The 72,089-nt window shown below is 32.7% G+C and overlaps 6 protein-coding genes, 2 long non-coding RNA genes and 1 other non-coding gene across 10 annotated transcripts; 5 read left to right on the top strand and 4 right to left on the bottom strand.

The window, feature by feature from the left end:
• Positions 1-577: 577 nt before the first annotated feature.
• LOC115698948 (uncharacterized) lies at positions 578-2,314 on the top strand. Of its 2 annotated transcripts, XR_004008262.2 has the most exons (3): positions 620-1,052; positions 1,641-1,704; positions 1,852-2,314. It is a non-coding gene; the product is annotated as an uncharacterized LOC115698948 (long non-coding RNA). The 2 variants fall into 2 exon arrangements; XR_004008261.2 differs by lacking the exon at positions 1,641-1,704 and having other exon boundaries at positions 578-1,052.
• Positions 2,315-7,927: 5,613 nt separating this feature from the next.
• LOC115699518 (STOREKEEPER protein-like) lies at positions 7,928-9,473 on the bottom strand. The gene has a single exon (XM_030626976.2). It carries the CDS (start codon positions 9,245-9,247, stop codon positions 8,135-8,137), a length of 1,113 nt encoding a protein of 370 aa, XP_030482836.2. The 5' UTR covers positions 9,248-9,473; the 3' UTR covers positions 7,928-8,134.
• Positions 9,474-17,214: 7,741 nt separating this feature from the next.
• Positions 17,215-17,287, top strand: TRNAA-AGC (transfer RNA alanine (anticodon AGC)). Its single transcript has one exon. It is a non-coding gene; the product is annotated as a tRNA-Ala (tRNA).
• A 901-nt stretch (positions 17,288-18,188) lies between these two features.
• LOC115700813 (beta-amylase) lies at positions 18,189-22,080 on the bottom strand. The gene is made up of 8 exons (XM_061101945.1): positions 21,606-22,080; positions 20,946-21,014; positions 20,410-20,808; positions 19,834-19,998; positions 19,485-19,748; positions 19,152-19,361; positions 18,742-18,981; positions 18,189-18,638 (listed from the first exon to the last, which is right to left on the bottom strand). The coding sequence occupies exons 1-8, from the start codon at positions 21,801-21,803 to the stop codon at positions 18,423-18,425; spliced, it is 1,761 nt and encodes a 586-aa protein (XP_060957928.1). The 5' UTR covers positions 21,804-22,080; the 3' UTR covers positions 18,189-18,422.
• A 7,735-nt stretch (positions 22,081-29,815) lies between these two features.
• LOC115700268 (uncharacterized protein Os04g0629400) lies at positions 29,816-30,292 on the top strand. The gene has a single exon (XM_030627836.2). The coding sequence runs from the start codon at positions 29,816-29,818 to the stop codon at positions 30,290-30,292; it is 477 nt and encodes a 158-aa protein (XP_030483696.2).
• Positions 30,293-33,413: 3,121 nt separating this feature from the next.
• LOC133030321 (uncharacterized) lies at positions 33,414-34,435 on the top strand. The gene is made up of 2 exons (XR_009684173.1): positions 33,414-34,033; positions 34,099-34,435. It is a non-coding gene; the product is annotated as an uncharacterized LOC133030321 (long non-coding RNA).
• A 14,885-nt stretch (positions 34,436-49,320) lies between these two features.
• LOC115700843 (transcription factor ILR3) lies at positions 49,321-51,495 on the top strand. Its single transcript, XM_030628509.2, has 5 exons — positions 49,321-49,720; positions 50,372-50,437; positions 50,545-50,631; positions 50,765-50,927; positions 51,021-51,495. The coding sequence occupies exons 1-5, from the start codon at positions 49,563-49,565 to the stop codon at positions 51,276-51,278; spliced, it is 732 nt and encodes a 243-aa protein (XP_030484369.2). The 5' UTR covers positions 49,321-49,562; the 3' UTR covers positions 51,279-51,495.
• Positions 51,496-63,225: 11,730 nt separating this feature from the next.
• LOC115700266 (uclacyanin 1) lies at positions 63,226-64,465 on the bottom strand. The gene is made up of 2 exons (XM_030627835.2): positions 64,171-64,465; positions 63,226-63,908 (listed from the first exon to the last, which is right to left on the bottom strand). The coding sequence occupies exons 1-2, from the start codon at positions 64,334-64,336 to the stop codon at positions 63,409-63,411; spliced, it is 666 nt and encodes a 221-aa protein (XP_030483695.2). The 5' UTR covers positions 64,337-64,465; the 3' UTR covers positions 63,226-63,408.
• Positions 64,466-70,640: 6,175 nt separating this feature from the next.
• Positions 70,641-71,566, bottom strand: LOC115698568 (cysteine-rich repeat secretory protein 38). Its single transcript, XM_030625664.2, has one exon. The coding sequence runs from the start codon at positions 71,560-71,562 to the stop codon at positions 70,738-70,740; it is 825 nt and encodes a 274-aa protein (XP_030481524.1). The 5' UTR covers positions 71,563-71,566; the 3' UTR covers positions 70,641-70,737.
• Positions 71,567-72,089: the final 523 nt, after the last annotated feature.

The following is a 72,089-nucleotide window of genomic DNA, read 5'->3' as shown; positions in this document are numbered from 1 at the left end:
GGTACTCTAGAGAAACAGTAAGGTGGAGGAAGTCACCTGAGAATTAAATTCTGCCTTGAGGGCTCAATGTCCAGAGGTTTTCAGAGTAGATTTCTAGGAAAAAATCCTTTTAATGAGAGGATAATTGTAATGACCGCATAGTTATATCATGAGAATTAGCAAATAATTAAGGATTTAATTATTAATTTTTGATTATTTTCTTCTTAGTAGAAACTAAGGCTATTTGTCAGAAATTGGCCATATGAAAATAATTTCTCAACTATGGAGATATATTTGAATTTTAGGTGTAATATATATGTTATATATGAAATTTTATAATTTTCATATTTTACGCTCGGTAACAGTGGAACGCGGTGATTCGGCCAATAGAGTCACTTAGATGCAGTTAAGTATCTTAAAATTACCGGGACAAGAATGATAGAAATTTAGAATGTCGAGATTATTTGGGGTTATAATTTTAAAAAAATTAGGTTATTTCTTAGTGAAGTAAATGGCAAAATGGTCTTTTGCTCTCATATGTTTTATTTTTAAAATTAATAGGATTTCTAGTAAATCCAATGAAAATATAGGAATGGGAATGGGAATGGGAATGGGAATAGGAATGGAATGGAATAAAATTTAAAATGGATAAAAAAAATTGATAAAAAAATAATTAAATTTTTTTTCTTGTTATATTGGAATGGTCATTCCTTCCTTTTTAAAATGGAATAGCCATTCCACCAAAATGGTGGAAAGAGCATTCCATTGGAATGTCATTCCAATACTTTAAAATGCAACCAAACAAATGAATGGAATGAAAATTATTTCCTTTCCATTCCATTCCATTTCATTACCTCCAACCAAACGCCAAGTGGATAGGTATTAGCTGAATTAAATAAGTTTTGTTTAATAAACTAGGGAAAGTCAAAACCAATACCTCTTCACTTTCTCTCTCTTCTAGTTTGGCGAAACCAAAAACAAGGAGAAAAACTAGACCTTCTTCCATCATAATCTAATCACAATCAAGGGATTTCAACAAGATTTCAAGTAATTAGAGTTAGATTCAGCTCAAGGTAAGCTCCTTCTCTCTTCTCTTTGATTTTTGAGTAAAAATTTAAATTTAAACATGTAATTTTGAATTTTGGCTACTGTTGGGTTTAGGTAGTGTTAAAACTGAGTTTTTAAACTTGAATTAGGTTTGTTTGAGCTATTTGATAGTTGTTTGGTGGGTTGTAGCAAGTTTGAACTAGTTTGAGCTTTTAAAGCTCAAACTTAGCTCTTTAATGGTGAATTTAAATTTTGAGCTTGGTTGATGCTTTTAATTGTTGAAATATGATTATTAGACCTAAATTAGGTGTTCTAGAAAGTTTGGGAATGTTTGGATTCGATTTGTGGTAGTTTTGAGGTTTGGGAAAAATTTACTGTGAAAACGGCATGTCGTTTCTGGGAAAACAGTCTACCTTTTTCTAGGCAGAAAACCCATAAAAACGGCCTGCCATTTTCTTAGGGAATTTTTCTCAAAATCTCATTTTCGATGTTTTCTTGTTATTTAGGATTTTGCCATGTTGTTTATCGATAGGGAAACTTTTAGTTTTGAGTTTAAGTCCCCAAAAATGAATTAGCGAATCACTTACTAGTTTTAACATAAATTGTGACTTAAGGTCTTAAATCGTTGAGCAGCATTTTTCACTCAGAGTTATCGATATACTTGCATTCAGAATCAAGGTAAAATTAGTATAATAATTGTATATGTGCTCACATGTTTAGCGTACATGTTTATGAATACTTATTAGATAATATATCAGTAATAGCAGTATTAGTGTACATAGAGTTGCACTGAATACTGACGGATATATATTTCGCATAGTACAGATTGACGCTATCACATCGCTGTGACTAGAGTACCGAGTATTCGCTAATATTATGGTCAGTAATACTGTCGTACGAACGTTCCAGACTTAGATGTGGGGTACGCGATAGGATTCTTATTGAATGTATTGGCACCTAGTTATAATCATGTATATGTTTATGATTATGATTATGTTTTTCTTACTGAGTCTATCGATTCACGGTTATTATGTTTATGTGCAAGTAAGAGCTAGAACCGAACATGGATGAGTCTCGAGCTGGATAGAGATTGTACATATCAACACAGTTAGACCTGGAGTGTTCAGGGTCTTCGGGATAGTTTAGGCTTACTTTTGATAGTTGTTAGACGATTGATTTTATAGTACAAGTATTATGCAAACTTATGTAACTTTTAAAACAGGATCCCAGATTATGTAAATTATTATATATATTTAAGATTAAAATTTAACTATGCGAATTTTAATTATTCATGTTTTTTAATAAATCTTTTGATCAGTAAGAGAGTGCACAATACTTAGAAAATACGATAATGTGCCTAATCTAGTAGGGCGTTACAAAAATATTTTAATAATTAATTGTGACAGATACTTTAATGGAATGTCTCACCTACATAAATATAAGTTACTGGTTGTCAAGCTCACTATTCTTACACTTTCTATCAAATCACTGTCAAAAGAGCTAGAGAGAGCTCGGAAGAACCATATACCCCACTAATTTTTTTTTCTCTCTTATTTTTGCAAATACGAAGATCTGATTAATATATTGTTGAGATCTATATTTATCAATAAATGGAGGTACACATTTGATCCTTTTGCATATATGTTCAATCTATATTCCGGATTTATAGGATTGTCCATACATGCTTTAGTTTCATATTAATCTAACATAATGTAGTGGGAGAAGCTCGTTCATATTAGAAATCTTGGAGTACTGAAATTCTAGATCTAATGAATAGCTGTCCGAGTTGTAACTTGTAAGTTTATAATTTATAGAGAAATACTAAAGGATACCAGTGGTGCCTAATACTTTCCTATGTGTCATTATCTCTATTGGTCTAACTAAGTATTGGGTTCCATATAATTTAATATAATAACTTTTAGGGAGTATCTCTAACAAATCGCAACGTCGCATGTCGAAAAAGTCCTAAGCACCACTAACATCTAATAGCAATACTCTCATTTATATTATAGATTATTTGAACAATGTTGTTTTCTAACTGAAATAATGGAAAGGAGGGATCACTGTTCCTCTAGTGCCCATCAATTTCTTTAATCATAAACTAATGGTTCTTAAAAGACTAAGCATGGAAAACGTTGATTATTTTTTTTTTAATTTATTAAAGTGATGTTTGGTTGAAAAAAAATAAAAATATAAAAATAGAAATATAAATAAGAATGAAATTGAATCAAATTTAAATATATAAAGAATTAGTAAATATTATGAAATATTATTTATGAATGTCCAAATCACTATATTAATTATCACCATTAATGCTTGATTGTATTTACTTTATTACATATTAATTTAGTTTTCCATTCTTTTAGTCAATGCTTTTTTAATAGGGTTCACCCCACTGAAATAAATAACTGAGAAATTCTCATTCAGTTTCTCTTTCTCTCTTCATCTTCTTCTTTTCTTCATATCTATTTTATATTATTCTATGTTATTTTATAATACGTTATCAGCATGAGTGTCTGCCCAAGCTTCAAGCACAAGTCTCTGCCCGAGCCCCAATATAAGTATTTTGTTAAAGTTCTTGAATTGTTTCAAGGTTACGATACACTAAGTATTTTCTTTATATCTATATATTATATATGTATGTATGGGTGCATTTTTAATGGGTATTACCTATAAATGGGTAATATTAGAAAATTTTGAGTTTTTATAATTAATTTTTCTATTTAACTAGAAAATTTTCAACTTAATTGGACATTCACATATTGGACCTAAATAAATATAAAAATTGGTATTTTTATAATGTGTGGTGCAGTGCAATTGGAATCGCATATTAACAATTCAAAACCGCAAACTGCACCGCACCGCGCAGTTTAGGAAAAATTCAAACCGCGACTGCACTGTAATGAATTTTAAACCATATTTTTTTTTTTGCAGTGCAGTCTGGTGCAGGCGGTTTGAGCGGTTCGATGAACAACCCTAAAGCCTATGTTAGCATTGCATTTAAATTTTCTACTGAGTAAAAACATTACTAATTAATGTTATTAGCCTACTTATTTATTTATTTTATAATTGTCTTTATTAACATAGTTTCCTGCTGCCTAATTTGTCAGATTTAAGGTTATATTTGAGATTATCAATTAAAATTGTTCATTGTTGCTTTCTGTTTAATTTTGTGTTTCTACTTTGTTAGGTCAGCTTTAATTTTTCCCATGAGACTTGTAAAGGCAATTACATGAGTTCTAGCACCTTGATGAAATTTATCAAATTGTGTAGTATATTTTTTTGACATAGCGAATTGGTCCTTAGTTATGGTAATGGGACTGCTCTTTTTTTTTCTTTTTTTTAGTGTTTTGTCTATTTTTTATTTTAAGTTTGTTTTATTATTTTTTTATATAGTCGAAATTGGTTTTATAGGTTTTGTTATGATTTTGTATGAGTTTATAAGTTTTGTTATGATTTTTTATATGGTAGAAATAGGTTTCACAGGGTTCAAAATTAGTTTTCACACTTATATTTTATTTTTAGACTTTTTTTTTGTGTATTATTTGTTATTTTGATTATATTTGTGAGCAATTTTTTTTGTGTGTGTGCTTTTTTTTTTTTTTACATTTGGTTGACTAATGAAACTTGTTTTAGTTATCTTTACAGTTTATCATTTATGTTTTGTTATGATTTTTTATAGGGTCAAAACTTGGTTTCATGGTGTTCACCAATTTGAAAAATAGTTTCACAGGATTCATAGTTTTTGAGAGTTTTGTAATGAAGTTGCTCCATATTATGATGTTATTGTATTTTTTATTTTAAGTTTTTTATTATATTGTTTCTAGATTCAAAACTCGTTTTTATACTTATATTTTGTTCTTGGATTTTTGTTGTGCATTGTGCATTATTTTAATTATATTTTTGAGTTTTTTAATTTTTTTTGTGTGTTTTTTTATTAGGTTGACTGGTAAACTGGTTTCAATTATCTTCTTTATTTATTGTAATATGTTTTGTTATGATTTTATTACTAGGGTTCACAAGTTTGAAACTAATTTGTGTTTACCTAATTAAACTTTAAATTTTATTTCTTCTTTTGTTATTTTAGGAAACTAATTTCACTTTGTAAAATTTTAAACTAGCTGATAAGTGAAATTGATTTCTGATAATTTAATTTTCGAAGCTATTTGTTGAAAGAAATAATGTGTAATATTTTTTTTTACTAACTCAATTTTGTGTTTCAATTTTTTTTATTGCTCAGTTGTTTTATGTCTATTTAATTTTTTACGTAATTGGTTTCTCTATTTAAATTTTTAATTGGTTGTTAATGTAACTGATTTTTTTTGTGTTAGAATTTTAATTATTTATTCAATGTAACTGGTTTCTTTTTATTCGATATTCAATTGGTTGTATAACGTATGTAAAAAAATGGTTGTTTAATGGAACTAGCTTCTTTGTGTCAAAAATTTTATCTGGTTAGTTAATGCAAGTTGTTTAAATGATTTAAGTATTCCCTTATGGTGATATGCTTTTTTCTTTTTTAATTAATTAGTTTTTCTGCTTTAATATATCATTTTATTATTTTAAGTTTCTTATATTTTTGTTTTAATGATTAATTAATTGTATTAAGTAACTAGTTTTTATATTTTGTTTTAATTTTAGTTATTTAAGTAATTGGTTTATGTGAGTTAATTTTTAATATAGTTATTTCACGTAACTAGTTTTTCTATATTAAATTTTTGCTAAGTTGTTTAATGTAACGAGTTTTTGTTATTTAGTTTATAAGTTATAATTAAAAATTATTTTATGGTATATATATTTTTTTTTAAGTAATTGATTTTTGTAATTGATATATATTTTCATTACTGTAGGTTGTATATATTTGTTCACTTTTTAGTCGATTGTAATATATAACTAGTTATGTATTAAATTATTATTTTTGTTATAATACGTGTATGGTTCTAAGATTTAGTTTTTAATTTGATTAATCTACACAACTAGTTTCTTGGTATCATATTTTTAACTAACTGATAAATATTACTGATTTTTCATTGTCAAATTCAAAGCTCCAACTCCGATGCAACTCTAACGTCCAACATCGGTGACAACTTCGATGTCTAACTATAATGACTTTTTTGACAATGATAGCTATTTTGTCGAATGTTCTCATTCTATTTTCTCAAAAATTTGTAATTGGTTTTAATTTTAGTCTCTTGATTTTAGTTTTAGTAGTGAGTTGGTGATCAAGTCTTAGAGCTTCTAAGAAGCACGTAAAATTTATATATGAAATTTGGTATTTGTAACTAGTTTTTTTTGTTTAGAATCCAATTTTTGATTATATAAAATTAATTGGTTTATTAATTTAATGTATTAATAAAATTATTTTAGTATGAATTCAGCTTCTGTAAAAAAAAACTTCAGTTGAGATAATTTTTTTTTTATTTCAGTGTTTTATTTTTTTTTAAAAAAAAAAAGAAAAAGAAAAGTAAAAGAAAAAAGAAAAAAGAAAAACACAATTTAAAGCTTTTACATGGCATTCATCCTTATTTTTTCTTATATTTTAAAGTTTTTGTACAAGAATACCATATTTAGTATAATTAAGTTTTTATGTCATATTTATTAAATCTTACATGTTTTTTTTCTTCATATTTTTGTAAATAACCCTTGCCCTTATGCATGGCGATGTTTTTGTACCTATAATTGTCTTTGTGATGGTTGGAGGCACGTAGCAATCCAAGTGGTCCTTTTTTTTTTTTCTGTACAAAGACTTTGAGATGCCTCTTAAAAAAAACAGTTCTGGTTCTTGGGTGTAGGGGAAACAAAAAATGCAAAGTGGTATATTATCACATAGATTTGAACACTTGCGCACATGATCAATCAATCTACTCTATAACTGTAATAGCTTATCCTCATAAAATTTTCACACATGCTCTAACAACTATAAGCACAAGTCATCTCCCTAAATGTTGGAACTGACTTCCAATTATCACTACAAGGAATTTGCAATTGCAACAAAAGTGAATTTAGGAAGAATCAAATTTATTTTGTGTTCAGCGCCTCTGCTTACTTACCAATGTTTCTCTCAAGAAAAATGGATATAACAGATCGCGGGAGCAGCAAATGATGATGGTAAGACACCCAGCAGCACAAGGCAATACTGATGGTCCTGCTGCATATGCAGATAAAGATATAAAAACACTAAAAACCACACACAATGTAAAACCAATAATTGAAAACCCGCCAACCGCCATTGACAATTCGCAAAGCCAATTCTATGCCTTCGCTCTTTTCTCAACATGTAAACGGATAAACATATAGAAATAATCTTAAGCAAATGAAATAACAATATCTCTATTGGCTATGATATACAACCAAAATTGTAATGAAAAAGAGAAGGCAGAAGAAAGAAATTACATATCCCTTGGTTATTTGCCTATGTTTTAGGGGTGTCATGATATGAATGCAAGTTATACAAAGCTACTGCCTTTTTTGAAGTCAGAAACAGAAGCACCAGAGTTTCCTGCCTTAACCATGTACTAATTTAAGTCCATATTCAATCTACTCTTTTATGGGTTTTAGGGATCATGTATAATAAGGCAATACTAATATGGTCCTGCTGCATATGCATATAAAGATCTAAAAAGACACCGAAAGCCACACACAATGAAAAACCAAAAACCCGCCATTGACATTTTTTGCAAAGCCAATTTCTATTTCTTGGTTCTTTTGCCAACATTTAAACAGATAAACATGTAGAAATAATCTTAAACAAATGAAATTACATATCTCTATTGGCTATGAAATACAACCAAGATTGTAATCAAAAAAGAGAAGGCAAAAGAAAGTAGCCGGCAGAGAAGAACTGGATGGTTTGAGCCCCACATTAAAAGCAGTGAACAAATAAATGGCCTTGGCTCAGTAATTAGAGTTAAAATGGCCTATATATATATTAACAAATTCATATAGTTTGACAAGATATTTGAAAAAGATGATCCTCCTCAACAAAATTTGGTAATTCCTAAAACATCTTAAAATCTCAACCTTGTGATCAAAATATCCAAAACATTTAAAAAATAAACAGAAAAGAAAGACTGCAACAGTTAAACAAGAAAAATCCTAGCTTGAATGACTACAATAACTTCAATACAAGTTTACTCTGTTCATAAGTCAATTCATTCCTCTTGTTTTGAAGCTCCATTCCTTCCATGTGCAGCTTCCTCCACTTATTCTCCAATTCCTTCAACTTGGAACTTGCCATCAAAGGAAGTGCTTGCATCAATAAGTTTTCAGAGATGGAACTTACAAGTTTCAGAGAGTCCGTCAGGCATGGATATTTAGACGAGAAGTCATCTGCTTCATTAGGGTTGGTCTTTACTTCACTATCATTACTCACAATCTGCTTCGACTTGTTCTTAGTGCTTTTACCACTATCATCACTACCATGACCATTAATACTACCCCAAATCTTCTTGGACAACTCAAACGACTTGCGATCATGAGGCTTCGAAAGAATCTCGCCTTTTTCAACTTTCTCAGCATTACTAAAATACTTCTTCTTCAACCTGGATATCTTGGTCGACAACTGCCTCTTTTCCACATCGACGTGGAGATTTTTCTTGATAAAATCAAGAAAAGCGCTCATATCAGCGGTGGGGTCTTTCCCTTTCTTCGACTGATAATCAATCAATCCCTTCAAGATCTCAATTTCATCGTCGTCACTCCACAATCGCTGATGCGAGGATACCTGTTTCAGGTCCTCTTCAGCTGTGCCCTTCTTCTTCTTTGAGTTATTTCCATCAAGGTCTTTCTCAGCCGCACGCTTCGGCGGGGGAGTGGATGCTGGGGCAGGAGTCGATACATTGGCCTTCGTGGGCTTTTTCACCTTAGACTGGACAGAGTCATCAATAGACTTTGAAGGCTTGATAGTGAAGTCAGCAGTGGTCGGCGAAGGTGGGGCGGTGTCGTCCGAGACAGAGTCCGAATCCGTCTCCGAGTCGGAACCAGAGTCAGATTCCTCTTTGGTGTTAGTCAATGAAAGTTTTTCTTTTTCTTCTTCTTCTTCATCATCATCATCATCCTCCTCTTCATCTTCGTCTTCTTCGTGTTGACTAGATCGTTCTCCATTATCGGCCTCGGCTGCGACACCATTCTCTTCTTCAATGCCGGCTTCGCTTTCAGATTCTGACTCATCAGAAGAAGAATCAGCAGGAGGTGGTGCTTCCTTAAGCCGCCTGGGAGCCATGGGAATTGTATTCAAGGGAGTGAGAGAGATAGAAAAGAAGAGAAGAGAGGGTTTTGGTTTTAGTTTTGGTTTTGCAGGAACGGCGAATGGAGTTGGAGTGGAGAAGAACTGTATATAAGGCTTTTCTTTAGGGCTTCCAACAAGCCCACGTATGTGGCGATATTAGGTCCTCTCTGATATGAATACGTACAGGCCCATTAGATTCGGAAATTAAATGATAAACTTACAAAAATATTGAAATTTGGGTTAATTTTTACAAAAATACTGTCACATGGAAATCTTTTTAAAAATATTGTGATTTTGTAAAACACAAAGCAGAACAACTTAAAACAACAGTAGAACAACTAAAAAATACTAGTAGAACACCAGTGAAAACTTAACACGGTATACTGCAGTATGAAACTTATAAAAAAAACACAGTAAAAAAGTAAAAAATATCACCTGGCAGTATTTTTGTATAAAAAATAGCAAAAATTAGTATACTATGTATATTGAAATTTCTAATATTTTTATTTTTTTTATTATGAGGGAGAATTTTTTTCAAAAACATCGTGTAAGTTTTATACTGTGTGTACTGTGTTAAATTTTCACGGTTGTTCCACGGTTGTTTTTTAATTATTTCATTATTGTTTTAATTGTTCTGTTTTATTGTTTTACGGTTGTTTTATAAAAAGATAGTATTTTTGTAAAAAATTCCGTATGACAGTAAAATTGTAAACTTTTACTCAAAATTTAATATTTTTGTAAAAACCCCAATTAAAATTAATAGATTCATGTAAATTTGAGTGATAATTTCATACAACACTTTTTTTTAAAAAAAAAATTACATTTTTTTTTTTATATTTTTACGGTATTTTATAAAAACAACATGAAAATAATAAGAAAACTACATAAAAGTAACAAAAAAAATAACATCCAAACAATATCAAAATCACAACAAAAAATAGCATACAAATAATAAAAAAATCAACTACAAATAAATAAGAGAACAACATAAAAATACCTTATTTTCTGTAAATAAAATCATAAAAATCGGAAAAATATTTAAAATTTCATACAACCATATTTTTATAATTATTTTTTTTTTTTTGTTATTTTTGTGTATTTGTGAAATAATTCCTAAATTTTACAACCAATCATTCAACCTTTTTATAAAACTGTCAAACAAAAGGGCTATTTACAAAAATATGAAGAAAAAAAATCAATGTTTTGATATATATAGCACCAAATGTAATTATAATAAATATGATATTTTTTTAAAAATCTTAAAAATATAGGATAAACCTTTATAGATAAAAAGAAATGTCACAAAAACTGGAAAGTGTAATTTATTTTTTCATTATATAAAATAATCAATTACTTACACAAATGTTGTAACTATAAAAGCTTATTTAAAAAAACATGTAAAGACTAAAAAAATAGTAATATAATTTTGTTATGAAAATTAAATAAGAAAACAATTTATTCCACATAATCAAAACTATTTTCTTAATAAAAAATCCAACTATACAATAACCAAAACTCATATAAATTTTAGATGTTTTTTATAAGCTCAAAAACTTGATCATTAACTTGTTAGAGATTTTATATATCAATACAAGATAAATCAAGATAAATTACAACTCAATTGTAAAAACAATACAAGAATTAAAATAAGAGATTGGTTACATAAATATTACAACACATATATATAATATATATAAACACTATATATTATATATAAAAAAAAATAGAAGAGATGAATTACAATACATGTAATATTCAACAATATAATATAAAGAAGAATATATATATACACTATTCATAACCTTGAGTATAGATTAGTGGGGATTACCATGACTTGAACAAGGTATTACACCTTTGTCCAAAAGTTTATTTTCCCTATCTCTAAGCACTAAGGGAATTCTCATGAAAATAGCTTCGGGAATCATCAAGCCTTAGAATTTTCTAGCAACGTATTTTTTTGATAAAAAACTTACTTCATTCCAAATGAGCACCCAAGACCTCTTTTTATAGTGTTTAGATTATCAAGCTTAGAATTCAAACATACCACACTTCATTTCTTTCACATAAAATAAGTATTAATCCATTTTGTAACAACTATATCTTCATAGTTTTGAATTCTTTAAATCAAATTGTGTAATAAATCTTTTATGACACTAATTATGTGTGATCAACAAAAGAGTTACAAGTGACAATAAATTGTAACTCCTCTCCAAGTTACAACATATGTATGTAGGCTATAAAGTGTAGGTTAAAATCATATGTCACATATTTATTTACTATGCACTTAATATATATTATTCACACAATAATATATTTATCACATTTTAATCTATACTTATTATATTATCAAATAATATAACAATCCACCACTAGATTAAAATGTGTGACACAGTTGTAACATTTATTTAATCAAATAAACATTATATCAAAATATAATATTCTCCCACTTTGATTGAATAAATATATACTTTTAAGAAGTATTGCTTATATCCATTAGATAAAATATCTTTCGACTTGAATTTTACCTTAGTGTAGTTACCACAAAATTTGATAAAATTTTAAGTTTCGTAATTTCTTTAGTATAAACCAGTGATAACACACACCCTTATTAATGTTTACTTGAGACCGCATGTCTCACTCTTGCACCCGTTAATGACCATGTGCAAAATTCCAATTGATAGACTCTTTAGAGAATAACTCTCAATTCTTATAAGAAGTGGTACCATCTCTAGTCCATATAAGTGGAATTTTAGTGTCTCACAACTCTTAGACACTTCTTAAGCTTAAGCTCCATTAAAAAACCATTCGGTTTTAACCCTCAAATTTCACATGTACTCATCCATAGAGTGGAGATTTGAGTACCACATTCACTCTATTGACTTGTTATTACCTATTGAACTTAATACTAGATTTTGATTAATATTAAGATAGGTTACCATTAATGAGTAAAACACTAAGGGAGTTTAGGTCCCATCCCTCAAAAATTCATACTTTTATCTTGTACAGAGATTAAACGATTTGTTATAACTCTCACTATTGATTCTATGTGAATCATGCATGTCAAAATATAGTGTTCACTTTGTGACTATTTTTCTTTGTAAGTACTTAAGGTTTAAAATTTCAATCATAAAAGATTAACTTTTACACAACTCAAATTCTCAATCATTTTGATACCAAATATATTAAAATTAAACACTAATTTAGACACCAAACATATCTAAATTACATTTTATTTTAAAACACTAAGCATGTCTCAAATATACACATTTTAGTTTTAGACATCAAGTATGTTTAAACTTTTTTATATTGGAGTATGCACCCCCACACTTTCACATTTCATTATCAAGACAATATTTTGATTTTAAAATATAGAAGACCACTTTGTCTCTATAATTTCTCTTAATTTTAACTTCCTTCTTAAAATTATTTCCACTAAATTTTGGACACCAAATATGTTAAAATTTTACATATATGCACATAGCCAAATTGATGTTGAATTTTCATTTCAAAATCAAATAAACTAATTAATAATGTCTTTAACACATTTTGATTAATTTGTGGCTCGCCCCCACATTTCTAGTATAAAGTAAAAATTTTATAAGAATTATTTTTCACCAATATTAGTTATCTAAATAATCTCCACATTATTTAAATAACTTTAATTTAATCATTTTTCTAAAATACCTCTTAGAGATCATTATTAAAAATATATCATTTGACATTCTTAGTTTTCTCAACAAAACTAAAATATCAAACTCACATCACCACTTACAAAATAATATGATTATTTTTACTCATTGTTTTAAAGTTCTCCTCAATGAGATTAACCCAAATATTACACTAAAGTTAACAAAATTCTTATCAATTTTGTTCACCACTTTGATTTTAAGATTTAAAATTATTTCTCTAATTTTGTTATCTTTTCATAATTTTTTTTTGAATCCACGTTAATTCACTTTATTTGAATTTAAAATTGTTCTTTCAATTTATAACTCATTTCACAAGTTTGGATCCACTTTTGATCTATTTGTTCTTGCTATAACAAAACAATTCTCATAAGTGTAACTCTCATTATTATCTCATAAAATGAGATAATTATCACTTTTAATTTCCAAAGGATGTAACTTCTCAAATGTCACAATTTCTTTTTTCAAAATCACTATTGAAGAAAGAATTCTAAATTCTTTGTATGCACAATATAGATGATAATAATCTCTACATCAATAGTAATAAACAATATTATTATATTACTATCAATATTATAATCGTGCTATATAACTCATATTAACATATAATATATATATATATATGTTACTAATCAACATCTCATGTAACATACACATAATATCAATATTAAATTTACAAATACATATGTTATATATCTCATATACATATAATATATATATTTTAATATACATGTATGATATAGATTATATACATGTAATATTTATTATATATGCATGTCTCATATAAATACATAAAATATAGTATTTTGTTATAGAATACTATCACTTTTTGTTAAACATGGTTTTCACTTTTTGTCGACACTACCATATTCAATTTATCAACGAAAAAATGGACAATCCATATATATGCGGACCCGGCTAGAATGAAAAGTGCAAAAGACAAAAATTACACTATTGTCTCTATCGAAACAAATGAAGATTGAAATCCACCAATGATTATCATTAGTTTTCTTATCTACAATTTTTGGACAAATGCTATCTTCAATTATAAATAATTTAGAGATTGATTTTTAATTTCTTTTTATCTTACACTCATTTAAGTAATGTTTCTTTAAGTATTGGAACATCAATTTTTAATTTATTTTTGGATTAACTTAAAACATATTTAAATCATCAAGCTTTCTTAACCACTAATATATTGCATTCGGTATTCACTTTTTAATTGACAACATTATAAAATATATTATTTAGATACACATAATAATAATATCACCTAATAATTAATAATATTTTTTCTTTAATTTTTAATTGTATCACTTTCAAATAACATAGAAAAAAACTAGCATAAATTTAGTATACGTGCCTCGCACGTAGTTTTTTACTAGTATTTTAATATACATGTATGATATAGATTATATACATGTAATATTTATTATATATGCATGTCTCATATAAATACATAAAAAATAATTATTTCTACATATTTAACTTCACAATATATATATATGTATATTATATTATGCTCATCATATATAATATATATTACTCATATATGTTCACCCATGAATGACTTTCACACAAAATACGCTATTTTTAATAAAAGAAGAGATAAATCAAGATTTTGAGAATGCAAGGATAAGATATTTTGTGTGAAAGTCATTCACACAAAATGTCTTATCCTTGCATTCTCAAAATCTTGATTTATCTCTTCTTTTATTAAAAATAGATAATCTTTTAATTAGAGATTTTATATATCAATGAAAGATAAATCAAGATAAATTACAACTCAATTATAAAAATAATACAATGACTAAAATAAGAGATTGATTACATAAATGTTACAACACATATATACAATATATATACACACACTATATATATTATATATATATATATAAAAAAGTAGAATAGATGAATTACAACACATGTAATATATAACATATATATAATATAAAATGAAGAAGAAGATATATATTTATATATATACATTCACTCACAACCTTGAGTGTAGATTAGTGAGGATCACTATGACTTGAACAAAGTATTATACCTTTGTCCAAAAGCTTATTTTTTCCTATCTCTAAGCACTAAAGGAAAACTTTGAGAATTATAAGCCTTCGGGTATCTAGAAATGTGCCTTTTTGATAGAAAACTTGATTCATTCCAAATGAGCACCAAAATCTATTTTTATAGTGTTTATATGATCACACTTGGAGTTCAAACACATTCCAACCTAAAACTAAATCCCAAATACCGACTCATCCCAGAACATACTCCTCTTCTTCTCTCTTCTATCATCACAATTTTCTTTTGTTATTATATTAACTCATATTTATGACAATTATAAACTACTATCTTTTATCTCTCTTTCTTTCTCCCTTTATTATAAAAATAACGTATAAAGAATAAAGGGTTTGTTTTTTATATTGATAAAAATTTAAAAATTATTTTAATGGGTAGATATATGTGTGGCTTTGATTGTGGACCAACAACAACGACAAACAAACTTGAGGAACTTCTGTGGAATTCATAAGAAAGAGTTTGGGTGCGGGAGAGCATTGGGACGAGAGCAGTCACCTTAACGACGATGATGCCGCCAGTGATTGGGAGGAGAAGCTCCCTCTGACGACAATGATCAACAAGAAAATGTATGAGTTGAGAACCAACCCTTCGTCAGAGTCTAACAGTGATGAAACCGGCAGAGGGATGGGTTGTAATAACATGCTTCTAGGTTAGAAGGGGTTTGACTTTTGGGGTGAGTCAATATCCTGGTTCGACTTTGGGATTTAATTTTAGATTTAGGAGGCGTTTGGTTGGGAGGAATGAAAATATAAGAATAGGAATGGGAATGGAATAAAATTTAAAATGCATAAAAAAAATTGATAAAAAAATAATTAATTTTTTTTTCTTGTTACATTGGAATGGTCATTCCTTTCTTTTTAAAATGGAATAGCCATTCCACCAAAATGGTGGAGAGAGCATTCCATTGGAATGCCATTCCAATACTTTAAAATGCAACCAAACAAAGGAATGGAATGGAAATTGTTTCCTTTCCATTCCATTCCATTTCATTACCTCCAACCAAACGCAACCTAGTGTTTCTTTCAGATTCAGTTTCAGAGGGAAAGAAGGAAATAAATAAAAGACAAAATAAAATCAAATTTATTTTAATTAGTTTTAATTTTAAATTATTAGACCAATTAGGAATGCACACGTGTTCATTTTAGAATAAGAGTAATTTACGGCATAAATACATAATTTTAACTCTCTGTTGCAAATAAGTACCTAAGTTTAATTTTTGGCAGTAATTATACCTTAGTTATATTTTTAGAACTCTGTAGGTACATGATCCTTGATTGGTCCAGGTCATGAATTTTTAATTTTTAAAAATTAATTTATATATAGCAGTAAGAAAATGATACATTGATAATGACTTGATATTTAACAGTCAGGTACCTACAGAGTTCTAAAAATATAATTTAGTATTATTATCGCCAAAGGTTAAAGGGGCTTTTTTTTCTTCATTTTTACATTTCAAAACAGTTTTTTTTTTTTTTTTTTTTTTGCATTTTTACGGAATTCTACATGAAAACCCCTATCACAACTAGCGCTGCAACCTAAATTGCAATAAAAAATCATACAAAAACCCCTATTGCAACTAGCGCTGCAACTACTTTAGAAACCCAAACCGTAAATTTGAAAAAAAGTTAAAAAAAAAAATAATATATGAGGTAATTCCCTCAAGTTAAACTTAGTATTTATTTACAACTAAAAGTTAAATTTATATATTTATACCACAAATTACTTTTGGAATAATTACTCTAGCTATTAAAATAGGTACCAACAACTGTAACAAATATTCATGATTTGAGTATTTTTTTTTGAATGTTGTATGATTTGAGTATTTATGCTACTGTTTTTAAAATTTAAGTATTTATTAATAACAAAACGAACAAAATAATTATTTATGCCGCAATATTTTCTAAAACAAGATAATAGATACCATATGTGTGTAGCATACTCCCATCGAGTGATAATGATGAGCTTCTATGTTCTAACGGAGGTTGTTATAAGTTCTTCCTTTCATCGTGTCCTTAATCTTATACAACATAGTATTAGATAGAAATTTTGGCCGCACAAAAGAAAAAAAAGTTAGGATGGTAACATAATTTTTTAAAAAAAAAATGCGTACAAGAAACAATAAGGTAAGATTTTTTAAAAATGCGTACCCCTTAGTTATGGTATTATGAGTGTTGTGTAAGCGAATATTCATAAGGGGATGTAGCTCAGATGGTAGAGCGCTCGCTTAGCATGCGAGAGGTACGGGGATCGATACCCCGCATCTCCACCATTATATGCTTTTTGGACTTATTATATGGCCTGATGCGGTTGCTTACAGTGTCAGTGACTCAGTGTCACACCAGTGACCACTTTTTTGTAATTGTTTTTTTAACAGATAAAGATAATGCATACTTGTCTCTATGGCTTATCTTCATAATGGCTGGTATTCATTCTTTGTTCTGTTTTGTATCCATAAATGCTCTTTCATTTGATTATGTCCTCTACTTTATTCTATTTAAGTCGTCACTTGTTACTGATAGTGTATTTTAATCATTTTATTTTTAGAATATAGGCCCATCAACTCTCTTACTACAATTATAATATACTTACTGAGATTGATAGTTACTAACATGAGTCTGGATACTGTTTGATAGAATGCTCCACAGAGATTTGAGTTCTTCAAACAAACTTTTGAGGTTGTTATAATGTTATTACAGAGGAAAACAATAACTTTTTTGCACTTGCATTGGATGTTAAGAATGTCTATGTTACCTTATCCACGTTAGACTCTTTGATGACATGTTAAGGAAAGTGATATTTATATATAGACATGTATATAATTATGTAACTATATATTTGTAGAGTGCTGTGGTTATAGATATGAAATAGATTGGAGGGGAGGCAGAGGTTTTCACAAGTAATAATTATAAGCACATTATATTACTCCAAATAAGGGACCACAATTTTCCAAATGGTTTAAGTCTTAGCAGGGACCAGGATTTGAGTCACCCACCAAACCAAAGTATAATTTCTTAGCTTGTGTTTAGAAAGATATAAAATAATGTTTTAAGTATTCATAGTTTCACTGATGCAGATATTGTTTTAGTGATTAGTTTTGAATAAAGAATACTAGTACCTTGCAAATGAGTACTAGAATCTTTTTATACTAGAATAAGTACTAGATAGCGTGATGGTAATGGTGTTTATAAAAACTAGATTGGATGTACATTATGTAATTAACTAATAATTTGTTGTTATACAGGGACAAGATGTTTATATTCTTTTATTGAAACAGTACTAGATAGCCATGTTAATGGCGTTTATTAAAACTAGATTTCCATTGCACGGAAATCATTGGCCTTTTAACTCCATTTCCATTATTTGATTACTTTCCATTACTCCTTATCAATGTGGTTGTGGTTTCATCTATTCCAAGGAAAGAGCCTGGTAATGAAACCAAAAAGTCCACCACCACCTTCACCCCCGCCGCCACTGACACTCATATCTGTTTCTTTATTCCATGGGAATGGCTTAATTGGTTTCGTTGATTCCAAAAGTTCTTCCGTCGGAATCTTTGGTTTTGAGGGCGGCAGAGGAACTAAATGGTGGTTGTATTTATCTGTGTCTGCAGTGTATTGCTGCATAACCGCAAGAAGACATGTAAGGGGACAATTGAAATATAATTCAAGTTAGCTTTGAAATGGCATATTCTTTTTTAGCAAATAAATTAAGGTTGCTTACCTGATCAGCATGCATCTTCTTCACAAAAATCTTGAATAAATCGAAGTTTGTCTGTTGTAGGAGATAGCTCGATAAACGAAGGTATGTTACCCCATACATCCTCAGTTTTGGTGGCCCTGCTTTGTTAACTCCATTTGGTCTGGCATTCAGAAGGATTTGGTCATAAGCTGCACTGTCATACCTTGAAAGTGCATTCTCCCCTGCAACTTCAATCTTCTCTTGCCAAGCATCACTCAAAACCTACACAAAATCAAAAATTGCTATCATATATAAGAAAGGCTTTTGGTTTAATTGGGTCATAATTTCATATTTTTCATAACTGATAATACTCTAGTTTAATAGAAAACCTAATGAGCTAGAAAACTCTGTTTAATGTGTGTGAGTAGTACTTGACTACTTTCTAGCTATACCTGCTGCACAAGTTCCTGAGGTCCACTCTTGGCATCTGCGCTCTGTTCAGAATCCTTCATTTCTAAACATGTGAAATTCAAAACAGCATGATGCCTTGTAAGCAACCTTGCTATAGGCCGATAGCCATCTCTATCGTTGAGGTTGTAGTATCCAGCAGTAAGCTCAGCAGCATGGTTCTCAGTTTTGTACCACCAGTGGATTCCAGAAACCTGTTTTGTTGATAAGGTAGGAGCCATTAAATCAATTTTATTAAAAAGATAAGTTTTATATAGTTAAAGAACATTATGATTAAGTGTCAATAATGTTATAGTTATTGGCATTGTAAGACTTACTTTGATTGCCAACACTAATTTACAGCCCAGGAAAGCTTTATTGGCTTCCTCCAATATCTGATCCCCATGATTCAGGAGTTTGTTTGAGTACCAAGTCAAGAAAAACTTCCCTTTTTCAGTAGTGTATGTCCCATTTGATTTAAAGAATTCTGTTGCATCTGGTGTGTCATTGTATTCTCCTGCATCGTCCGGCAATTCCCACTCGGGATGACCTGCATTACTTGCAGCCTCTTTAAAATCTTCTTTGAGATACTTATCATAGCACTGCAGCATGTTACATCAACTTGTTTTAGTCTTAAAATTCCTTGAATTAGACATGGATCACCAGAGTAAATGAAATCAGTTTCACCTGAAATTCTCCAATACCAGGAAAAACCCATCCTTGAGTTTCTGGGTAAGAGGGGTACCGAAGTTCTCCTGCTGCCCCAAGGCCAACTTCAATGTCCAGTATAAACCCAGATTCCAAAAAGTCAGACATATTCTCTCTGAAACTCTTCATGTAGTCACTGTAGATCTACAGAGAAGAAGATAATGATCACAATGCAAGTAAAACGCCAATTTAGAGTTTTAAACAAAATATCAGGTATAGTTTTCTTAAGACAAAGTAGGCCAATCCTACTAATAGATTTCATGCCCTTTTCAAGGTATGTATCTCTTAGACTACATGTAACTCCCTCAAGTGAACTCTTAACTGTTTAATTTTATTTAGGTGACTGAAAAAATTGTCCTCTTCTACAGTTTCCACAGGGATTTATATGTGTTGTTGGTCTGTTGCTTGATCATTCAATAAAACAAGCTTTCCCAGCAACTTGACTCAAATAACATATTTATTTGTCTTCATATAAAGCAAAGTTCTAATAGAGTTTCATACAAGTTGGCCTACTGACCTAACCATGACCACTTTAAAACTGTTTCTGAAGCTTACCTCAACAGCAGTTCTGCCATGAAAGAGAGGCTTGTTATCCACACCCAGAGTGAGGTATTCTGGGTTTCTGTTACCTTTGCGGTTGGTGTAGAAGATATCAGGGTCTGATTCTCCTATATCACGAACCCATTGAGGAATTGGGATGTAAACAACATCTCCAACATTCCCACCACATTGGTGGAATGACATAATAGCTTGCATTTTCAAGCCACAATCTTGAACTAGCTTAAACAAGCTCCTGTAGCCACTCCAATCATACTGCTTTGGGCCTTTAGATTCCACAATTCCCCACCAGACATCTGTCATGACACCATCAACACCAGCCGCTCTCAGCTCCTTCAGTTGCTTCTCAAGATTGTCTCTGTCTCCAACAACATTGTCAGCCGTAACAGCATCCAACTGCAAACATTCAAAACGTAAAAAACCAAAAAAAAAAAAAAGCCCAGAAGTTAAATGACATTATCCATGCTGTTTTAAAATCAAATTTCATAATATATGTGTAGTAGTGAGTAGTGAACTGGGATTTTGTTACTTACCGGGAGCATAACATAGATTGGCACGTAGTTTGCTAGCATTTTTTCATTGCAAGTCTGGGGAGATGAAGCCTGCATTTTTTGGAGTGAAAGGAAGAGACTTGGTATTGGTAATCTTTACTAACAGAGAATTGAAATGGAGAAGAATATTGGAGGGTGCTACTACAAACTTCTTCTCAGTCTTGCTCTCTTTATAAAGAAACACCATACCTCTGCATAAACAAGTTGTCATCAATTATTGTGGCCCCCACAGGCCCCACTATAATTTTCCATATATAATTGTATTGATCACATGCATTATCTTTACTAGCCTTATCATCAGCTCAGTAGCCGAAATTTGACGTTGCAGAATAGTGGAACACAATCCTATATTTTTCATCAAAAAAATAAAATAAAATCCTAGCGTGATATTTTTGGTCAGCAAAATTAACATCTATTATTTATGTGACCTTAACTTGCCTATTCTTTCTTTCATTTTTTTTAAGCTAGAAGGGTTCAGGTGGCAGACATATCCTCAATTCAAAAACTTATACACAATCTCTAATTGTCACTTTTTCTGTCTTTCTTTCATATGAAAAGTTTTGTTATTTATATATACAAAGTAAAAAAGAGAAATATTGAAATAAACTTTTTATTACTTCTATGTATAATGTTTAATTTTACCTTTGTTTCCATACAGGAAATTTCAGACATCACAGCTTGATGGCTACTACTACTACTGACCATGCTGCTGAATGGCCGATTTTGTGCTCGGTTTGCTCCTTGTTCTCTCACTATTATGTTTATTAATGGAGTTTCCTTGTCAAAGTACCTTATTTTCTCTCTTAAACAACCAGTTGTTGAACATATAATGGTTGTCATGGTGACAATGACTTGTTACCCTTTTCTGGTACTTATCAGTGGCCAATGTGTTGAAACGACAACCCTTTGTGCTAGGAATGAGCAACTTTGGATTGCATATATACAACACATGTATTAGATTTTTTGACCCTTTTTTCTCCTTCCCCTTTTGCCTGAAATGGCTCTGGGTTTTTTTTTTCTTTTTAAACGTTTGATCATTAGATACACAAAATGTTGAATGGAGTCCTCTAGTTCGGTAGGAGAATAGTTGCCAGTGATTAACAATTGGTTTGTGGGCTTCTTCAGATCGCTTGCATGTCTTGGTGAATAAGGATCGTTAGTTATATACCTGGTCATGGTTTATTTGTTTTCCTTTTCGCTTGTCATTATCTTTTCTTTTGTTGTTTTCTTATTTTTAACAATCAATCTTTTTAATTTTTTGAAAAGAAAAAAAATGGACGCAAGCAAATTTTGTATAAACTTTTGATGATAATATCTTCGTCTACTTCTGAAAAACATAAAAGGAACAATTATTAAACATTAGTTGAGTTGTCTATTGTGTATTACTCCACGCTTAACTCATAAGTAATGTAATAATTAAGATGCAGAATTTCTCACTATATGTGCCGCTAAAGATTCACTATCAGGCACCAGTAGTGCTTAGCACCTTTTCGACATGTTAGTTAGCGATATTCCCTAAAAACTATTATATTAAAGGGTAAATACTATTTTGGACCTTCTGTTTTACAAAAGTTACCAATTGGACCTTGTATTTTGTTAAATGACAAAATGAACCCTGTATTTTTTAAAATAGTACAAATAGGACTCTGAATTGATTTTTTGTCAAAATAAAGTTTAATTATAATCCGATCTAAAAGTGCTATGACAAAATTGTTTACATTTTTTGTATCTGTTCGTATTAAGCATTGTCTTCAAGTTGGTTGTATTAAAAAAAATGTCAAAAATTAAGCTCAGGGTCCTATTTTTACTATTTTAGAAAATACAGAGTCGATTTTGTCATTTAACAAAATACAGGGTCCAATCTGTAACTTTTGCAAAACACAGGGTCCAAAATAGTATTTACCCTATATTAAATTATATGAGACCTGATATTTAGACCAATAACGCTATTGACATATACGAGGGTACTAGGCACGAGTGGCCTTTTAATATTTCTCTATAAAAAATAATAAGCATCATATTCATGAAGCTTTTCTTTGGTAAAAATCATAATGATCATAAATACAAAGCACCAAAGAATTACCTTTCCAGTTAATTATCGGGAATCGAAGAGTTGGATAGCTGATGTGGTATGAGAATGAGGCAGATTGTTTGGTACTTGGTAGAGTTATTGAATTTGAATATTTGGCATAATATATAGTGATATTTTCTTTGCTGAGCTTTTGCTTTCTATTTCTAGTTTCTTGGAGAACTTTTTGAAGTTAAAAGCAAAAATTTACATTCATGCAAATGCAATAGAAGTACTTTTGGAATTTCAGAAGCCTAAAAACAACTTTTAAAAACTCTGCCAACCAAAGCCATTTTTTTTTACAGTAATGAATAATTTCATTGAAAAATAAATTATAATGTCTTACAACCTCAAAGATTAAGAATTCCTGAATGAATCTCATCTAACCATATAAGTTCTCATCACTACAAAAAAAATAGGGCTATTTTGGTGGGTTCGGCTCCATGTTATTGCTCTAACTCGGCAGTCTACGCCCGCCCTGTATTTCGATGCCTAGATTAAATATGGGTCTATCTCGGTGATCTTGGCCCATAGTTATTAATAGTAATATCGGCAGTTTTTGCTTGCCGTTATTAATAGCAATATCGGCGGTCTTTGCCCGCCGTTATTGATATTAATCTCGGCGGTCCTTGCCTAATATTTAACACAATTTTAGCACTATGTTACACCATTTTTGGCAGGCTCGACCCCCGTTATTAGTCAAGCTCAATGGTCATTCAGCCCACCGAGATATGTTAATGTTGGAAAAAAATAATAATTTTTTTTTTTAATTCTCAATGCTATTACATTGATTGTAGGCATTAATTTACAATATAAATATTATTTTTAAGATAATTCCATGTACATTGAATTGATATATCTAATGCAGCTACAAATATAATAGTGTTATTACATTATATATTGTAATAAGTTTAAAAATATGATAATAAGTACAATTGGTTCAAAAAGTTTGATAATAATTAGAATTAGTCTAGTTAATAAACTTTAATTCAATATTATAGATCATGACATATATATCCTCAGTTAAGTAGGTAATTCATTCTTCACGCACAGTATCGATCTCATCTATTATTGAGTATATCTTTTCACCATAACACCATATATAATATGAAAGTTAATATCAAATTATATGCTAATTTCTTTATGAATCAAAATTTCGAATTATAAAGATATGACAGTTTTTTTTTTTTTTTGAACCACAGATTTATGACAGTTCAAATACTTACATTATTCCTAAGATAATTTTTAAATCTTTCGACTTAGTTAAGTTTATCATTAGCATGATGTAATAACCACAAACTTTATCTTTAAATTTTATAGGACCCTACATATATATATTTCGTAAGTCTTAAATTACAAAATAATTCAAATGAAAAAAAAAAAAAAAATTAAAGTTGACTCCATATATGGGCAAGATAGTAGAATGTAAAATTCAAAGATGAAATACTGATCATGAGCTGAGACATAACGAACAAATGATTTCTTGCTAACAATTTGATCCCTAACAAAATGTAGATCAATCTCTATATGTTTATATCGAGCATGAAATACTGGGTTAGCTGCCAAAGCTGTTGCACTTTGATTATCAACCCAAATGATAGGGCTGTGAAGAACAGGTACATGTAACTCTTGCAACAGTGATTAGATCCACATTAACTCTGTAGCAGCATTGGCCAAAGCTCGAAACTCATTTTCAGTGCTAGATTGAGCCACAAAATGTTGTTTCTTTGTTGACTAGTTGATTGGATTATCTCCTAAAAACACCAAGTAACCTCCTGTAGAGCGTCTGTCATCAACACAACTTTCCCAGTCAGCATCTGAGTATGCTGTGAGAGTCAATTCAGATGTACGAGTGAGATGAATACCATCTCTGATTGTGCCCTTAAGGTATAGAAGTAGCTTCTTACATGCTTCCCAGTGTAAGTGTGTAGGAGCCTTCAAAAATTGGCCGAGTTTGTTAACAATATAGGCCACATCAGGCCGTGTGAGAGACAAATATTGAAGTGCCCCTAATGTACTTCGATACAGAGTAATGTCTTCAAATGGTTCTCCTTCATTTAGTGATAGTTTTACAGTAGCAATAGTTGGATTTGGACATGGTTTGGCACCTTCCATTTTTAACTTGACCAACAGATCTGTAATATACTTCATTTGAGATAAATACATACCAGTATTATCTTGATAGATCTCCACTCCAAGAAAATAATGAACCAGTCTCAAGTCTTTTAAACAGAAGGTCTTGTTGAGGTCATTAACAAGTTTAGAAATAAGAGATGAGTGAGGTCCAATTACCAAGATATTGTCAACATATACCAGTAAGATAATAAGAGTAGAGCCAACTCCATACACAAACAAAGAGACACCAGCTTTAGAATCTTTGAATCCCCATGAAAGCAAGGTGTTTCGAAGCTTTTCATTCCAAGCTCGTGGAGCCTATTTGAGACCATAGATGGCCTTATTCAATTTGTAGACATGTGTGGGATTGGTAGCATCCTCAAAGCTAGGTGGCTGACACATAAAAACTGTTTCAGACAAGGTGCCATGCAGAAAAGCATTACTGACATCGAGTTGAACAACACTCCAATTATTGGAAACAGCCAAGGAAAGAACATGTCGAACCATGGTTGGTTTGACAACAGGACTAAACGTTTTATCAAAATCTATTCTAGCTGTTTAAAGATAACCTTTGGCCACAAGTCTTAATTTTAGTATGTTGAGAGAACCATCAGAGTTAAGTTTTAACTCTATGAACCCACTTACACCCAATAACATTCATGGTTGAATAATAAGGAACAACCACCCAAGTGTTGTTCTTGACCAAAGCTCTTACTTCCTGATGCATAGCAACATTCCATTGAGGATTGTTCATGGCTGCTTTGAGTGATTTTGGCTCAGTTGGTAGTGTTTTCTCATATAAAGGATGTTTAGTAGCAAGGTACGACTTGGGTTTGTGGATGCCATTTTGTGATCTAGTGACCATTTTGTGAGATCTGGTACCTGTTGGTAATGATGTCTCATGAGTAGGTGTGGGGTCAATATGTGTGATAGGTTGGGAAGCTACTGAGATAATTGGTGGTAGTGAGGAAGATGACTCAGGTTGAGTAGCTTGTGTTAAATTTGGAGAGTTTGTGGTTGGAACAGGTAAGATATTCGAATCTTAAGAAGGTTGTGGAATTGTGTTTGAGTGAATAGGTGATTGGGCAATTGGGGACATATTTGGTGAGGGAGAAGGTGAAGCTAGTGTATCTATAGTGTAGACATGTCAGAGGTGATAGATGGTAGGGAATACTCAAAGACACCATTACCAGAATGTATATTATTAGTGTCAGGCACAACAGTATTGGAGTGAGTAGAAAAAATAGCAGTAGGCATATTAGTTAAAGGAGGAGATTGTACATGACAAGGAGTTATTGATGCCATTGCTGGAAATGATTCTTCATCAAAGAAAACATTTTGAGCTATATAGAGTCTACCCTCCTGGTTTTCACAAAGATAGCCTTTGTGAGATGCAGAATAACCCATTAAAAGATACCTTTGTGACCTGAACTCCAATTTGTGTCTATTATAAGGCCTCAAATGAGGGTAGCAAGCACAGCCAAAGGGCTTTAATATAGTGCAATCTGGTGTATTACCAAACAAGCATTCAAATTGAGATTGCTGGTGCAAAACTAGTGTTGGCAATTTGTTAATAGTAAATACTGCACTGTGGAAAGCATGCCACCATTAATTGAATGGTAAACCAGATTAAGCAAGCATGGTGAGGCCCATTTCTGTGATATGCATGTACTTTCGTTCAACTCTCCCGTTTTGTTCACATGTTTTAAGACAAGGATGCTTAAACATAATTCCTTGATTTGAGAGGAATTTAGCAAATGGTCGATATTCCCCTCCTCCATCAGCTTGAACTTGCTTTATAGGTAAGTTGAATTACTTTTCTACCATGCTTTTGAATTTTATAAACATGTCATGAGACTTTTGAACAAGAGGATAGATCCATGTATAACGACTAAAGTCATCCAAAAAATGAATAAAATACCTATATCCATCTTTGGATTCTATATGAGATGGCCCCCAAAGATTAGTATGGTTCAATTCTAAAGGTTGTGAGGCCTTAGAGTTAGAGATGGGAAATGGTTGTTTATGGCTTTTACCTAGTTGACAGGCATTACAAAAAGGTAACTGGTTTAGTGTAGTTGAATGGCTTATGCTAGACAGGTAAAGAACAATGTCCAAGTTTTTGATGGCATATATGAAAGTTTAATTTACTGCTAATATGAAATGTAATAGGAGTAGAGAAAAAAAAAGTAGAATCATCAATTTTATTAATGTCAACAGTAGTACAGTTTGATTTAAGAATTACATTTGAGTAATTTTACTTATTACAGATCATAGCAGTAGGAATACTAATGTGAGAATTGGATTGAGTTGGGGGACTCGATCTTGAGACATTGGAAGACTGTCCTTGCAAGTATAGGCCATCTTTAAGGGTTCCCTTAAGTGACACTCTCCTTGTTGCTTTGTCCTTGATAAAACAGCAGGTTTTGTGAAATTCAAGATACACAGGATTGTCATTAGTTAACTGAGAGATGCTAACAAGATTTTTAGTGATAGAGGGGACATGTAAGATGGAATTTAACTTAATTGTATAAGAATTAGAGGAAGGTAGAGTTGCTGAACAAATATTAGAGATTTGTAATTTCTTACCATTGCCTACAACAAGCCCTTCAACACCTGTGTAGGTGGTTGAGGAGTCAAGATTTTCTGTGCCTTAGGACACAAGGTTGGTTGCTCCAGTATCAGCAAACCATCCTGAATCATCACCAAATGCTAGTAAAAAGGATGTAGCAAAGGCCTGGGGATCATACTCAAATTCTTTTTCAGCAACATAAGCTCTTGGGGAGGGGTTATTGACGTTTGCATTTGATGAAGCTTTTGGGGGCACCCAGTTTTTATCAAACCGATTGTGGCAAACTAGTGTAGTGTGTCCAAAACGAAGACAAAGCTGACATTGTGGCCTATTGTTGGTGTTGGGACCACGAAAGAATCCACGACCACCAGTCTTGGATCCCTGAGGTGGTCTGGAGGAACCATTCCTTGAATTGCTAATGGCCATAATGGCCATATTTGTTGCATCTGCATAGTCAGATCTATCATAACACCATGATGTTTAAGGCGGCTTTCATGAGAGAGCAGGAGAGCTTGAACCTCCTCAAGATTTAGTAAATCGCTTCTTGCGGTGATTCCAGATACAACAAAATCAAATTTTGGTCTAAGACCATTGAGAAGCTGAAGAATAATATCTTATTCATGAATTTGAGAACCAACAATGGATTGAACTTTGTCGACAAAGTCAGACGACAAACCGCCTTTACGAATTGTGGAGAATTGGCTCTTTAACTGGAGGAGTCTTGCCTTGGATTGACTGGCAACCTTGTGTTATAGAGCACGCCAGACAGTAACCGAGGTTTGGAAGTTTGCAATAGATTAGAATTCTTTCAATCATGGAAGAACGAAACCATGAGAGGAGTAATTGATCTTTTTCGTTTCCATTGAGCAAAGGCAAGATTTGGTGCACCAGTAACAAAATTTGCCGGTGGTGGATTTCCATTGAAGAGAATTTCAACGAGTTCGTGACCGATTACAGTAGGAATAACCTGCGATTTCTAAGAAAGAAAATTAGTTCGATCAAGTTTAGTTGTCAAGGTTGATTGTAGGGAGTGAGAGAAAGGATTCCAACTTGAGTTTATCTGGACTGTAGGGGGATCATTGGTCAAAGTTTGACCAATAGGAGCTCCGGTTGCAAGATCAACAGAAGTGGACGCCTTGAATGAGAAGGATCAATGGCAATCTAATACCATGTAAAATTTAGAGATTAATTTTGAGAGAAAGAGAGAGAGAAACAAAGATAGAAACAAAGAATGCGAAAGCTCAATTATCCACATAACAAATACAAAGTATTTATAGAGTACAAGTACTCCATTTACAACAATATTAAAAAACAAGAAAATGAAAACAACTGACAAAATTCTATTATCTAACTAACAACTAATAACAGAGTTTTTAATCTGATTTTTCATTAACATATTGCCATCCTATTTTCAATCCATTTTTATCTTTAATTCCTCTTTTAAACCCTATATAACCATAAGATGGGGCAGGATCAATACTTAAAACAATAGTAAGTATAAAATTTAGCAGGTCACGGATGAGTCCATTACAATGTATAGTGGTATGGTTGTAATTTGTTAGAAAGAAGAGGTCATTTTTAGTAACTGTAACAGAACTGGAGAGTGGAAGAAATAGAAGTACATATGCACACCTTAGACATTTAGATGCAGTACAGTACACGATCATCAAACCATCTATCTATTTATCTATATCTACTAATGCTTTTCATCTGTCATAAATGGCCTTCACGTGCCACACTTAACGCTTTATCATTTCTTAAAAACCACTAAATCCAAAACCCACTCTGTCTCACTCTAACTCTCACTCACTCTCTCACCCAAACCCAAAAGATGCACCACCATTACTACCCTCTCCCACTCTTCCCTTCTTCATCTTCCTCCTCACCATGAGAAAAAGACGAAAACGAGCCCACACCAAATTTCTAACCTCTATAATTATCCTCTCTTCTTATTCCCCTTCTCTGTTAAACCCCAAATAAAACATATCATATTATAATATAATTAGAATATATACAAACCCAGATTCGGATTTTTGTTGATAACCCAGAAACAGGGGTGGGAATTTTTTTTTTTAAAAATATATAAATATATTAAGTATGTGTTATGTGGGCAAAGCAACAAAGATCTTTATTTTCATAGTGACGGTTCTGGTGGTTATTGGTCTGATCTTGGGATTTGGCCTTCTACGCCATGGTGTCCATCACAAGGACCATAAATGCTCCGATGCCTCGTGTCTATCTCCACCGGCATTCTTCCCTAATCCGAATCCGTATCCCAATCCAACTTCAAGCTCTGGCCAATCTAGCCCAACAACCCCAGATCCCAGCTCAGGCCAACCAACCCCACCTCAATCTCAAACTCAAACTTCCCCTCCTCCACCGCAGGACTCAAACCCAGTCCCACCTCCGCCCAACGCTAACCCCGTTTCACAGTCTCCGCCGCCGGCTAGCCCCGACCTAACTCAGCCGCCGCCATCACAATCGCCGCCGCCTCCAGCCGTCATTGTTAGTCCTGGGCCAACATTCAGTCCTCCGGGTCAGGTCCAGCTGACTCCAGGTCCAGTTAATGCTTAGCTTAAGCTGAATTTGAGTAAGTCTTCTTGAAAATTTCATCGTGCCGATTCTTTTATGGGTTAATTAGCAAATTTTTTTTTTTTTACCATAAAGATTTCTTGATTCTTGGATCAGTTTGTATAGAATTTCTGCTTAATTGTTTTTTTTTTTTTTTTAAATTTTAAACTCCTTGGGAAATGGCAAATTCCTATTTTGGTAATGTGAGTTTGGGGAAGACATCTTCGTTTGTACATCCTCCAGAAATAAGGAATTTACTATTGATTTTGTCCCTGAAAATAGTTTAATTTACAATTGAGTCCGGCTTTGGTTATGGCTCTATTAATTTACACTGACCACTGTGACCAGTGTGGATGGTTTTGGTAATCGAAGTCTTGAGGGTCAGGGACTTCGGGGCCCTCGAGAAATAATGCCCTTTGACCATAAATTTTTAACACTTTACAGCCATGCAATGCAGATTCCTTTATTTATTTATTTTTAATTAAATTAATTTTCTCTTTATTTCTATCTTGGTTTTGGTTTTTGGAAGCTCTGTCTGACTCTGAATATGCTAAATCCGAGGTTTGTAAATCAAAACTGTTAGAATCCAATGGCAGTTAGGTGAACGTTTCAATAAATGACGCAATTGACCCTATGTTGAAATGAAAATATAATGATGATGAAAATTAGGATACCTTTATAACGTAGCTTTCATCACCAAGTGGTTTACTCTAATTGGGCTTACTTAATACTTACGAATGAATAATTAACTTAAATATTGTGTTTCTTACGAAAACAAATCAGTGTGGCATCAATAAGTTGTTTAAATATTTTTGCAAGGCAAGCTAGGTGAAAAAGTAGTAATAAAGTTCACTAGTATTGGATTTGGTTGTTGGTTTTCTCAAGTAACGGTAAAAAAAGAAAGGAAATTTAAAGATTAATTTACGCCATGTAAAGACGATAGAGGTTGGGAATCCAATACAAATTGTCCTTTCATCTACAAAGTCAAAAAAATTCTATCAATGACTCGACATTTTGTGAGTTTTTATTTATCATCTCCTGTATTGATATGCTAATGATAACTACTGAAATGGGAAGCAGAGCCAGAGAATCTTCAATCTGCTCTGTCAGAAACACTGCATCACAGATCTATCTATTTCAAAAATATCAGTCTCAGTTAACTGTTTTACTGGTCCTTAGTTTGGCAATTACCAATTGGGTGTTGATGGTAATGGAATCCAATGTCCAAAATATGTCAAAACTTATAATTTTTCTTTAACACAGTTAATTATATCTAATCCAACCAAATAGCTGTTGGAAAAAGTAAACAAACAATAATCATAATAGGTTTTGTGGTATGTACGTAATGTTTATATTTTGATACTTGACAAGAAAATGATGATGATATGGGGGACAAACTAATCAAGAGAAAAAGAATAGGAAATGAGTGATTTATTTAGTGGGGACGGGGGTTGTGGCCTGTGGAGGGTGTTTTTGGTCCGAGCACAAGAAAAGGTATTGTATCAGTTGTGGAAGTGACAGTGACAACAAGTGAGGTGTGTCCACGTACGAAGGCAGAGGCCAGGGAGGGCCACGTCCCCTGGTGGCGATTGTTCCGGCGCAGGGTGCATGTCCTCCTAAAATTTACGGCGTACGACTACTTATATTACTACAATACCTTTATTATTTTCTGACACAACCCACCAACCAAACCAAATCACCTCTGACGTAAGTACACAGTGCTAATAGCATGGTTACATTGCCCCGTCGGTGGCCGCTTCATTAACATTATCATTATTATTATGAATGGCAAAATAATGAATCTCCCAATAAATAATTATAAGTAGAAGATAATAATAAATGATAAAGAAGAAGCTATAAATTACTTATTTAGTTTCATTTATTATAGCAAAAGTTTTGACAAATTATGTAGTAGATTACTAGATTTTTACACTTGCAAAAAAAAATTGATGACAACACTTTACTTATAATGTAGTTCTATATTTCCAATCTTTAAGCTTATTTCAAACTTGGTGTTTCACAGTAGCAAAAACTTCTTTCTTTTATCCACAAACATATCTTGTGTGACATTCAACTAATTTCAATTCAGGGGTAGATTTAGCGCTATTTCTCTACCCCTACATTCATCAATGTTTTTTCCTGTATAAAACTCAAACTTAATGAACTCATCATGACCTTCCTTTTTGGTAAAATTTAGTAAAATGGAACTATCCTTAACAAAGAATTGAGAAATTTTTAGCCCTTTACTCCCAGATCTGAGCCCAAAATTCTACATTGTCTGAAAGGCCTCATGAGTTAAGCAAGATAAGCCATATGGAAGGGGAAGGAGCAGGCCCAACAAACATCCCATTTTTATCAAAATTGTCTTCAAAAATATCATTATTTCATGTATATTGTTTTTTAAAGCCCAAACTTGTCATAGGGTCGGCTGGTGGAGAAAATTACAGTACATACCTCTTTTAATTTGATGCCTTAAATTTTTACACTCTCTTTCAAAATCTATTATGTTCACCTCTTTTTTCAATCATTCTACCAATTTTACACCTATCACTTCACGATAGTTTTCATTTTTCTCTAATCAAAATTTTACCCCAATTTTTCCACATATCTACACATCCATCTACAAAGAGCACAAATATAATATTATATTTGAAAATATGTCTTATTTATATGATGAGAGTGCACAAATATGTCTTATTGGGTTTTAGTGACACTCTTTAGTGACACGCACAAAAATGCGTGTCACTAAAAATTTAAAGGTGAGTTTTAGTGACACGCACAAAATGACTACAAATTTAGTGTTAGTGTCCCATAATGCATGTCACTAAAATTATGAGGTGTCACTAAAGAGTAACTCCCATAATTTATAATATATTTTTTTAAAAAAAATATTAGCTTATAGTGACACGCCAAATGCGATTGGGTAAACATACCCCAACACACTTGGCGCGTCACTATATCATGTATTAAAAAAATCTTTTAGTTTATTCAAAAAAAAGTGACTAAGTACCTTCATTTAAAAAAGAAAAAAAGACACAAATTGGTGGCTATTTTTTTATTTTTTTTTTATTTTTTTTACTTTTTGATGTTTAATATTATTATGTTGTTTCTCTACAAATTACATTTTTTACTTGTTCTCTTCATATTCTAATTTTTGAATACTTTAAAAATTTTATTCTCATCATCGTGAGTCATGGGAGACGATAGATCAATTTTTTTTTAGCTGAATGATGGTGAAGTTTTCTGTTCTAAAATATTACTTTACTCCATTTAATAATAATAATAATAATAATAATAATATAGTGAAAAAAATTAAATACATCCAACTCTATTATAACTAAGCAAATTACAACCATCAAATGCAAAATCAATGGCTAAGAAAATGCCCGAGCAAAAAGGATGCCCATACCCTATGTATATATCTTTCTCTCTCTTCACTTAATATAAAAAAACCCTAATATACTCTTTTTTTGCTAATTCCCTAATATACTCTTTAAACAGCCGCTCTCTCACTCTCTATTGTGTGCGATTCAGCCGCCCTCTCCCTCTCTATTTTTCAAGTTGCGATTCAGACCAAAGGCCAAATGTTGGCCATTTCTCTCGTGCAAAGACGAACCAGTCACTCCTCAGGCGAAGCCGTGCGATCACAGGCGAACCCGTCACTCCTCACGAACCCATCTCTCGTCAGGCGAAGCCGTGCGATCACAGGGCCAAATGGCCTCCAACGATCTTTCTTTTCAATCGGTATTATTTTAATTTGTTTTTCTCTCTTTAAATGTGAAAACTGTTTGAATCAATCCTGGATCTAGGTGTTTGAATCTCGTCGGTGGATTGTCGGAGTCTCGGCGTTTCGAGATGGTGGTCGACGACGATGTTTTGTTTGTGGTGCACGGCGGTTTTGGGTCACGAGGGAGAGACAAAGAGATATATGAACTGTGTATTGTTCATACCATCTGATTTTTTTTTTTTTTTTAATTTTTAGTTTATCTTGGATTAATACAAACAATGTATAACTGATATGGGTTTCAATTTGTTTGGGAAATTGTATTTAGTTTATAATGTTGTATTTTATTATTTTGTAATTTTTAGTGATTATTTTGTAATTTTTAGTAAATTTATGAAGAAAATTTAAAATTGATTATAAAATATTTATTTGTAGGTAATTATGTAAAATAAGTTTTATAAAAATAAAAAGCATAAAATTAAAATGTAAAAGTTGAAATGAAAATGGTAATCTCTTATAATTGTTAAATTCTTTAATATATATGAGATTTATATTAGTTATTATTATAGTATTTATAATGGTTAAATTTAATAGTATTAATATGTAATTAACTAAATTACTATTTATTATTCTTATAATATATAAAATCAGAATTAAAAAAATTAAATATATATATTCTTTTTTTAAAAAATAAGATAGTGATTCTTTTTTTGTCACTATATCTCTAAAATAAAAATAAAAATTAAAAAAAAGAAAAAAAAATGATATAGTGACGTTTTTTGTGGGTGGCTGTTACTTTTTCAGTCTGACTCTAAATGCTTATAGTGACGCGCCATGAGTGAATGCAAAAGGTTTCAGTAACACGTGTAGAATGTCACTAAAAACGGTCTTTCCAGTCAGCTTCATTAGTGACGCGCGTTGAAGTGTCACTATATACTTTTAGAGTTACTCAATGTGTGTCACTAAAACCCAATTTTCTAGTAGTGGTGTGAGAATAATTTGAGTACAATACTCACAAAAAAAGAGGTATATTTAAATTAAATTTTATTTGGAGGTAAATTTAGTTAATGTATATAAAAAAAATGTATTCTTCAACTTCTCCCCGCTGATGTGGCCCTTTCCATCATTCCTTGTAATAAGCCTGGCCGAGGTCTCAATTTCTCCTCGAGCATTGTGTGGTGGGTGGTAGTGGTACATAGAGGTGTGCATAAATCGATCCAATCTAATGAAAACTGACTGATTTAATTATAACCGACCGACAAATATTAGATGTCTAAATGTGATTGGATCAAATTAAATGTTATTTTTGAATATCCAATTAGATTAGATCGGATACTATCCAATATCCAATCGAACTAAGTATCATTTTCATTTAGTTTAGATGAGTAATTAGATTTTATATTGTTATAAGTAAAATATATATGTATATATAAAAATTAATAGTAAAATTTTACTCTTTTTTCCTTGAATTGAATGGATCCAATCCAATGCATATTGGACTAAAATATTAGATGGATCCGATTTGATAAAAAAATACTACGTCTAAAATATTAGATAAACCAAAATTAAACTAATAAATATATATGAAATAGAATTGATCCATTTCAATATTAATTGGATGACTAAAATTAATTAAATTGGATGGTAAAATTTAATATCCAATGTATAATTGGATCTCAATCTGAATAGACAAAAAAAAATATTAAGTCCAATAAACATTCCTAATGGTACTGTCACTAGCATTTTGACTTTTTAATAATATAAGTAACTAATAATGTGGAAACCTTGTTATATTGTTCAAAATAATAATAATAATAATAATAATAATAATAATAAAAAGAAAATGAAGAAAGAAATGTGTGGAATCTTTCTCACGTATATTTTTTATATATAAAAAGAGTCAAGTGATCAAGTTTATTCAATACAATATTATGGAAATTGAAATTATTCCCATTTATTAATATACGTTTCAATACACATGGTATATGTTCTACTTGTATTAAACTAAAGTTTGTTGTGAACATATCATATACGATGAACTGCTTCATTTTGATTTATTTAATGGCTGCTCTCACCATATCAGTACCGTAATTTCAGACTTTTGATTCTCCAAGACAAGAAACAACCTTGCCATTTGTCGATCAAAATTTTTATAGTTTAATGCTATACGCGTTTTTTTTTTTTTTTTTTTTCCATTTAGATATGTTTAGATTATATATTTTTGAAAGAGACCCTTCCCTATAAATTTATATAAGAGTTGACATTGTTATAAATTTCAACTGTTTTTTTAAACTTGAATGATTGATTAAAGTCAAATTAACGCGGTTTATATTAATTTATTTAGCTATTGCTTTTCATCATATAGCAAACGATCGGTGCGCTCTGAATATCGTGATAGATTATGATTTAAGAAGGTCAATGTCTTACACATATACTTAGTAATAGCAGTACATGCTTTTTTTTTAAAAAAAAAAAATTAAATGATAAAATTTTATTAATAACAAAAAGTAAATGATACACAAATGTGAACAATATCAAGATAAATGTCGACGCAATTTTTTTTGACGGTGGTAATAAGTATGGTTGTGATTTAATTGCTAGAGATCATTATGGTATGCTAGTTGAAGGAAAGTCGCTACTTTTTACTGGCATGGTTCCATCTGAAGCGACTGAAGCTATTGGCGTCCGGGAGGCTTTGAGTTGGATTAAGATAATTAACAGCATGTTATACTTGAAACAGACTGTTTAACGGTAGTTCAAGCGTTAAGGAGTGCAGTTAATATGACATCGCTTTTTGGTCAAGTTATTCAGGAGTGTAAAACAATGTTGTCGGAATTGAAGTCTGTTCATGTTTTATTTGTTAAACCATCAGCAAATATATATGGTAATTCATAACTGTGCTAGAGCTTCTATGTTTTTTCCTGGTTGTACTTTCGATATGGAGTCTGTTCCATTCGATTTGCTACCGTCCTTGGTAGTAGACTTTGATGGTTAATAAAGAAGCATTTTTCATTCAGAAAAAAAAAAAATAAGACAACAATAGATATACTCACTTACATATTATAAATAAAATAAAAAATTTGTTGATCTCTTTTAGAGATTTTCCTCCTAACAATAAGTGATAATTTCAATGCTACTCTAGTCAAATTATTCACATAGAAAATCATAAACATATTTTGTTCAAAAATATAAGTATTTCGATTCCACCAAATGAAATATATAGTTGTCGCATAGGTAGCCACAACAACATTAGTGCAACTGCAATGGGAGTTGCTATATTTGTGACTGTAAAAAATGTGGGTCCATTTATCCAAATTTTTTGACTTTTTAAATGGATAATATAAGTATTATTGCTCTTGCCAAGTACCGATGCCCATATTTTTAAAATTTTTAATTTTTTTCTAATTGATTAGTGTAAAAGCTTAATATTTATAAACCTGAAAATGGGCCCTACTTACGTTGCTAGCGTTGGAGGTGCCCTTATGAAACAGGTTACGATCTCGTTTGATATTCAGCCACATCAGCCAATCTGTTACAACACTGACCAAATTGCCTTATCAAACCAAGACTTAATTACATGCAAAAGTTGCTTGGAAAAAAAACACTTAAAGAAAAGATGAGTATGACACCCATCACCAACATCACACACTAGGAAAAATGTACCTTTTGACATTAGGTGATCTTTTGTTATAAAGTTATTATGAGAGGCTTGCCAAATGATAAATGTATATTTTGGTATGAATAATCTACACCAAATTATTTTATAATTATCAACTTTAGCATAAGGAACAAGAAAGAAATTGTAAAGTAAAGCCTGTGCAGAAATCTACCCTCTTCCCAACATTCAAGATTGTGTCCCGTATGAAGATATCCCTAAGATTGAGAAGTTTACGCCAATACCAACTCACATCCCCTTTCTTATCAATTACCCAAAAAACTTAGTTTTTGAAGTAGATGACATTGATCCATTTAACCTAAAGAACATCTTGCTTCGTAAAAGAGCCCAAATGTATCGAGCAATCAAAGTTTTGTTCCACTTAGCTCCTTCTTGAAAACTCAAGCCTCAACAGTTCTTAGGCTTGAAAACAAGATCCCACGAGGCTAGGTGCATCTTACTAGTATTTCCTTTCGCACCCCACAAAAAGTCCCTATGGAGTTTATCAACATCCTAGACAACTTTCAATGGGAGCATAAAGATATTTATCCAATAACAATGAATACCAAATAATATCGAGTGAATCAATTGTTCTCTCCCTGCAAACGAGGGGGGCTGACTTTCCCAACTATGAAACTGCAATTGAATTTCTTAAGAAAATGAATACAATATCCACTACCTACCATTTTGTTGGTCTCATTATTACACCGAGATACTTAAGAGGGAAATGACCCTTTTCAAAAGGAACCAAATCCCGAATGGCCAGTTTAACCGTTTCATCAACCCCGCCAATGTAAATAAGAGACTTATTTGTGTTTGGGTTAGCATGGTGACCCGATCAACTAATAAAAGTAGCAAAAAAGCTTCTTGAATTACATGAACAACTTTTGTCGTCCATTTGCGAAACAAAATCAGATCATCAATAAAAAAGAGACTGACTATATTTAAATATTTACACATTAGATGATACCTGAAGTTCAAACTGTGGCCAGCAAAGAGTAGTAACCGAGCAAGATATTCCATTACAAGTATAAAAAACAATTGAGAAATGAGATCACCTTGCCTTAACCTTTTTTTCCTCAAAAATTTCCCCTGGACACAACCATTTAGGACTAATGAGTAAGTAGACCCCTTTAAGCACGTCATGATCCAATTAAAAAATCTGGCAGGGAAGAGGTAAAACATAAGCCTTGCTTAAATCAATATTAAGGAGACATCTTGGAGAAATTCCTTTCCTATTGTACCAACAAAGAAAATCTTGTAGAATGAGCACGTTATGAGCTAGGATACTATTCTGGATGAAAGCACCTTGATTCATATTTATGAGAGAAGGTAAAATATTAGCCAATCTGCTACACATTGTAGAAGCTCAAACAATGGAAAATGGTACAAACAAGCTGAGTGGTACAAACTAGAAAAGAAAAGAAAGAAGAAGAACAATTGAAATGTCAAAGAAGCTTGTCATGAATAATAAATTCAGTCCTTTATTTATATAGTTCAAAACTAAAGATTACAATTAGCTAAAAACAGAAAGTTTGTCATAAAATTTAACTTACTATTTACAACTAAGCTAACTGTTTAACTAACATAACATTCAGTTAGTTATATTTTGGTTAACATCTCCTCAAATGGAAATGAGAAGAGGCCATTTGAAGTTTGTACTTGAGGTAACAAAACCTTTCTATAGACAAAGGCTTTGTGAAAACATTAGGAACCTGGTCCAAATATGGCACATATTGAACTAAAAGTTGTTTGGCCAGAATTTGATCTCTCACAAAATGAAGATTAATTTCTATGTGTTTATTTTTGGCATGAAAATAGGGTCGGCTGCCAATGCTAAAACGCCTTGATTGTCAACCCAGATAATAGGAGGCTTAGGCAGCACAACTTGCAACTTAGACAATAGAGAAGAGATCCACTTGATTTTTGAAGCAGCATTTGCAAGAGCATGAAGCTCACTTTCAGTGCTTGATCTGACAACTATTTATTGTTTCTTTGCAGACCATGAGACCAGATTCACCCAAAAACATCACATATCCACAAGTTGAGTGCATAGCATCTATGCAATTGGCCAAGTCAACATCACTGTAACCTTGCAGAGACAAAATTTAATGTGGTTTAAGACATAGAGCATCTGAGATAGACCCTTTGAGATACCTCATTAACCTTGTTCAAGCTTCCCAGTGAGTGGTTGCTGGGCATGAATGAACTAACCAAGCTTGTTGATAATGTAAGCTACAGTAGGACAAGTAAGAGTCAAATATTGTAGAGCCCCCAATGTACTTCTGTAAAGTGTTATATCTGTAAAAGGGATCTCTATCAAGAAGTCCGAGTTTTGCAACTAAACTACTAGGATTAGGACAAATCTTAGCTCCCTCCATATGTAATTTAACAAGTCTGTAATGTACTTAATTTCACTTAAGTACGTGCCACTTTGATCTCTGAATATTTCTACACCAAGAAAATAGTGTACCAGTCCCATGTCTTTAAGAGAGAAACATTGTTCAAATCAGTGATAAGCTTAAAGATAAGATTCTGATTAGGTACTGTGTTAAGAATGTCATCAACATAGACCAATAAGTACACTAGAGTAGATTTAGAGCCATAAACAAACAGTGATGTATCTGATTTTGATGACTGTGTAATCCCCAACTATAAAGAGAGTGATTCAGCTTAACCAAGAAAAATACATTGTTGGGATCTAAAATCCATTTCAAGCTTTATAGACCATGCCATCCTTGTTTTCACACATATAGCCTTTGTGATGAGCAGAATAACCAAGAAAAATACATTGTTGGGATCTAAAATCCATTTTTTGTGAATTGTAAGGTCTCAGATGGGGATAACAAGCACATCAAAATGGTTTGAGGATGGCATGAGTAGGTGCATAATGAAATAGAGCCTCACAGGGAGACATATTGTTGAGCACTCTTGTAGGGAGCCTATTAATTGTAAAAATTGCACTATTAAAAGCATGCCACAGTTAAGAGAACTCAAGACCAGATTGAGCCAATAGTGTAGGTCCACTTTCAATAGTGTGCCTATATTTTCTTTGCAGGTTGGACTTCTTTTCAAGTCACAAAGAAAGTTTATGTCATGAGGAGTTGGAATAGACCAATTCCTAAGGCGATAGAATATGAAGAAGGTGCCAAGAATTCTATAGCCATTTAGATTTATCTAGTAAGGGTAGACACCGAAGAAATCTGCTATGGATATGAACCATGTATCCAAGGGAAAGTAAGCACCTGCATTCATGTGGAATCTCGACCAAGCACTACAGCAAGTATTATGAGAGCCCTTGGGAGAACAATGTCGAAGCTTCCAAACAACAGTTTCAGGAAGACAGTAATCATCTCAAATTGTTTGAGCTTGAAAGTCAGTGAGGGTCCTAGACACAAGAGGCCTTAGCTTAAAGGCTCGATCTCTCTAATCGTCACCCTCAATGGCAGCTTTAAGAAGCTCAATTTCCATCACCTTCGCATCACGCGCCTTGTCCAAGTTCTTAGACTTAGGCACAATTAGCTTAGCTCAAATGAACTGAGCCACATTGGGATCATACTCATCAGGTAAATTTCTACTTATCTTCATTCTAGCTATCTCTAGCTCAACAACTCAAGTTGCTTCAACTCTAGGAAAGTCAAAATTGAATTTAAAAAAGTCAAAGTAACTTTGGAGGAAATTTTCAAGGCACTAGGAGAGTGTTTTGGATTTTTACAGGTTTTAGAAAAATTATTTCAAGGGTTTTGGGTAGTTTAAAAATCCTTGGAGTAAGACCAAAAAAGGAGGAGAAGAAGAAAAAATAAAAAAAATCAGCGTGTCCCAAGAAAAAAAAAATGTTTTTTCTGCCTTGGAATGGAGAAGGCTTGAAGGCTTGATGAAGATAAAATCCCAAAGTGCTCTTAAAAAGCTATAGGCATGTGGGAATGAAGAGAGAGGTATGAAAATTTGGTTGCCAACTCACTTATTTATAGTTGAGTTCAATTTCCTAAGTCTAAAGCTAATGTGAGTCTTTTAAATTTAAAACTTTCTAAGGAAGAGACAAATGATACGTGAAAGATATAATTATGCCTTTTCCCTTTTCCTTTTTAATCATATTTCGAAATTCCTATACAACTAGGAATAGGAATACAAATTTAAAAGGTAAAAATAATTCCTAATGCTATTAAGATTAAGAAAAAAATTAGAGAATCAATGGAAAAAGATATATGATAAACAAAAGGCCAAAGTCTTTTCTCTTCTTCCTTTTTCTCCCTAATTTTGAATGGCATATCCAAATAGGATTAGGACTTCAATCCAATTAATACTAATACCATAACAAAAATTTAGAAAATTTCAAATTTTCAAAGAAAGAGATAAAAGATAAGTTTTTTTCTCTTTTACTTTGTTAATTAATTTTCGAAATTCCCATGGACTAAAAAAAGTGTTCAAAGTCATATTTCAATTGGTAATACTTGAAGAACATATACAAGTGCCTAAGAATATCAAAATTGATGCCCATCAGGTAGTTTCAAGCAAAACGGGCTCGGTTCACGTCATCATGTCAACTCCACACAAGTGTAAAGTTGACTTGGGGGAAAATTTTAACCTAGAAACTTTCCCTGGTGATGTGGACATCAATGTTTGACATGTGGTATGAAGAATGGCGTCACAAAGTTGAGTAGAATCAAGTCATAACAGTCGACCTGGGAGGGGACCCTAGCCCTGCGCTGAGGTTGACTTCGGGATCTCTGGGATGGAAGTTCGAACTTTAATAACTTGAATCTAACCCACTATCTTTTAGTGTTATATACCATGAAGACATGGAGCAACCTAATTTAGGCACCGAGAGTTAAAATTACATGAACCTACAACTTGAAAGCCAACGTGGGCACCTAGGATTTCACTCAACACCCAGGTTGACATCCTTAACTAGGGTTTCAGTTTTTGGGACCATCTTAGTGCAAAAGGATCAAAACTTGCATTGGGACATCAACTAGATATACCACAGACATATTTGAGGCATTAGAATCAAAATTAGAGCAAGTTGAGTTATGAGCACCCGGGGCCCCGAACACCCACCGCCCAGGTTGACAATCTGTCAATCTGGGCACCTTCCAAGTATCAAATCGGAGATTCAACTTTTACATATTCTTAGTCTTCATCAAAAAGGGAAAATAGGTCCTTTCAAAGGAAAAACAATAATTCCTCGGTACAAAAAATAGGGCCCAACGCTTAGGTCGACATTTTGACAACCTAGGCCATTTCAAATGGAGTTTTTCAAGAATTCTTTCGAGCATCTTCTCTGTTTTTCAGAAAATATTGAGATTCAACTATTTCTAACCAAAAAAATTTTTTGGAAGGGCAAAAGAGGGACCCAGCGCCCAGGTTGATATGGGAATTTTTTTTCATCATTAGAAATAATGAAGATTCAAGCAAACTCGGGGAGAAAATAACAATCTCGAGTCCCTGGAAATAGGGCTCAGCGCCCAGGTTGACAATCAACTTGGGACGCTGCCTTCAATTGCTCAAATACCAAAATCAATGCGACCATTAAACCCAAAATGGTCGAAAACAAGGTAGGAGATCTCGTCCTCAAGTTTAGAAGCCTTCGAAGTATTAAAAACAAAATCCCAAGAGCTCAGGAGTATGTTCCCAACGCTCAGGTGTATAAAAGGCCTAGTGCGCTGGGTTACTTATCAAAATCTGATGCCGTTTCGACCGTCTGTCTAGTTTTTCACAATGAAAATAATCCATGAAGTCAGAGAAATCAAATTCTAAACTTTGCATTTCTCATTTCTAGCTCCACCATAAATAAAGAGTTTCGAGTCTCTCATTTCCACAAAACAACAACATCTTTTAGAACCAGTGATCAGCTTTGCCAAAATACATAAATAGACTAAGTGATATCAAAATATCACTTAGGCATCTTAAAGTACATTTCTTGGACGTTTTTACACTTACCCAGCGTCTAGGTTGATGTCATATGTCAATGTAAAGCCCGCTTAGTTAATTTGGAAATTTGCAGTTGTTTATGATTAATTATGAAATTATTTATAGCTATTTAAATAATTTATTATACTGTTATTTATGTTATTCAGTAGCTTGCATATTTTGTAATTCCGGTGCCCGGTATTTTGGAACTCGGCGTTTGGCTCAGTAGAAATCACAACTTAGTATGTTAGTAGTTTGGGGACGGGTTTTAGACATTGGGAATGTCGGGATTGGCCGGGAATTTAGAATTTCCCAAAAATACCCCTTTAGTATGATTTATGTGGTTTTATGGTGGAGGGGCAAAATGGTCTTTTTGCCCCATTAGTGCTTTATCTTATGTGAGTTTTAAATGGAATAAATGTTTAATTTAATGGATTATTTATGGCTGAAATGTAATAATATATGTGACTTGTTTCATTTATTCATTTTTCACAAAAAAAAAAAACACTAAGTTAGAAAGTTAGAAATTTAAAAGAAAAGCTCTCTTTTCCTCTCCATTTTCGGCTAGGTATTGGGGATTCAAAGGCTGGGTTTTTCAAGCTTGATTCATCACATTTTTAGGAACTCTTGATTGTGGTATGTATTTCTTACTTGTCCTTCTTTGTCTTCTTGGAATTTTTGATAAAAAATGAGTAAATGCATGTTAAATTGGATGTTGTTGCTGCTGTATTCTGTGGTTATTTTCTGAGGTTAAAAAGCATGATTTTTAGATGTTAATTAAGCTACTTGTGGTGTATGATTCCTAGGTTGAGCATGCTAGAATTTTCTTATGCTAAAGTTTGGTTTTCAAAGTAAAAATTGAGAAATTGGTGGCTGTAGTTGTTGCATGAACTAGGTTTTGTTTTCTGCAGTGTTTCTATGCTTGATTATGTGATTCTAAGCTAGCTTTGAGGCTTGTGAGTGAGCTTTAGCCAAGTTTGAGTTTTAACTCAAAGCTTGGAGCTCACATGGTGATTTTTGTTTCTGAGTATTCTGGGTTGTTTTGAGGCCTTAGAAATGTTCTAGGGAAGGTTTAGAACAGATCTGGAAAGTTTGAATCAATTCGGGGTTGAATTGGTCGAGTTATGATTATTTGATGTTGCTGCTTGCGAGGAACCGGAATTCCGGTTGTGCATCCGGAATTCCGAATGAGGGTCCTGAATTTCCCAGAACCGGAATTCCGGTTGGGCAACCGGTCTACCGGTTGGGAAATTTTCAGAACCCGTGTTTTTCCTCGTTTTTATGTTTTTAGGGGTATTGCCATGCTTTTTATCGATAGGGAAACTTTTAGTTCCTAGTTTAAGTCCCCGGGAAGTGATTTAGCGTGTCACTTATAGCGTTGTGATTTTTATGGTTTAGGAGCCGATGTCCGCCGCTCGGCTTCGGTTCCGATCGGGTTGGCCGCACACCTGAATTCGGAATCCAGGTAAGATTAGTATAACAGTATGCATATGTAGATTACATGTTTAGCGTGCATGTAGGAAGCCTATTAGATTACATTAGATATGTATGTTGGCTTCGAACCATCCAACCCTGTCACGTCGGTACAGGCTGGAGTATGACCACGCGGAGTATGACCGGCTCGACCGATCAGCCGACACTTGGTTGGTGGTTCGGTGCTATTGACGTATCCCGTCGGTACGACAGCCGGAGTATGACCAAGAATGGAGTATGACCGGTTCGACCGATCAGGAGGATACTTGTCAATAGTACCGTCCCTGTGAACGTTCAAAACTCAGTACCATGTTGGACATGGCAGTAGTGGCTCAGTACCATGTTGGACATGGCAGTAGCGGGACTCAGTATCGTATTGGACACGGCAGTTAGAATTATGTATGAGTATTATTATGCTTTTCTTACTGAGTCTGTCGACTCACAGTTTACGTTTATGTGTAGGTAAAGGCAAGGCTATAGCTGATGGACCGTGAGCGAGCTTATGAGATTGTACATGTCGGGGCGGTTAGGCCTGGAGCGTACGATCCTCGGGACAGCAAGGCTGAATTTTTGTAACTGGTCGTTAGACGACCTTTATTTTATGTAATAGTTAAACAGTTAAAACTTTTGTAAATAATTTTATAATCGGGATCCCGAGTCTTTTGTAATATTGTTTTATAAGTTTAATTAAAAAGCAAAATTTTAATTAATCACGTTTTTCCATAAACCTCGTTGATTAGCAACGAGCTGCACAGTACGTTTAAAAATCACGTAATACGCCTAAGGTAGTTAGGGTGTTACAGTCAACCTAGACACTGGGATGTTAACCTTGGCACTGGATGTCAACCTGGGCGCTGGGTCATGAACTACCTTCAGTAAAATAGTCATAACTCACTCAATTTTAATTCGATTGATGCGATTAAAATTGCATTTTGAAGCTAATTTCATGATCTATCAAGTCATGTCTCACACTTTAGACTTAATTGTAAAGCTATCATTGTCAAAATTAATCCCAAGGTAGTTACAAAAATCAGCTCTGGGTTACCCGCAGCGGGACCTGCCAGGCTCCAAAAAATAGCCATTACCACCAAGAGATAATTTTCACTATTAGATCATCATCTACGGTCAAAAACACATTATTTGTATGTTCCCCTATTTTTGTTGGCCTCTTTCACCTATAAAAGGAGAGTTCCCTCAGCTTATTTTTCACATTCAGAAAACTACCCACAAAGTCAAAGCTTCTCTCTCTAGATTACCATCTCGTGAGAAATAAAAATTCGAAGTTGACGTAGCTCCATTACTATCGTGATATAGGGAGTGAACTACTATAAATTTGCTGTGTCTCCCTTATCAATACTTAACTACTTATTCATTCTTGCTAATCTAGCGAGCGGGTATGACTTAGAAGTCTAGTCTAAATTTCTGAGTCAATAACATATATATACACAAAAATAAACTTATATTTTTTTTTAAAAAAGAAATAAAAAATTTGAAAAAATAAAAAATACCTACTGAGAGGGGGTTGCTCGAACGCTAGTGGTGCAATGGTGGAAAGGGGTTGCTCAGATAGTGGTGGTGTGGTGGTGTCGATGGGAAAAAAACAGTGACAGAGAGAGAGAGAAAAAAAAATTTAGAGAGAGAAATTAAGAAGAAAAAGAATAGCGAGGAAGGTAGTGGTGCGGCGGTTGCAATGGGTTGCCTGTGCGGTGGTGGCTGGTGATGGCAACAACACAGAGAGAGAGAGAGAGAGAGAGAGAGAGAGAGAGAGAGAGAGAGAGAGAGAGAGAGAGAGAGAGAGAGAGAGAGAGAGAGAGAGAGAGAGAGAGAGAGAGAGAGAGAGAGAGAGAGAGAGAGAGAGAGAGAGAGAGAGAGAGAGAGAGAGAAGAAGAAGAAGAAGAAGAAGAAGAAGAAGAAGAATGGCGAGGAAGAAGACCTGGTCGTATTTAGGTCTGTTACTTTTGTCAGCGCATTTGGTTGCGCCGACAAAAGTCTTAATTGGAATCCTAAGTTGAAACGGTGCATTTCATTAAATGGTTTAGTTTCATAACTACGCCAACAAAACTTTATTCCTCTCAAAACCAATTCCCATGCGAGAATTTTGCTCCCAAATTTTTGGTTACTTTTTCCGGCACATTTATGCACCGATAAAATTTTAAATTCCCCGCTAAAACTATTTCATATGGAGGGAAATTTCTCACCAATTTTTTTTCACCTTTTGCCAGCGCAAATACCTTCCAAAATAGGATGTACCTTTTGGCAGTTCCCACTACGCCTTTTGCCAGCACAATAAGCTAAATGATAGCTTCAGTCATTTATTTATACAACTCAAAACCAAAGATTACAATTAGCTAAAATGAAGAAAAAATTTATTACAAAAATTTAACTAACTATTTACAATTAGAGAAATACTAAAAGGCACCAGTGGTGCCAAGCACCCTCCTACGCGTTAATATCATTATTGGTCTAATTAAGTATCGGGTCCCCATATAGTTTAATATAATAACTTTTAGGGAGTATCGCTAGCCAATCGTAAAATGACACGTCTTAAGAGTGCTAGACACTACTAGTGTCCAATAACAATGCTCTTACAATTAATTAGCTATTTGTTTATCTAACATAACAATTGGTTAGTTACTTAATTTGGTTAGCACACATATGTCATCTTGGAAATATATTTGTATAGTGTATTTCACTAAGTAATCGGTCTATAATTAATAGTTCTAGAAGGCTTATCAATCTCGGGAATTAAAGAGAGTAGCATCGTACTTATATTATTTACTTTTTTTTATTTAATTGATTTTTGATATTTATCTTCTGTTTATTAACAAGTTAAAAATTTCAACTGTGAAAACTCAAACATTTCAAGGCTTACCTATGAAGCATGCAGTTATGATCTAGATTTATCACAATACACACTATAACATAATTATAATTATAATTAACAAGACAAAAAAAATTATATATTAGTACATTAAAAAATACTAGTGTATTTTCATTTAATATATCCATAATTTATTTTTAAAAATAACTCTAGATCATATAATACATCACGTAGGAAAGTTATTACAAGGTAAACAAAACGTGACATATATATATATATATATATATATATATTATACATATACCGGTCAGCCGTTTTAGCTTCCTTTAAACCTTTTTCTTTTCTCACTAGTTTTTGCTCATCTCAAACTTGGAACTATTTTTGATAATATAATGTCCTGGTAAGAGATCGAAATTAGTTCTTTATGGTCATCACGAATAAGAAGACTAAACGTGGGTTAATTTTATTGGTCTAAATAATCAGTGAAAAATTGATTGATTGCTTAATTAATTATAGGTTGGTGGACGAAATTTTAGTTCTAGAGATTACGCGGAATTGGTGTCGTAAACACGTAAACGCGTTGCTTTCTTTACTGGATTATTAGATTTTGCATGATACATACTTGGCCTGTTCAGTTGATTATCATCCCGGAATTAATTACGTTTACTTCCATTATACATGTATAACAATTTTTACTGTGCCAATCAAATAAAGATAATAGTAAAATTAGTCTGATCAATTAATCATTCTCTTTATAATTATTTTTAGTTGTGACGTACATAAATATAGCAAGAAAGTTCATATAAGAGATATATCTTGACAGCTTTGCGGACTTATGATTCCCAATTCCCAAACACATGCACAATATTACGACAATGATGTAAAAAGTTACACCAAAATATTAATCTAAACAATATCATGCTATATATGATCAAATAAGATTTGTAGTTCAGCAAGAGCGCTTCGAACTCAGCCTGCCTAATTCACGGTTAAGAAGAGATTCTTGACTCTTTCCTTTACAATGAGACTGTTACAACTTACAATAATAATTTAAATATTAATTATATTATTAATTGAAGCAATTATAAAATAAAATTAACGTTTGCTTTAATGACACTTGAATATGCTTAATCGTTTAATGATGTTGATTCATGTCTTCGCGCCTTTTATATATTATTGTTACTACGCGTTAATTCATTAAATATGGGAGGTCTGCTTTCCTCGTGAGTTCTGTAATGAAGATTGCAGATTGAGTGGGGAGAGAAAATTTATCCCAATAACAAAACTTAAATCAATTTAATAATTCCAACTGATTTGAAAATCATGTTATATTCAAATATTTACTTAATTCAAGATACCAAACACATATTCTTGGAATTTTAATTTGTTTAATGATTTATCATTGGTCAACTCTTTCAGGAGAAGTGTTATAAATAAATTGTCAATCCACTAGTTGATTCATTAATATTAATTAGTTGTTTGTCTAATAGTAATAACTACTCTCTACTCTAGCTCCACTGAGAGTACAGTATCGGACTGGGATTTAGTAGTACTGTGCTGAATATTTCTAAACTTCTAGCTACAGTCTAAGCTCTTCTTCTCTTTATTGATCAATTCCTTCTGATATCATATTCCTAATTGGTCTTTCCCTACATGCTCTTATTAATTTAGTGCATACATATAGTTAGAAATGGAGATGGCCATGGCTTCCACAGAAAACTGTAATTGGCTATATGACTATACCATAATGGACGATATTCTTGTTCCCGGAGGCGAATTTCCGGTTGCCGCCACCGGTTTCATTTGGCCTCCACAGCTAGATCAACTTAATGCTTCCACTAATGGAAGGTGTGTGTGGGCTTTGTCTGTTCTTATTAATTAATTTGTTGTCTTCATTAATTTTATGAAAGTTTAATTAATCAGGGCATATATATATATTATAAAATAAAAAGTCAATAAATGAATAATATTATTCTGCTTACTAAATGGATATTTAATTTCAAGCAACAGAATATAAATATTCCTTTTTTTTTTCTAAAAAAAATTATATATTTTTATGGAAATTAATTTTACTATTGACATTCTTTTAAAAGTCAAAAACAATATATTTCATTTGGTTGGAGTGGTAAATAAATTAATATTTGAATTATTAATGATACAACTACAATTTATATATATGCACGTACTTTTTAGCCACATCATGCATGACATGAGGGTCGTGTCATAATTAATTCAAGATCATATAACTAATATAGCGAGTTCATTACCGTTCCATATATACCAACTGTAATATTGTTTGAGCATGAATGAGTCCGGTCCGGGCTTCTTTGGAATTTCAAATTAAGAATTATTAGTACATGCATATGTCTTTTATATCCTCACACATAGTAGAGTAACAGTAATTAGGCTCTTCATTTATAAAGCTGTTGGTTTCAAGCATAGATGGCGTTACGTACCCTTTTTCGTTGACATACTTTTTCGATGGTGCAATTTTTGTAGTGTGGAGGTTGACTTATCTTCATCTGGGGATTCAGATAACAACAAGGTTGTTGGCTCCCGGAAAAGGTATTAATTAAGACCTACTTTGCTTTTCTTTTTATCACAAAGTTTTTTTAAAAACCTACATTATTTGATAACAAGTGTATGTTATAACATTATATGTGTTCATCTAGGCAAAGGTCGGAATCAAGTGGGGGTGCCTCTTGCTCCAACTACAAGGCATGCCGAGAAAAATTGCGCAGGGACAGACTAAATGAGAGGTATATTTGTATACAAAATAATATAGCTATAGCTATATATATAAATCCTTCCAATTAATAATACTTTGCATATTTGTTAAATTTTGTGCTTAATTTGTTCTCCTGGGATTTCTCATGAATATTATTTATGTAGGTTCCTAGAATTGGTTGCTGTGATGGAGCTCGGGAGGCTGCCTAAAACAGACAAGGCTGCCATACTGAGTGATGCTGTTCGAATAATGACTCAATTGCGCAGCGAGTCTCGTCAGATGAAACAAACAATTGACGATCTACAGGACAAGATAAAAGAACTCAAGGTATGTAAGATTACTCAATTAATTATTATAATATAAAATATACATATTTGTTTAATTTCTGTATATATACTGAATATATATAATAATTTCCAGGATGAGAAGAATGAGCTTCGCGTGGAGAGACAGAGGCTAAGGGAAGAGAAAGAGAGGTTAGAGCAACAAGTAAGAATAGTGGCAATGAGTTCTCATCATCATCAAACCAGTACCTTCCTTCCTCCTGCGATTTCTAGGGCTTCAGCTGTACAAGGGCAAAATGCTGGTGCTACCAATAACAACCTCCTGTCTTTTATAAGTTACCCTTCAGGATCAGGATCACTTACAATGTGGGAACCCTCAAACTACACTACTTAATTGCACATGCTTCCCACACACACTATTAATTACATATATATAAATATATATTTTGTGTACTTAGTTCTGTCTTATTTTAACAGTGGAATAATGTTCTCATATTACATTTTATTATTTCATTTAGCTAGTCTAGTTCTACTTCTGGTCCCAATGTCTTTTTTCAAAAGATAAGAATCTTATGAGATGTTTGGTCAATGGAAGAGTAATCCTAATGGTAATGAATAAGTTCATACATTGCTTATTTTTCTATTTTAACTTTTGTCACTTATTACAATGTAATAGTTATGCATTGAGTATTATAATGATAATTGCATGTTAAAAGTAATGTAATCCTCGTTACAATTACAATTCGTTACAAAAGCAAAATAATATTTTAATAAAAAATATAATAATAAAAGTCAAAAGTATATATTATGAATATTTTATAATTATAAAATAAAATAATAGAATTATTTTAGTCTATACACATTTTATTTCCTTACATTTTCATATTAAACTAAACACAATAATTTTGATTATAATGTTTATTCTAACTACAAACCAAACATTATAATCAATTCTTATTACCATTACATTAGAGCATCTCCAATAGAGATGTAAATAAGTGATGCAAATACAAAATATATCTTACTTTGTTAAAACTATGGGTGTTCGCAGTGCGGGTGGTGCAGTTTTTGACCATTTTATCAAACCAATTCGCATATGCGGTTTTTCTAATTTTCTAAACCACACCTGCACTGTGAAACTAAGAAAACACAAAAAGTGCATCACAAAAAATGGTGCATTGCAGTTTTGGACTATCACCAAATAATTAAACTATCAAAAATACAACAAAACTTGAGCAACACTTGTCAAAAGTACCATAAGGCTTGAAAATAAATATGAAAAAAAGTTTCAAGTTTTAACAATACAATAATTAATGGGCTTTGGGTTGAACCTTCATATATTGGACCTAAATAAATATAAAAATTAATATTTTTATTATATGCGGTGCGGTGCAGTTTGAGCTGTGTATTAACAATTTGAAACCATAAACTGCACCGCACCGCAAAAAATTTCAAATTACATTTTTATTGTGGTGCGGGCAGTTTGATGAACAACCCTACTTAAAATTTTATTTCAATAGTGTGCTAAATTGTGATGCAAGTATGTCACATAACAAAAAGTGATCCAAATTTAGATTACAATATAGCATGATACGAAATTTGCATCACAATAAATGTTATGCTTTTATATTTACCATTATGCTATTTTTAATATTTTATTATTAATTTTAGTTAACAAGTTCCTTTACTTTAAATGACTTGCATTATTATTATTATTAAATTTTATATTTATCTTTGTGTTATGAGTATTATTTTATATTTTTTTAATAAATTATTAAGTGGACAATATATTAAATTTTACATCAAGATTTGTAATTATATATTGGAGCACAATAATAAAAGTTGATGTAAAAATATCACAGAATTACTTTTTGTATCAAATATAGTTCATCTTTTACATCTCCCATTAGATATGATCTTACCATTACTATTACCACTATTATTCTATCACACCAAACCAAACACTACTTAACTTCACAAAAAAATCATAAAAATTAAAAAATATGTATTTTTTTTAATTTATCCAAACATGCACTTTAAAAAAACTTTTTTTTTTCTTTCTAAAAGCTAAAAACAATTTAAGAAAACTTATCCAAGAAAGAGACCTCTTACTTCTATTATTTTGTATGCTATTATAATCTTTAAAATGGATATTACTTACTCATCAATTGCGCACCGACCAAATATAGAAAAAAATTTTGCTGCCTCAATTAACTGTCCCATTCCTGTCCCAAAACTAGAAAATGCACAACTATCTTGTTTTTTTTTTATTTCACAATGGTGTGTAACTTCCATCCTAGTCTGTTATTTTTTTTTTAAGATTAATCGTGGCAAAAGTTCTAAAAAACTTAAGGTTGATACAAATTAATTTCCAACCTTGAAAATTAGCAGTAATAGTCTCCAACGTCACTATTTTCGTAAGTCTGTAGGTACCCAATTAACAGTTCTGTTTGTTATTTTTAAATTTTTCATGTGTTAAAAGTTTAGTGGTCCACATCATAAATATTATTTTAAAATAAAAAAAAATATTTTTTCTTTCTTTTCTTTTTCTTATTTTCTTATTTTTTTTTTATTTTTCTTATTCTTCTTCTCGCTTATTGCCCATATACCTGACTGTTCAATTGGTTACCAAAAATCCACCACCATGACCACCCTCCACCCACAATATGTTCATCGACCTTTCTCCTGGGTTTCATCAACTTCTCAACTGAATGATATTAGTGAAAGTTTCAAGAGTTTTAGAGAGGTTGAATCCCACTATGGGGTCAGATCTCATCAACTTGCTGTAACTGTGGCCAAGGAAAGTAGTAGATGGGAGGTGTCAAGAACTGGAATGATGAGATTCTATCATCAAAGATTTGGCTTGTTGGTGCTTAACAGAGATGGATGAGGTTTTTCTTAAGCTGGGATTTCTTAAGCTGCTATGGAGGAGGCCTCCCGTCAGTTGAGAAGTTGCACCATGGCAGAGATTAGTGAAGCATAGGCAGAGCCACATAAGGAATTGTGGGGACAAAGTCACACCCTTGGGGTTAACGATCTTCCATCTTTCTTCTCTCTCTCTCTCTCTCTCTCTCTCTCTCTCTCTCTCTCTCTCTCTCTCTCTTTTGAATTTGTTTATTCAACAATCATTAATTAGATAGGATCAAGATCAATTTACAGAACACGTTGTTCTTGGGGAATCTTCAAGCTTCAAGGTAATTAGGGTTTCATTGGCGATTACGTTGAGGCGATGTGGATGATGCTTCAACAGGAGAAGTTGAACGATTATGATGTGGCTTTTGGAAATGTGGGTTTGAATTGGAGAGATCATGGTCTATCGTTGAGTGGCATAGTACAGGGGCTTCGTTGAAGAAGAAGAAGAAAAAAAAAAAGAGAAAAAAAAAGAGAGAAAGAAACAGGTTAGGGTTAGAGTTTTATGGGTTGAGATTTTTTTACTCTCTAGCTTTATGTGTCATCTCCTGTATGTTTTGTATGTTTTAACCACTGTGTAATGGGTGGGGGGATGAGGATTGGGTGGAATGAAGGTCGGGGAGGGTGGGTGGCTGGGTGAGGAAGACGATACAAGAAACATGATAGAAAAATGAAAATAAAAAAAATAATGTTTTTAATTTTTAATAATGATTTTTTTTTTATTTTTAAATTCTTTTTAATTAAAATTATGATTTGGACCAATAATATTTCAACACGTGCCTTTTTTTTAAAATAAATTAACCGGTCAGTTAAGTTAGAGACTAACAGACTAACGAAAATAGTGATCCTAGGAACTATTGCTGCCAATTTTTGAAGTTAGGGATTAATCTGCATCAACTTTAAGTTTTTGATAATTTTTGTCACAATGATCCCTTTTATTATTATTATTATTATTATTATTAGAATTTTGTTTCATTTTCCTTTCTAAAAAAAGTTGAATAGAATCTTACTTCTGATAATAAAATATTTATAAATCCATTTATATTTTTAAAAAAATATATCTGATTCCATTATCGTTTTTGTTTTACAAGTTACTACTTTTAGAGTGAAAAAAATATTTATTTGCTTACATTTCTCTAATAGTATGTGTGTATCAAATTAATTATTTATAAAATTAATGTTTAAAAATTCTAACACTTAAAACACAAAAGGTATTGACAACTTTAAATATCAAAATATTGAAGAAAATTAATATTTATTCAACCATTGCATTGATATCCAATAAAATGTAGGGTTTTCATTAGAAAATTTAAATTTTATGCTTCAAATTATAGCCCAAAGTTTCTCTATTACTAATTATTCTAACTTTTAAATCCCCTCTCTCTTTAATCCTTTTGCCTCTATTATTGTCAAACCACCACCCAGCCAACTCGCACACTCAAATGACAACACGGCCAAATCTTGCAAACCCTTTGTGACCTTTCCATCTATTTCACACACACCCAGACCCAACCAGCTCCATTGTTCTCCCATAGTCCTCCCTCGCGTGAACGCAGACCGTGATAGACTGTCGAATATTTGTGCTCTTCGCACGTCAAAGCCTCCCCATGCCTGAGATTAGAGCTGATCACTTAAATCTTTATTGCCTCAACTTTTGTATTTTATATATTTTTATAGTAAATATACTTTCATATACCTTTTCACAAATTAATAAAAAGTAAAAAATTTGGATAATTTTTAAATAAATAAATTAATTTGTTAGCTAATCACTCTCACTTTGTTGTATTTATTTTTATTAAATAATATAAATTAGTCGTGATAGGTTTCATGATTTTTTTTATCTTTCTAAATATTTTTGGAACTTCTTTTTAAGAAGGTAATTTTATATAACCTGAACTGTTTTAGTTTATGGAGAAGGTAATATTTTCTTTTCTATTTGTGATTTTTTTTTAATAATTTCAACTTAATATATGAAAGGACTTTGATAAGATTAGCTAAATAGATTCAAGAATATAACATAGTTGGACCATAGCAGAGCAAGTACTATCTTCAATGCATGCATACTGTTTATTCATTTGTGAACTTTCAAGGATGAGTAAAAATTTAGTTGAAACAAAACTTGGTTAAAAGCTTAGCTATTGAAAGTAATGCCATTAGAAATGCCTAATGTTGATTAGATTTTTAGCCAACCGATGTGGAGTCGTAATAAATGATTGCTTTATCAGTATCCCCAAAATGGGGATCAATGCCTTCGATCCCGTTTTGGGCGCGAGTCCTCATTATTGAGAACTACTCGTTGTAGCTTTGAGGGATTTAGATGCTTTCTCCCTAGTTATGGATAGGTTGTAACACTCTCATGCTACTAGTTGATTATCCTTCAGGTAGCCAATTCCACCCTTGGTAGGGAATTTGACGAGGAGGTGAAAGATGGAAACGACTGCCTTTAGATCATACAGGGTTGGACAACCAATTAAGACGTTGTAGGGTGATACTATATCCAATACCACGAATAATGCCATGACAATGACACTCTTGGGGGCTACTCCCATCGTCAATGGTAGCTTAATGAGCCCAGCCAGTGCTGTTGCGATATTTTTGCACACGCAAGTGTACGTATCGTTTGAAGTAGTAGACTCACTAGGAGTGAGGTCGATCCCACAGGGAGTGTAGTTAAGTACGTTAAAATTAAACTTTTACTTCTATTAGGTTAAATAAAAAATAAAGAAAGAATTAAGAATAAGAAACTAGTAAGAAACAATTATACAAGAAAATTGAAAGTTAATAAAAACTAGGGCTTCGATTTCAATTGTTTCTATTGAATATGGCCTAATATGATTATTTTCCTAATATTAATCTCTATGCAATAGCAGGTTTACTAAGGTAATTTATAGTCTTCTCAGATATATAAATCTCAATTACATGCAAACTTTTTACTCTCGTGATAAATTTAACATGCAACAGGCATTAAGCATAAAAACCCTATAAGCTATCTAAACCATATAGGTACTCTCGTCCTATATCGAAATTCAGTTCTATTTTACTATAGCATATTTGACACTCACTTCTCAGATCTCGCATCAAAATCATAGACAGATAATTGGTGATCAAGCAATTAAAAGTAGTTAAGCACAAATAAAATAGAATACATAGAAATTAGGGGAAAAATAACTCATATTAAAACCATAAACAATGTCAAACAATATCCACCTAACCCTAATAAAGTGTTTAGTTACTCATGTTCATTGAAGCACAATTACACATATTAACTTTAAGAAAAGAGATGAAAATAGAGAAGAGAAGAAGAGAAGAATGCTGAAAACCCTGAGAAGTATGCCTCTAATTTTTCAGTTGATCTCTCCACTCTGTATCTAAATTCTCTCTTTTTTTCTCTCTGAAGTTGCTTGATGAAATCAACTCTCTTCGGCTCTTTATATAGGCATTCAGGGCCTAAAAAGATGGAAAAACGCACATGTTAAATGCCTATTCAAACTACGAAACCCCCAACACCCACGTGAGATAAAAATACGATTTTTGTGCTGTTTAGGGAGGCGGGCCGCGACATGCTAAATCCATGCCGCGGCCCGTGTTGGAAGCGATTTTTCTGCTGCGTCGACTGATAGTATTTTGACCATAACTCTCACAATATTGCTCGGAATTGGATGATTCAAGATGTTCCGGGAAGATAAAAGAGAGATCTAGAACTTTTATGTTTTGACTTTTTCCAAAATCTAATCAGAAGACAGTCGAATTCAGGCTTGAAGTTTCGGCTTGCACAATTTTCTCTATTTTAAATATCATGATATTTTTTTTATCTTTTTCCCATCTTTTTCTCTGATATTTTTCTAATCTTCTTCTATTTTAAATCTGCAAAAATAAAAGATAACAAGCGTAAAAATGCTCCAAACACGATTAAAACTCAATTAAAAATATACTAAACTTAATCTAAAATTAATACTAAAAATAACCTAACAAGTGCCATACCATTTCCTATAAATCTGTATATGAGATGTTCACAAGGTTCTAAATCCTTTGCCCCCAAACGCATCCTCTCCAATGAAGACTTAAAGATGATATTGGCTGACGACCCATAATCGATCATTGTTCTTGGTACAATTATATTGGCGATTTGTACTTCTACCACTAAGGGGTCATTGTGTGGGTATCGAACGTGTTTGGTTTCATCCTCAGAGAATGTGATAGACTCATATTCATATCGAGGTTGTTTGGGAGCTCGCTCCCAGACTGCTAACACATCGTCACCCGGCTCGTTCCCCAGAGACTAAGCATATTTCTCTTGGGATTTCTTGGAGTCCCGGCTAAATGAGGTCCTCCAGATATAATGTCTAAGTGCCATCAATGGGGGGAGGTAACAGTTTTTTGTCATCCCCAGCTGTGTGTTGTTATTGTCGTGCAGTTCGGTCGTTGTCACGACGTACATATCTTTTCAAATGGGGGTTGTTTTTTCTGATGAGGAACTTTATCAACTCCTTCAGATTGTTGCTCGTCAGTGTCATGACCATAATCATTGTGGAATCGTCAAAACTTGTTCATGTCCCATTTGTTAATATCCTTTCTCATAGGATAAGGCTTACGCTACGGCACCACTGAGTGAGTTTCATTGTAGATGTTTTCTCTAGTGTCCAGGAGGATGTTGTAGGGAGTGAACCTTGGGGTTGGATCTTGTCTGGCTGGCTCAGGGTCTTCTTTGGTCGCTTGTTGTTGTTGTTGTTGTTGTTGTTGTTGTTGTTGTTGTTGTTGTTGTTACCGCCATTACCGTTATTCCCCTTCTTGCCATTGTTGGAGCCATTCTTACCGTTAAGTCCTTGAGAGCTTTGACTATTCGAGCTTGTTCCGTTCTTTTTATTCTTAGTGTGGTTAAAGCCTTGAGCATTTTGCTCGACTTCTTCTAATTTAATGAACTCATCAGCCCTGTTAAGGAAATCTCTCGTAGTATGAGTTGGTTTCTACCTTGTATCTTTCCACAGCCGACTTCCCACAAGAATGCCCCCATGATAGCGACCCGTTTACCATCATCACTTAGATTTTTCACTTTGGCTGCTTCCTGCATAAAGCATTAAATGTAGTTTTTTAGCGGCTCATCGAGCTTCTTCTTGATGGAGACTAAGTCACCCAACTCTACTGGAAAATCGTCGGGCTGAAGAGAATTGGGTGTAGAATAACCCTTCGAACTCATCCCAAGAAGTGATCCTCCCTGGGGGTAGTTTGGTAAACCATTATTGTGCCGTGTCCGTGAGGGTTGTGGGAAGGATTCGACATCTCAAGTCATCCCTGATCCCTTGAAGGTCCATTGAAATCTTAAAGTTTTTAACACGAGTTAGGGGATCTTTACTACCCGTATACTTGCAAGTAGGCATTTTGAATTTCGCTGGAATGGGGAGGTCATTGATCATTTGGGAGAAAGAAGACCCTCTCCTCCTTTCCAGTTCAAAGTTAGTGAGTTTCGGTGCAGTAAGGTCTTTGACCAATCGGGTTAACTCATCCAACCGAGCTTGGATCACCGAATTTGTGGTCTCTTGGGGTTGAACCACTTTAACGTCAACATTCACTTGGTTTCTTTAAACCAGACCGGGTGGATTTACTATGTTTAAATAGTGGTTGTCCCTATTCTTATTGAGGGCCTCCAATAGGTCTCCACCCCTCATGGGCCTACACGTTCAAAGATTGACCCGGTATTTGGCCTTTCTCCTACATTTTGACTATCAGCCCTTCAATCGATCGTGGGTGGTACTTGGCCATCTCTACCCCTTTAAGGTAGATTCTTAGGTTGACTTTACCTATTAGGGGCGTACGACCATCTGGCTTGGTAACCCCCCAGCTCAGGATTTGGTTGGTTGTTGACTCGACTTTTAGCTTCCTCATCGCCATGACCATCAGGGTAGTTTGGACGATAATCATTATTGACTTTGGGTTCTTCCCTTCTCCCCCTAGGCCTACTATTTCTCAGGCGATCGTTGCCCGCTCGTGGTTGTCACGGGGTTGTCACTCCCTATGTTAGGGTGTCCTTCTACCATTTCTACCGCGGTCACCATTGTTATTTCTGGAGTTTCCTTCTCCGCTCTGCCTTAGACAGACATTATGGGAGTCATCACGTCCGATATAATAATTGGGTAGGACTTGTTCATTTGTAGAGGACGGTCGATTAATTTTGCGGGGAACCCTATTGAAGGGGTGACTCCTAGCCCTCTCTTGGTTCCTTGGACGCTCTTCAGGTCCATAGACCACCCTATCCCATTGGTTTCTCGGGGTAGGGACATCCTATGGATAGGTTCGGTGGTCTTGAGGTATCTGTTGGTTGTGGGCGTCAGTACCCAACCCTTGAGTGTTTTGGTTATAGGAAGTTTGAATTAAGTTGGCCGCCTCTTGGGTGCGACAATCTTGGTCGTCTTGGCCCTCCTCATTTCACGATCATGATCTTCTAGCCAAGATTAGAATTCTCTTATTTGGTTAGCAAGACTTTCGGTCAAGGCCGCTTGAGCTTGAGTTTATTCTTGGTGCAGAGTTTGGAACTGGCCTTGCATTCGGCCTATCGTATCTCGTAACTGATCCATCTCAGGGTCAATTCCTTCAATATCCACATGGAGTTCACTCCGCAGCTAAAAGACGCGAGCGCCTCGACCAGTTTGACCTGGGCCCGTGCCATCAGTAGGTGGGACAAGATTTCCAGTATTACCCCTTCTAGTGGCACCATCAGTAGTGTTGCCTCCTACGGTTGTGGCGTTAGTGGTACACCCAGCAGTTTTTTGCCCAGCGGCAATAATTTGGCCAGTTGTCCCATGACCAACAGCAGTCTGAGCGGTGGTGTGGGTGGTGGCTGCACCACTGTTCCCCAAACGCGAGGGTCGTTCTCCATTGTTTTTGATGGGATTGCTTGCTGATTAAACTTGCTGGGCATTATCCATCTCCTCATCAGGTCGTTCTTGAGAGCTTCAGGTTAATACCATTTTTTTTGATGAAAAACTTTAAGATTTTGGTTAAAGCTCTCAATGAAAGCACCAAAATGTTGACTGGATTTTTAGCCAACGGACGCAGAGTCATCATAAATGAGATTTAGACCAAAATTGTAACAATAAATGTAACGAAAGACACCAGAATATAAAGAGGTTCGCTCCCAGATATCGGTAATAGCCTACTCTCCTCGTATTTTAATTATCAAGGTTGCAAAAGTCAAGAACATGCTCTTGATTGCAAAGAATGAACAAGTGTTTATTTTTTTTTCTAAGTGCTCAAAATTGCGGATCCCTTTCTCATGTCGCGGGTGACCCCTTATATAGGAGAAAGGGTCGGTGTGCTTCTCGCTTCAAGAGACGTGACCAACGCGGAACTACCTTAACCGTTCCTTGATTTTTGGAGGTAGTTGAAGTTTGATTTCTATGATAATATCCTGCTATATTCGTGGGTTGATAACTGTCTTTGAGCCTTTCGTGGGATTTGAACATTTGAAATAGTCAATGACGACGAGGGCCTCCTAAGGGTGTGACACGGTCGTTGACCACCTTCGGGGATGAAAGCCCATACTTAGGGGCGACACCCCCGAGACCCAACTTGTGGTGGGTGACCATCGTCATCTTGGGGTGACCCCCGAGACCCCTTATACTTTGTTAGTAGTCATAGTATTATGTAGATGTTCTCATCTACCTTTGAAAGTATCCTTATGTCTATGTTGTGGGTAGTGTCATCTACCCTTTAGACTAACTTAGCATTTAGGTGTGTAATGATTGTTCATTTTGTTTACGAAGGTGTTAGTCCATCGGTTTTCCTTCTTGGAGACGTCCACCTTACTCAACCTAGGGGTAAGGGTGACCGTCTGACTTTCATTCTATCAGTCATGACCACCCTTCATGACTAATGGTCATCCCAACGATCATGACTTTACCTATTCTTCATTAATTTTATCTTGGTATTTTCGTGCCACATGTTGCTACTCTTAATATGTCATCGTCATTAAAATTTGGATAAACACCTAATAACTAAGAGAAGAGGAGTGAGAAAAAAAAAGAGATAATGGTCAAAGAAAAAGAGAGAAGAGGGAAAATATAATATTTTCTTAATTTATTAAATTATTATTTATGTCTAACATTCTAAATATTTACTATTACATTTATTTATTTATTATCGTTAAATCTATTATCAATAGTTATAAAAACATTCTAATTATAAAGACAAAATAATAATTTCTACCATAGACATATTTTATATATATGTCGGTATTTAGTAGTTTGTTTATACATATTCAAATAATTAATTAACTAATGCATGTTCTCTGGTATACGAAATGCTTCGTAGAGTTAAAAATAAGCGGAGATCTAGAGATTCTCGAATAGGTTAATCTTTTGAACTGCTGCTGAATCCATGGGAAGGCAAGAGACAACCTGGCCATTTAGTAGCCAAAGAAAAAGAAAGCAAAATCAATTCCCGTAGTAGCGGCGAGCGAAATGGGAGCAACCTAAACCACGAAAATGGGGTTGTGGGAGAGCAATACAAGCGTCGTGCTGCTAGGCGAAGTGGTGAAGTGCTGCACACTAGATGGCGAGAGTCCAGTAGCCGAAAGTATCACTAGTTTATGCTCTGACCCGAGTAGCATGGGACACGTGGAATGCCGTATGAATAACCATGGACCACCTGGCAAGGCTAAATACTTTTGGGTGACCGTTAGTGAAGTAGTACCGTGAGGGAAGGGTGAAAAGAACCCCCATCAAGGAGTGAAATAGAACATGAAACCGTAAACTCCCAGTGGGAGGAGCCTAGGGCTCTGACCGCGTTGTTGAAGAATGAGCTGGCGACTCATAGGCAATGGCTTGTTAAGGGAACTCATTGAAGCCGTAGCGAAAGCGAGTCTTCATAGGGCAATTGTCATTGCTTATGGATCTGAACCTGGGTGATCTATCTACGACAAGGATGAAGCTTGGGTGAAACTAAGTGGAGGTTCTCCCCGAAATGCGTTGAGGCGCAACAGTTGACTGGACATCTAGTGTTAAAGCACTGTTTTGGTGCGGGCCACGAGAGCGGTACCAAATCGAGGTAACTCTGAATACTAAATATGATCTCAAAATAACAGGGGTCAAGATTGGCCAATGACAGTGGGGGATAAGCTTCATCATCGAGAGGTAAGCAGCCCGGATCACCAACTAAGGCCCCTAAATGACCGCTAAGGGGTGTATATGCATGTCATGTGTGACAGGACAAGAATTGCTTTGTATATATAACTCTTCTTATTATTCAATCACCAAATAGTTGTTCTGGATATTCTTTACAAATTATACCACATATAACATATCGTATCATGGTTTGTTTAAATTTTAATTAACGGCCACAACAATACAGATTTCTTGGACGGTACATAAATAATTAATGAGGATTATTTTTTATATTTTTTTTTAACTTAACCTCCATTTATTTCTTTTTTCATGTGTCTTTTGTTTTGGAAACCAAACATAGCTTCACAGTAAAAAATATTGATTAGATGAAGGCTCGAACGTACCGAAAGAAAATGATAAAGAGTGACATATAAAGATTTTATAATATACTCAATAATAGGTAATAATATTACATTTTTCTTTTTAAAAAAATTATCTATAATTATTATAACATGCAGCTTAAAAAGCTAGAAGCAAGGCACCGAACCCCATCAAGAGTCCAGATCGAAAACTGGTTGCAAAGTTGACCGGTGCAGCAGATGGTGCTGGGGCGGAGAGGTGAGCACTGGTAGAAGGAGCAATAGGAGTGAGTGACAAGGGCGAGCCGTCCTCCACGGATGAATAAGGCGACAATGGAGGAGCTGCGGTTGGCTCGGCCTCAGGCGAATTATCTGCGACGGGGCCGGGTGGGGAAGGAGGAGAAGATGGCTTTGGAGTTGGAGTATTAGAGGAGGGAGGAAGAGAAGATGGGGTGGCTGCTGCAAGAGTAGTGATTTCAAGCTTCATTCCTCCGCTGCAATGTCCTGATGTTCCACAAATGAAGTATCTCTTTCCTGGAGATGTTAAAGGAATGATTGTACTCCCGTCGTTGTAGATCTGAATCAGGTTAGTTGTCCCACAAACATCGTAGTCTGCTTTAGGAACTTCGATAACATTATGGTTTGGAGTATATTGGAAACCTTACAAAAGTAAATCAAACATAATTAGTATATATTACTTTTCTTCAATAATCTCAAAATATAAAACTGTCCCACATCGAATATATACCGAAATACATAAATGACTATTTATTTTACTCATCATGAATTTTGAGATAGACGTGTGTTATATCAAACACCTCATTTTATGACAAGGATAAAAGTTATATATATACAACATATTAAAAATAAAAATTATGGGAAAGTTAAGATAACAACACTAGTGAGTCTTGATTGTGCTTACTGAGACTGTCTCCGACTGAAAAAGTCTGAGATGATCCCCAAGTTTGGAGGTCTGAGGTTTGCTCCCATCCACCACTGCCTCCTACTGTGTAAGTTTCTCCCATGGTGAGTTGAATGAGCATGGCTGCCATAACAGCCAAGCTTAATAAAAATGTTTGCATTGCCATGTTTGGAAGATCAGACAAGAACAGAGGAGATCTAAGTGTGTATATGCACCAAATGATATATCTTTTTAGTGACACAAATATAGGATATAAGTTTGGGAATAGGAGTTATATATATATAAGGGCTAAAGAGAATAAGTTTCAAAAAGAAAAGGTTTGTCGTTTGATTTAGTCGTTGACAGAGTTGGTTTAAGTCTAATGACAGGTTGTTTTATTGCATAAAAAAGTTTGAAATAAATGAGACTACTACTTGCTTCACTGGATGTTTTGTACATTAGATATATTTATAAATACATATAATACTTGGCAAGATTAGGACAGGTGTAATGTAAGGAATATAGTGAAAAAAGAAATCGTATGGAGTTGTTAATGGCATTCACATGAAAGGTGCACCTAATCCAAGCAATCATCCAACCCATAATTGCAGCTATACGGAATGAATAAACAAAATATATATGCAGATTTGGGTATTATATGCAAGCACGACGTCCAAATTATAACTTGGTCAATATATAGAAGCAAATATATTATATATAATGGGATGTGCATCGAAAAATATATTAAATCTAGGGGGCTTTGATCAATTGTATAAAGTCATAACTAAACGATCATCTCACATACATGACCAAATAATGTAGTTTCTTTTATTTTATATGTCAATTATTTACAATTATGTAAGTACATATTGAAATATCAAGAGAGGTTTTGTGAGATTAACGAGTAATAATTAAGGCATTTCTTTAATTTATGCATAATAATTAAGTTGCTTATTCATTAATTCCACCACGTTTAGTGTCGATCGTTAAGCTATTCTTTCGATTCTTGCCTATATCATGTTAAATTGTTTTAAAACAATTGGTGAAAAAAATAAGGTTTAATAAATGTTTCGCACATTGAATCTATATCGCTTGGGAAGTTGTTTTTGTACAATTTTGCTTAAATTTGGATTAATTTAGGGCGTTAGCTAGCTAGCTAGCTTCACCCCTTCCTTGTAAATAGAGTATTGCACGAATCTTTTGTAATCAGGAAGCTCACCTTAGACATTCTTGTGATCTTGTCTACAAACTCGAAAAAATAATACAAACCCTTAAAGGATTAGGCTATTGACACTCGGAGTTAAACCTCTATAAATATCAGTACGTATTCATTCTTTACATTTAAATAAAGCTCTTGCATTTTTTATTGATCCCGCGTCATTTGGCCAAAATTCTATTTAACACCTCTAATTAAATAATTACTGTGTAATTAACCAGTTTAACAAAACACGTTAATCTCGTAATTATTCTAAATTACACTTAATTTTTTAGACTATCTTCATTGAGAGATGTATAATTTGCATTAGAGTTGTTCATAAAAATTAACAAATTACCGCTCAAGCTGAATAAGCTGGCCAAATTAAACTGAATAAACCGACAAAAAATACAATCCGAATAACTTTATGAAAAACTCAAACCACCCAATGAATATATTGGGCGGGTTGAATATTGTTCTAACCCCGCCCAAATAACTCGAATAAAGTGATCGATTTACATATTTTTTTACTAAAATTATTTATAGCATAATATATAAATTACATTTAATAGTTAAACTATTTTACATTTAAAATTTGTATTTTAATTGTATTTGAATATTAAAGTTGAAATTTTAAATTTACATATGAGTATTTTTTTTTATTCTATTTTTTAAAAAATATTGTTTAATACTTTAATGTTTATTCAATTCATATTTATTTTTTAAAATTAATTTAAACTATAACTATTTTATTTTTGAAAGGCATATACTATATATTTATTTTTTCAAGTCAATTATTTGAACACCAAAAACAAACAATAATGAAAAATAAAAATAAAGATTGATTTAAACGGGTTAACCCGACTAAATCGACAAAAATCATTGGGCGGATTACACTTTTTTTTTTTTTTAATGGAGGGGTTACAATTAGATATTTGCAACCCAACATTTATATTAGGTTGGTAAAAATACACTATAATCCAACCAAACCGACTGATGTACACTCCAAATTTGCATTATATTTTTCACAAAAAGTAACTTTATCATATATTTACGTCAAACTTTAGTGTTGTGCTCCAATATACAATTACAAAATTTAATGTTTAATTAATATTTTTAATATAATATAAAATATAATACCTTCTCATTAATTTTTTATTATTTTATTAGGGTTTATTTTTCAATTTTAACTGAAAAAAGTAACAATATTATATAAATATTTTCAGCTGGCAAAATAAATAAATATACAACCTAAATAAAAAAAATTACACAAATACCACTTACACACACTTTCAACACGTACAGGATCCATACTTCCTAGGCAACCATAGTACAACCACGCAGCAACCCAACGCAATCGAAATGAAAATTCAACCAGAAAGATAACCACCATTAATTCCGGCGATTTCACTTGAGAAGACGACCAGAATCAATGAAAATAGAGGATGTTATTTTGAATTCATGAAAAAAAAAATGTAAAAAAACTACTACGAAACTGAAATTCAACCGAAAATCCAGTTTAATTTGCATAAAACTAATGTCCTAACTTCAATTTTTAGATCCATGAAATGCAGATCTCTAAAAGTTGAACTGGAGTTCCCAAACAATCCAACTCAAGTATAATCCAAAAAAGGTTAAATCAATACGATAGTAAAATATTTATCCTGGTGTATTTTTGTTGTTTTTCAAATTTCTAATGGTGAATTTGTTCATATTAAATCATGAAGAGACATGTAGATAGAGTTACGTACGTGAAAATTGTAACGTCCCCGCTTCAAGCTTCCATTGGGCCCTTACAACCACGGAATGATGACTCTTATACACGAGTACGTCATTCTGGCTGCTTCCTAGATTGACGACTGACCCTACAGACCAACACGAGTGTTTTCAGCGTGCTTTGTCCTCACTCACACACTTCCTGAGAAAACTTCCCAGAAGGTCACCCATCCTAAAATTATCCCAGGTCAAGCACGCTTAACTGTGGAGTTCTTTCGTGATGGGCTACTGAAAAACAAGATGCACTTTGTTGATATAGTTAGTACCAATCAATCTATTTAAGCTCTCTTCGGCTATGTACCCATACCTACACAGCCTCAGAATCATCACACTTGACCTTCCCCAGACAATGTGGCATTACATATATAGCTTACCCAGTATTTCCCTTACGGATCACGAGACTACTGACTGTCACAGAAATACTGTTCTAATTTTTAATGTTTCATAATAGTTGCATTACAATTGCATAAATATTTGCTAACAGTTATTTCATCTAATTGAAACTTTCATTTGATGCAACTTTCGGCCAAGCACCCAACAACTTTTGTTTGATGCAAACTTCGCCCAACCACCCAATAACTTTCATCTGATGCAACCTTCGACCAACCATACAACAACTATTATCTGATTGTGTAAGTGATAGCGTAAGAGGTATTTTAGTAATTAAAAGCACATAAAAGAAAAAGTATAAATACTTTCCACCTTATGAATATATTTTTGTAAATAAAGTGTCAATTCGTATTTTCCATGTAATAATTCTAATTTATAATATAAATAAATAAAAAATAAATATAAAATGTTTGAAATTTAATGCAATAATTAAATTTGATAATGTAATAAAATTAAATATAAAAATAACATATTTATTGTAATGTAAATTTTGCAATTGTGATTTAAATTTGGATCAACTTTTGACACATAATTAAAGTAAATTTTTTCAAAATAAATTATATCTATTCTATATAAAATGTGGCTATATAACCGAATTCTTGCTTTATGAGAAATTATTGGGTAATTTTTTTTTTTTTTTTAAGTTTTTATTCAAAAATAACAGTTTTTTTTTTTGCTAAGGTTAACGGGGTTAAATGCCCAATTTATTTTTAAATGCTTTATCGCAAAACTTCCTTTCACTTTCCCTCTCTCCCTCGCGTCTCACTTTCTCAATGTTTATTTTGCGCTGTAAGTTTATTTTTTTTCCCTTTATTTCTGTCATGTCCTATTGAATTTAATATGTATATGTTCAATTTTTCCCAATCGTTGTCGTCAGATATTAAGAAAGAGTTTGGGTATCTTGATTTGAATATCAATAAATCTCTGATGATGAGATTGCTTATCTTGTTTTAAGATTGAGGGTTCATCTTTATTGGGTTTGGCAGCGTTGAATCTTGCAAAGACCACATGTAGCCTTCTCTGAACTGTCCAACGAAGCACCAAATCAAAATTTCAATTCGACAATAAGGTTCACATAACCAATGGGAGTTCATAGAGGCGACAGCAACGACTAGGATCAATCATTGTTCACTGGCCGGAGTCGATCGAGATTTTTTTTGGGTTTGAGTTGTTAATATTAGATGTGATTTATGGTTTTCAATATCATTGATTTCTTATGATATATTTCTATTTATATATTTTTATTTATATTGTCTTAAATTTGTATTTTCTATGTTTTAAGTTTAGAAGATCTTCTTCTTTAGCATCTCTACCAACATAGTGAACTGGTGAAGTCGTTTCGGTCGCCGACGATGTAGTTGTGCTAGCAATGAATAGTAATTAGAGTGATGATCCGCATTTCATACCATTTTTCCATGGTTTTCCCTTAATTTTTTTTTTTATTATTATTAATGGTTTAATTTGTCAACTTTTCACTTTCTCTATTTTATTTTATAAGGGCTATTAGGTTTCCTCCAAGGAAAAAAAAAGTCAGTTATTTATTTAAAAGTTCTTAACTATTTTAATTTATTTTTGTTTTTATTTTGTTTTAATAATAATATTATTTAATTTCATTTTATGCATGGAAACAATTATATATGTTTATTTAATATTTTATTTTTAATTAGTTTTTAGTCAACTATCTTTTATAGTATTAATTATTAATATTAATGATATTCATATTTTATTATGGGTAATTTTCTTAATTAATAATATTAATGTGATTGAAAAATGTCATTAGTTTTCATTTATTGTCTACTCTGCCTAGTGTTAAAATAAGTTTAATTAAACGATCAGCTAAACGAGTTGCTCATGCTATTGCTAGGTATGCTCGATTTCTTTCTGGTTGTAGCATTTTCGAACAAACTATTTGGGCCGATCTAAATTAAGGCTCTCTTATATTCAGAATACTATTAATTCAATGAAGTTGATATTTCATTTCAAAAAATTGATAATTTCTTTTTATTTCGCTTTTGATTTTTTACATATTTTGGTTGTGGTAATATTATTGTACATTTAATTTGTACTTACTTATTTTTTATATAACATTTATATTTTTTGGTATAACATTTTAATATATTTATTAATTACATTTTTTAGATAGAATCATTATTTCTGTGATCACATTTATTTTTAAAAAATTTTAACTAATTTTATTTAATTTGATAAATTTATAGATAGTCTTTTAAAAGAGAATCTAAGTGCATGTTTGGCATCATAACTAAAAAGCAGTTTTTTGTTTTTAAAAACAGAAAATTATTTTTTTAAAAAAATTTGGCTTGTTTGGCCTTCTTTTTTTAAAACAGTTTTAAGAAAACAAAGTTACAAAAAACAAGAATTTTAAAAACAACAAAATATTGTTTTCTTTTTTTAAAAACTAATTCACTTTTGGTCAATATATTATTTTTAAAAACACTAACCAAACATGACTTGTTTTTAAAAACTTCAAAAATTAATTTTTATTCTCATTTCTAAAAATAATTTTTTAAAAACAAAAATCAGAAAATAATATCAAACATGCTCTAATGGCTCTTCCTTTTTGCTCTAATCTAACTTAGCTTTTCTTTTAAGAAGTTTAAATTGATTATTTAATTTTTACCTTTTAATGTCTATTGAAAATACATAAAAAATAACTCCACACAGTAATTTAATTGAGTTTTTCTTGAATTAATGACTTTCTTTAAAAAATACATTTAGACTATAATAATAAAATAAATTATATGATTATTTATTGCATCATTTTTAATTAAATTAGAAAATATCTAGCATAAAATTAAGTATACGTGTCTTGCATATAACTTTCTTCTAGTTTTAGTAATAGATCACTATTTTGAAGATGCTTTTACATAACAAAAATGGAGGAAGATTTTTTCTGTAAATTTTATATTTATGAACCTTTTTCTATTTTCTATATACATATATTCATAATTTTTCTAACCTTTATATATTAAAGTTTATTTCAATTAAAAATAGAATTCTTAATTAAAAAAAATCTTTAAAATTATATTTGTTTTCTTTCAAAATTTTCATAGGGTGTTTGGACTAATGAATGAAGGTCTAACTTAGAGAATGATCAAGATGATGAAAACAGTTAGGTACTAATTAATACTTAATTATATATTTATTAAACCAATACATAATATGGTGTGATTATAAAACTTAATAGGTTAACCTTAATAATAAACTAATTAAGCATCAACAATAGAGTAAAGCTCATATCTCACATAGCAACTACCACCAACAACACGACCTCCTCTTTTTCCAGTACAACAGTTCGGAAGGTTGCTTATTGCATCATCAAGACACTTTTGACAATCCATCCCATTAAGATCCCGAGTACACTGAACCAACCCATAAAGCTTTGGGTCGGGACCCGACCCGAGATCCATGTCACCCGTGGCATACAACTTTGAAGTTCTTGAAGCTTTATACGACAAACCACTCAGCAGTTCCTTCACCTTGGGATTAAACGACTCAGCGTTATCCACGTCTTGAACGTTCCACATGTAGAACCTGTTACTGTTATCGATTTGACCAAAGAAGTTGTCGTCTGAGTACTTCAAGAGGCAATTGTCGTACCATACAACGGCTCCTTTATTGTAAGGACAACGTTGTTGAAGCTCTTTGGCGGCTTCAACAACGCAGGTTTTACAGTTTTCTGTTGAGACGTCACCGCGGCAGAGGCCGAGCCCGTTGACTTGGCTGCTGTCATTGCCATTGCCGCCACCTTGACCGGTTGAGCTGACCCCGAAACCGGTAGGAGGTACTTTGATGGGCAAACGGTTATTGAGGAGTTCGTTTAAGTTGGCGGCGAAAGGGCTATTGGATGTGAAATTTTCTTTGTTGAAGCAGAAATGGAAGAGAGGATCGGTGGCTGTGGCTGCATGCAGAAAAATTAGAGAGAATAATAGTGTGGAAGTGATGAAGAGAGGGTTTTGTTTTGAGAACGACATGTCGTTTTGGAAAGTGATATATTTGTTTTCAGTGATGGTGGATATCGATTGTTCGATCATAATTGCTATAAATAGAGAAAAGTTATGGTTTGGCTAAGTAGGGAGTTGAAATATTTGACTTTTCCAAATGAGAAACATGGTCAACTTAATTGCGTGTATTTATTTAATAAATTATATGGCCAAAGAAGATGAGTTTTGTCAAATTCTCCTTATTAATAATGCATGCAATATATGAACCCAAAAAGCTTAGTCAAAACAGGATAAAATATATTGGTGGATGAGGTACTTTGTCAACCCAATCAACAGCCGTATATAACGAAAGTGTCCAAGAAGGGTTTGTAGTTAATTGTAAAGCTTAGAAAATACCATTATAATCAGGGGCACAGCAGCCCCTCATTTTTTTAAGTGGGTAAAATTATTATTATCAAAATAAAAATAATTAAAATTTAGGGATTATTTCATAAAAACATAAAACAACAAAAAAAAATACAAAAATACAAAAATACAGTTTTACGGAATTTTAAATATTTTTTAGATTTTTTAATTTTATTTATAGAAAATACGGTCTTGTTATGTTGTAATTTTAT

This window comes from Cannabis sativa, chromosome 8 (assembly GCF_029168945.1).
Source record: "Cannabis sativa cultivar Pink pepper isolate KNU-18-1 chromosome 8, ASM2916894v1, whole genome shotgun sequence".
Lineage (NCBI taxonomy): Eukaryota > Viridiplantae > Streptophyta > Magnoliopsida > Rosales > Cannabaceae > Cannabis > Cannabis sativa.
Note: the sequence above shows the minus strand (reverse complement) of the source record. Positions and strands in the feature narration are given on the sequence as shown.

Bases quoted from the DNA above. Each gene is read 5' to 3' on its own strand.
- LOC115700813 (XM_061101945.1), bottom strand. From the start codon at position 21,803: ATGACAACCATTATATGTTCAACAACTGGTTGTTTAAGAGAGAAAATA. The intron at 20,809-20,945 runs GTAAGTAACAAA...GAATGTTTGCAG, and splicing joins CAATCTATGTTATGCTCCCG to TTGGATGCTGTTACGGCTGA. The intron at 18,982-19,151 runs GTATAGCTAGAA...GATTTTGTGTAG, and splicing joins CTCAGGAACTTGTGCAGCAG to GTTTTGAGTGATGCTTGGCA.
- LOC115700268 (XM_030627836.2), top strand. From the start codon at position 29,816: ATGTGTTATGTGGGCAAAGCAACAAAGATCTTTATTTTCATAGTGACG.
- LOC115699518 (XM_030626976.2), bottom strand. From the start codon at position 9,247: ATGGCTCCCAGGCGGCTTAAGGAAGCACCACCTCCTGCTGATTCTTCT.
- LOC115700266 (XM_030627835.2), bottom strand. From the start codon at position 64,336: ATGGCAATGCAAACATTTTTATTAAGCTTGGCTGTTATGGCAGCCATG. The intron at 63,909-64,170 runs GTAAGCACAATC...TACTTTTGTAAG, and splicing joins TTCAGTCGGAGACAGTCTCA to GTTTCCAATATACTCCAAAC.
- LOC115700843 (XM_030628509.2), top strand. From the start codon at position 49,563: ATGGAGATGGCCATGGCTTCCACAGAAAACTGTAATTGGCTATATGAC. The intron at 50,438-50,544 runs GTATTAATTAAG...GTGTTCATCTAG, and splicing joins GTTGTTGGCTCCCGGAAAAG to GCAAAGGTCGGAATCAAGTG. The intron at 50,928-51,020 runs GTATGTAAGATT...AATAATTTCCAG, and splicing joins ACAAGATAAAAGAACTCAAG to GATGAGAAGAATGAGCTTCG.
- LOC115698568 (XM_030625664.2), bottom strand. From the start codon at position 71,562: ATGATCGAACAATCGATATCCACCATCACTGAAAACAAATATATCACT.